This window comes from Dendrobium catenatum, unplaced genomic scaffold, assembly GCF_001605985.2.
Source record: "Dendrobium catenatum unplaced genomic scaffold, ASM160598v2 fragScaff_scaffold_323, whole genome shotgun sequence".
Classification (NCBI taxonomy): Eukaryota; Viridiplantae; Streptophyta; class Magnoliopsida; order Asparagales; family Orchidaceae; genus Dendrobium; species Dendrobium catenatum.
In genome coordinates this window covers 899839-956882 of record NW_021318785.1, presented here as the reverse complement: position 1 = coordinate 956882, position 57044 = coordinate 899839, and the positions used below count along the sequence as shown (strand labels likewise).

The window sequence follows — 57044 nt, the reverse complement described above, 5'->3', positions numbered from 1 at the left end:
ATATCGTACTCCTACTCAGTCTACCCCATATGTTTTAGCTCTCAGGGTTGAAGAAGTCCTCTTACTTGAGGTCGAGCTCCCCTTGCTGTGTGTGGTAATTAGTCATAATCTTTCTCATAAAGATAATGCCCAACTATAGTTGGAAGAGCTTGGTGGTTTAAAAGAGCTTCGTTTACAAGCTTATCAGAACCTCAAGCTATACCATGCCTGTATGGCCCGATCGCATGATCTCTTCATTCGACCCCATACTTTCTAGGTTGGCGATTTAGTTTTTATTTTGCGTAGGCCTATCATTTCGCGTTGTCACCAAAGTCGTAAGTTTGAGCCTATTTAGGAAGGCCCCTTCGTTGTAGAGCAAGTCTAAAAAGGTGGTGCTTACCTACTTTTTGATGCAATGGTATTCATCCTATATCTGTCATTAGCATATAGTACTTGAAAAAGTATTATGCTTGAGTCTTGCACGTTGCAGGGGGGAGCCTCCCAACCACCTATAAATATCCCTCTATATTTGTACCCCATGAAAGGATAATTCTTACTTTTTACAGTTTATGTGATCACGACGATTTGTCCTCTACCACATGATATTTGTTACAAAGAGTATAAGATTATCCTTAAATGTGATACGCTTTTATGCCATAGGGATATTTGTTCTTATGTTTGTGCACACCAATCGCCTTGGTGCTAGCGCATAAAACCTCATATGTATCCTCCCCTTTGTGGGGACTTGTTCTTCCCCAATTTAAATTATCACCCCAAAGTGTGGTCTGTAATATCAAAACTAATAATTCAAACCCATTTATGAGATGTGATACTTTTTCCATGCCCACCTATATCAGTCAGGTGTGGTGATGTTGATCCACTATCTCTATGTAAATTTCTTTTTTTTATTAGTCATGATACGATAGTTATGCTTCCCAATTCATTCACATGAGTTGAATGTGATCTCAGATATCAAAACCATTGACTAAGACCCTTAAAGCATGTGATATTGGGTATATATTAACCCATGTTAGTGGGGAGTGGTAATGTTTATCCTCTATCCATATATAAATTTCACTCATACATCAATTTTATTATGAATGTGCTCCCCAGTTTCATTCATGTGGCAAATGTGACATGGGTTATCAAATCCAATATTTCACATATTTGCAAGATCCTGCATAATTTCTCTCTCCCCAATTTTATTCATGTAGCGAACATGGCCTGGGTTATTAAAGCCAACCATATATCTCTCTCTTTATGTTCCAATCATTAGGGGATATTTTCATACTAGGAGTAACTTATGAATATGATAAATGTTCCTTCTATTATGTGTTATCTTCAATAGTATGGTGTACGCCCAATCTATGACTATGAACAAATAAAAGAAAAATAAATATATATATATATATATGATAAAAAAAGAGGGAAGCTCTTAGTAGAGCAAAATCGATTACCCTTATCATAGGAGAAACCCAGCTATACTCTCTAAGAGCACAAGTTCCCCAAAATTCTTCTCTCGTCTCCTTTGAAGCACCTTGGTGATTGCTTCGAGGATGAATCCACACTTATTTGGTTATGATCCTCTATAATTTTTAATTATCTTTTGTTGTGATATAGTACACCTTAACTCAGATGTTAGCATCACTTTCTCACTTGGCTTGGATTTTTCTGAAGAAAGATCAACCCTCTTTTCTTCTCTCTCAATAACCCACTTTTCTGCTCGTACCCTACTCTTATATGCTAGAGTAACTCTACGGATGTACTACATTTTCTTCCATTCTTTACAGGGTCCTACCTGATTAGGGTAGGTGTTACCATTGTAACCTTTTTGGCAGTTATTCAGTCTTATTCATAATTATTATCCTCGGTGGTGAGTGTGCCCCCTTACTACCTAGATTTGTCTTTATGGTAGTGATGTAGTATATCTTGTCCTAGATATTGACATCATTGCTTTGAGATCTTTGATTTTCTAATAGAAGATCAATTCTCCTGCTACTTTTTTGTGACCTACCTTATCATTCATATACTAGGCTCAATCGTCAGAATAGTCTCATGAATGTGTTGAGATCACTCCCACTTCCACTCCTTACAGGGTCTACCTAGTTAGGGTAGATTTTACCACTATGATCCTATGATGCTTATCAATATTCTCCATAGTTACTACCCTCGGTGGCGAGTGTGTCCCCTCGCTACCTAGAGCTGCTTCCCTAGTTGTGATATGGAACATCCTTGTTCCTGATGTTAGCATCACCACTTTTAGGTCTTTTGATTTTCATAGTATAAGAGCATGTCTCTTCCTTCTTTTAGTGACCTAGTCGAGGTCAATTTCCCTTCCCACAGGGTCCCATTAGTTTGCGTGGGTGTTATCACTATGAGTTTTAGATGATTATTGATCTTATTTAGAATTGTTATCATCAGTGGCGAGTGTGTCTCCTCGCTACTTCAGTTCTCTTTCTCCCAGTAGGTGATTTGCGGCATCAAGCCTTAGGTGCAACCCTCACCTCCTTCTTGAGTTTTAATTTTTTGGCATAAAGTCAACTCCTCAGTTCCTTCTACCATTTGTTTTCCCATTAATACCTGACTCTTAGCTGCCGGAGAGGTCCTTTGGATGTGTTGATGTTACTTATATTTCTTACAGGGTCCCCATCAATTAGTATGGGTTCATCATTGTAGCTCCCTTGATGATTATTTCTACTAGGCTTAGTCCTGTTTCACATAGCATAGGTACCCCCTCGCTAATTCAGTTCTTTTTTACTCCCTTGGAATGAGACTGCCCCTTTGCACACTCTACTGATGGTGTACTCTTCCAGTTTTCTTATGAGGCATCATTCTGATGCTTTCCTCCCCTCTTGTGTAGGGTTAGGATTTCCTAAGAGATCCCGACGTCATTTGGATACTCATGGCCATGATAATTTGTCCTCTATCATATGGTAATCAAAACGCTTGCTTGGGATTCCTTGGATAACAATTCTTCCACTTACCTTTCCTTTTTCCCTCACATCCCTATGTAGAGCTATGTTAGGTTGGTGTTGACATGATTTTTCCTCTTCACATCATTACAGGCATATGCGTCGGGTAATTGTGTGGAGTGCTTCGTCTTTATCCTACTACAGGCATATATATCGGTAGGAACTCTGTTGTAGGCACCTACACTGAGCAGAGGTGACTTTTTCCTTTTATCCTACTGTAGGCATATGCATCGGGTGGACATTGGGTTTTCTGGTTGAGAGAGACCGATAGAGTTCGTAGGTGGCATTCCTCACCACTCTTTCCTCTTCACATCATTGCAGGCATATGCGTCAGGTGATTGTGTTGAGTACTTCGTCTTTGTCCTAGTGCAGGCATAAGGGCCAGATAGGAACTCTACTGTAGGCACATAAACCGGACAGAGATGACTTTTTTCTTTTGTCCTACTGCAGGCATATGAACTTGGTAGTTATTGGGTTTCTTGGTTAAGAGAGCCCGACAGAATTCCTAGTAGGCATTCCTCACCACTCTTTCCTCTTCACATCATTGCAGGCATATGCGCCGGGTGATTGTGTTGAGTGCTCATCTTTTTCCTACTGCAGGCATATGCGCCGAGTAGGAACTCTGTAGTAGACACATACACCGGGCAGAGGTGACTTTTTTCTTTTGTCCTACGTAGGCATATACACAAGGTGGACATTGGGTTTTCTAGTTGAGAGAGCCCAACAGAGTTCCTGGGAGGCATTTCTCACCACTCTTTGCTCTTCACATCATTGCAGGCATATGCACCGTGTGATTGTGTTGAGTGCTTTATCTTTATCCTACTACAGGCATATACGCCGGGTAGGAACTCTACTGTAGGCACATATACCGGGCAGAGGTGACTTTTTTCTTTTATCCTACTATAGGCATATGCGCTGGGTGGACATTAGGTTTCTTGGTTAAGAGAGCCTGGTAGAGTTCCTTGGAGGCATTCCTCACCACTCTTTCCTCTTCACATCACTGCTGGCATATACGCCGGGTGATTATGTTGAGTGATTCATCTTTATCCTACTGCAGGCATATGAGTCGGGTAAGAACTCTGTTGTAGGCACATACACCGGGCAGATGTGACTCTTTTTTCTTTTATCCTACTACAGGCATATGCGTCAGGTGAATATTAAGTTTTCTGGTTGAAAGAGCCCAATAAAGTCTTGGGAGCCGTTCCTCACCACTTTTTTTATCTTCACATCATTACAGGCATATGCAGCAGGTGATTGTGTTGAGTGATTTATCTTTGTTCTACTGCATGCATATGCGCCAAGTAGAAACTCTATTGCAGGAACATACACTGGGCAGAGGTTTCTTTTTTTTTTTTTGTCCTACTACAGGCATATGTGCTGGGTGGATATCATGTCTTCTGGTTAAGAAAGCCCGACAGAGCCGCTGGGTGGCATTCATTACCACTTTCTCCTCTTCACATCATTGCAGGCATATGTGTCGGGTGATTGTGTTGAGTGTTCTTACTTGGTATTAATTTTGGCATATACGCCAAGTAGAGACCCTGTCACAGATATATACACCGAGCATAGGTTTCTTCTTTTCCTTTTGTCCTACCATAGATATATGCGCTGGGCATATGTCAAATTACCTGGTTGAGAGAGCCCGACAGAGTCACTGAGAGGCATTCCTCACCACCCCTTTTTACATTCTACCCTGTTATTCCAATACTAACAAGCAGGTAGTTAGTTTTACTTACCTAGTTGAGAGAGCTTAATAGAGCCCCTGAAAGACATTCCTCATCAGCTTTTACCCTGAGTGTCCTATTATGATTATGAAGGAACTAGATTTCATAACTCCTTTATTTATTATTTTGATATGGTCAGGAAAATATTGAGTCACCCCAATCCACTGTTCCGAAAAGATCAGGAGAAGATGGGGCCTTCTATTCTATTATTTTGATATGGTCAGGCAGATAGTTGGTTTACTTTACTACCTTACTCTTGTTTCTCTCCTTAGCTCTACCCTCACTATAGGGTAAGGCAAGAAGAAGATTCTTCCCTACTTATTCACCTTTTGGTGACTCCTTTATTGGTTACACTTTAGAACACTTTACCTATCACATTCAATCAATACCAACACGATCGGTTCACTAGTTTGTTCGCCACTACTATTAGGGTTTGTTTGTTGACCTTATTTTTCCCCAGACCAAGGTCAAAGAGTTGACCTGGTCAAATTTGACCATGCTAGACCCCAAGACCCTTCCCAATGAGTTCAGGGAGTCAAGCCATGTCTGTTGAGCCCAAGCCCAAGCCTTGGATCAACCTGGTTGACCAGGTCAACCTGGGTTGACCCAAATTGACCCAAAATGCCTTCTTTTGATTTCAAAACAATTTCAGATCTTCTCAAGCTCAATTCTCTCCTCCACTAGACTTAGAGGGTCAGACCAACTTTATTGAGCTCAGACCTGAGTCCTGGGTCAACCTGGTTGACCAGGTAAACCCATGTTGACCCATTAGACCCCTTTGAGTTCAAATTGAATCCAAATCAATTCAAATTTATTCTTGGCTCAATCCACTCTTTCCTTGGGTCAAATTGACTAAGTGGACTAAGTCAAACTTTGACTTGGTTAACCCAAGTCTTAATTTGGTCAAATTGACCTATTTAGTTCAACTTAATCCCATTTTAAGCCATTAAATCATTCCTAATGGGTTTCAATTCAAAACCACAGCCTAATAATCTCGTTTCCCTCTTAATTAGACCTTGATTCAATGTAGACCATTGATCATAACTTCAAGCCTTTAAATACATTCTTTACGGCAACATTGGGGAGATCTTTTTGCTGATACTCCTGCCCCAAGCTCTCTCAAGCCTCCAAACTTTGTGTGAGAGCTCTTTTCAACTCCTCTCATCCTTCCTGACCTAAACCCGATGACAAACACCCGCAGGCGATGAGATCTCTGGCGACCCGAGGGCTTAAACATTTTAAGGCCTCCCTAGCTTGATCTAAGGCATTTCAAGGCTTGATTTCAACTAGGAAATTATACGAGGACAGACTACAAGTTCAACCGTACAAAGATCTTCTGAATATATTCATTAGATTGAGCTAAAATCAAAACCCTAGTGTAGAACACTTAGATTTAAATAGCTTCCTATACACCGCATTTTAGAATGTAATTTTTGTCCCGCATTAATGCTCTTCATGCGTATTATTTAAGTTTAAAATTTTATCGTGTTTGGTTAAGTCATTCGAGAGAACAAGTTAAAAAATACATTAAAGTTTTGGTATACTCCCAGCACATATGTTACGAGATCCAAACTGTTGATCATGCAATCAACGGTCCAGATCGTGCTGTCTCACGTACTCGTCCGACCGTGGATCCGATCCCGAATACGCTCGCTCCGTCCAGCTTGATCTGAGTTGTTGATCCATTTCGACAGAGGATCAGACGGCCGTGGGAGGCTTCCTATGTGGCTAAGTGAAGCCGCGTTTATGGCTTTGATTGCCACAATCATTGTGGCAATCATTTACAGCGGTGCAATGGGGAATCATTGTGCCACCAGGCAATGATTGCATGTAGTCCACGAAGTCGCTCTTGGCTCAACAAGTGGCATCCCGTGGCTTTTTCTTTGTTTTTATTTATTTCAAATAGTTTTAAAGCCATTTTAACTTATTTAAATCATAAAAAATCCTATTTTAATTCTAAAAATATGAATAATATATTGAATTATTTGTATTTTAATTATCTTCAATTTAAAATTAATTTTAATTTTAAATGTTATATATATTTTAAAATATTATTAAAATAGTGATATTAAAGTTATTTTAAAATATCTTAGAAAAATTCAGAAGCTTTAAGTTTTATTCTAGTCTCATTCTAAAAATTATTTTTATAAGCCTATTTTTAAAATCTTAAGCATCTTTGATTTAGACTTTTCAACCAGCATATATTGCATTAGAAACTCACTGAATTAAAATTTAATTATATTAGCTCTAGAAGTATTCACCCTACATTAGTACAATACCACTTAAGAGCTCTCTAGATGTCAGCCTTAATTTCTAAAAAAACTAAACTACCCATCCATGTTTCATAAATGACCGAACAGCATTGCTTTAAATCGATTAGGTAGTTAGCTGGCTCTCTAATCCAGGCCAGGGTAAGTCCAGGTTTTGCACTACATTAGTTAGGACAAAGGTGTTAGTGTTGTGCATAAAACATCAAACCCAATTTAGATTTAGGATTCAAAGCTACTATATTTAGTCTCGTAGTACGCCTCATCGATGGGTAAGTTTCCTATTTTTTTTCAAGGACTATAAATCCTACCTATCCACGTCACATGGATGAAGCTACCTCCATCTTTCTCTCATGTATGTGTGGAGTGCTTGACTTTCTTTTCTTCACTTTCTCCTTAGTGCCTTAGTTTCTCTGAATGCTGGTATGAACCGTGCATGTTGACTAAGCCAAATCAGCCCTTTCTTTCATTTGATTAGGAACTTTCTAGTCTCTGCCCTTATGACAATCCCATTCAAAAGGATAATATAGGTTCCTTAATCGAGAGTCTTCTTAGGCTCCGGCCTAAGATATAATTAACCACAGGGGTTTGCACCCATAGGAAACTGAATTCCACTATTAAATAAACCCCACTTGAGCTGATGTATTAGGTGGAGAAAACTCGTTGTTACGATCATGTCGTGTATACTACTACCCATTGGAGTGCACTGGCGAGTGCCACTATCCTCAATGGTTAGTTGTACGTGCGATCCAAACTTCCCTTCTATTAGCCCATTTATGAGGAGCACGGAGGCCTGCAATTATCTCTATTCCTCGGGGTGGTGCGGTCGTATACCCCTCTGCACTCTGCAGCCATAGAGGTGTCCTTTCAAAGGTCCACATGATTTATATTTGATATCAATGTAACCTAATGAGAAAGCATGTAATGGCAGAGTTTTTGACACTAAAAATTAACGCAAAATAATGCTTCTCAATTAGGGAGTAGCATACTACTTCTCTTATCAACCTCCAATTGATGAAATATAGCATATTTTTCTTGCCATCTTCATTGTTCTTAGCCAATAATGCTCTAAGGGACTTTTCTAGAGCTGTCGTGTATAATATAAGAGGCTTTCTTAGAATTGGCACTGTAAGAATAGAAAGATTTAATATGTATCTCTTTATACTGTTAAATATCAATTGGCAATCTTTATCCCATTTGAAGTGTCATGACCTAGCCTAGGGGCTCGAATTAATGAAGTGGAAACAGACAGTCAGACAATAAAATCATAATCCAAATCTATTTCCAATTCATTGAAATAGATTTAGATTATGATTTTATCGTCTGACTGTCTGTTCCCACCTCATTAATTCGAGCTACCGGGTCGAGACGTTACATGAAGCAGATATCTTTCTTTATTAACTTTGAAAAGGTATATCATGTACCCAACAAATTTAATATAAACTATTAAATGAAGGCTAGTTGCCCTTGTAAGGAGTGAAGTTGATGGAAATTCTTTAGAGGCGACATCTCCATTATCGCCTTGATTTTATTGGGGTCAATATCAATTCCTTGATAATGTACCCTAGAAATTCGTTGAAAGAAAAATCGAAGGCGCATTTAAGAGGGTTCATCTTCAGATCAAACTTTCTGATCCTCTCAAATATGATCCTCAGGTCATTTAAGTAATCCTTGTGATCCGTGCTCTTAACAACTAGGTCGTCTATATAACACTCAACTTTTTGGTGTATCAACTCATCAAAAATGATATCATTACCTATTGGTAGGTGGAACGAATATTTTTAAAGCAGAAGGGCATGACTGTTAATAAAATATGTTGATGGGCATTCAAAATAATGTGTGCTTTTCATCTTCAAGTGTCATCTTAATTTGATTGTAGCCTAATGATCCATCCATAAATGAGAATATATCTTAGTTGGAAGTGTTATCCACTAATAGCTTTGACACTATGAGTGGAAAATTATCTTTTGGACATGCTTTGTTGAGGTCCTTAAAATCTATACATACACGAATTTGACCATTCTTCTTCTTTATCGTGATAATATTGGCAATCCAATCAGCATATTTTTCTTCACGAATAAAGCTTGCTTTTATAAGCTTTTTCATTTCTGCAATCACTTGTTCTTCAACATCCAATCTTATTCTCCTTGAAGCTTGTTTGACAAGCACCACATCATGCTTGATGGCTAATCTATGAACCATCATATTAGGGGATAAACTAGGCATCTCAGTATATCTCTAGGCAAAGAAATCCTTAAATTCACATAGAAGCTTCTTTATTTCTTCAACTTGTTATTCGGGAAAAAGAGAGCTAATGAAGTTTGGACAATGGTCTTCTTTAATCCCTAAGTTGACTTTCTTTATCTCATCCATAGTAATAGTATGTCTGCCCTCTTCAAGCTCTTCTGGTGCAGGCTTGGCTTCTATGGGTTGATCCTCATAAGTGTCAATTTTATACGTCTCCTCATCGCCATTATCCTCAGATTTGATCTTCCTGCATGTGATTGCTTGGCAAATCTCCCACTAATAGTATATATATAGTGGCCTAGTACCCGAGTGCACAGATATAGTGTCATAGTGGTACATTTAGAATAAAAATTATTGTAGAAATTGAGACTCAAATGTTAAGGTAGTTATTTTTGGCATTATTGTGCTCTCAATCCTAACATAAACAATGCTCACAAGTATAACTCCAAAGTGCTCCAATTCAAACAAAAATTTAAAAATTTAAACTTTTATTTTTCAGTTGTTTCATAAATTTGTTCTGACACTAACTTCCTACCATAAATCTCAAACTCATAAAGACTAACCTTGTTATCAAGCATCAGATCCATCGCCAATAACATAATAGATAACTCAGGAGATAACAAACTAAGAACTAAATTTAAAACATCTAGAATATTCTAAGACATGAAGGAATGACTAGCACCATAAACAGAAATTTTAAAATTCATATTTTAAACTTTTATTTTTTCAGTTGTTGCATAAATTTGTTCTGACACTAACTTCCTATTATTTGTCATTTCCCCTCATCCCTCACTCGTTGCCTTATATGGGAAGAAATTGAAGGAGAAGAAGGGATAAAGGGGGAGGAAGAGGAGAGATAGGAAGAGAGAGGAACCCTTTTCCCCTCACTCTAGGGATTTTTTCCCATCATTTATATCATAAAAATTCTTTTAATCATTGTAAGTAACTATCCTCTTACTTCTCTTTTCAATGATCTTAATTTCTATGGATTCATCTCTCATAAATTTATCAAAAATGTATTATATTCTAACTTTGGAATTTTTTATCGTGTAACTTTTGATATATTATAAATTTGAGCATTATGAAAAATATGATATAATTTTTTTATATTTTACCGATTAAATGTGTGTATAGTATTTTTTAGTTGAAATGAGATGGAAAAAAGGTATACTAAAATGGGGTGAAAAGTAATGTATTGTGATATGAGGCGATAAACTGTAATGTATGTTGTATTGAATGATTGATATAAACTAGATGAAATACTTATATGATTAATATGAATAGAAATGTGATATTAATATGATAGAAAATACGTACTAATTGATATCAGATATATGATATGATAACCTCATGTAATATCCTCAAGATCCACGTGATCCACTAATGGAAGTTAATGAATGGGAGTCATACGGAGCTAAAAATTTATTTGGAGTTATAAGGAGTCAGGGTGACAAAATCAAGTGATTCAAGGGGATTTATAAGGAATACATTAAATGGGAATCATAAGAGGCAACTAATTATGAGTTGCATACATGAAAATATATGGCATGGATAATTGAATGTGTATCATATATATATATATATATATATATATATATATATGGATAAAAGATCTATTAAACTAATCATGCATAAGAACATGAATCTAAAAGGAAAGGAATTTTTAATGGAATAATATACGGAAGAAGCTTTAATGACACATGAGCATGTAATAAAGTTTGTTGATGAGATTACACAAATGGTTAATGAAAGATTGGTTGAGTAGCCTGAGCAAATACTTTCTGAGAAGAAACCTCCACCGATCTAAAAATAGGTGAAGGGAGTTAAAAATAGATTATGAAAGCATCCACTCTGCAATGTGTCTAGTGAGGGAGAAGGCATGTAGGAAAATATTATAGAGTGACATGACAATGCTTCAGGTGTGATGGTTATGGACATGAGATGATACATTATTCACTACCATGGTATTGTCAAGGGTTTGTTCAAACTAATAGAAAACTCCTGTCCAATAGAGATCAGAGGTGCTTGATAGTTCTACTGGTATGATTTTTCATGCTAAGCATTTTTGTATAATTTTAAAGTTTTATTTAAATGCATCTCATCACATGATACTAGATTGATTAATTCATATGCACCTATTAGTGAATGAATATATAATTGATGATTAATGTAATTTGATTAATGATTGATGTGATAGGTGAGCAATTGTATTTTATATAAAAATATTGAGGATGATATTTTTCTAAGATAGGTAAATTATAATAATCCAAAATTTTAAAATGAATTTATATAAAAATATGAAAATTTGGATCTAGCAAGTAGCAATGTGGTGTTGGGTCGTCATTGAAGGCTCTATTTTATAATAATTATAAAATCAACGTGCATTATAGTGGCACTGAGAAGTTGGGTGCCATTGCACTGGGCACTGAATTAATATTTTAATATGTTTTATATAAATATCTCTCACCACCTAGCCATTTCCCCCTCACTCATTTTGCTTTCCCGATAAGAAAAGAAAGGAGGAGAAGGGAAGGGAGATAAGAGAGGAGAGAGAAGATCCTTCGCGGCTTGTTCATCCATTGTTCTTGTAAAAAAAAAATATTCTAATCATTATAAGTGACATATACTATGTATCTATTTTTAATGATTTTGAGTTTGTTATATTTCTCTCTTAAAAGTGATAAAAATAAAATATCTTTCATTTTAGTAAACTTTCACCACATAATTTTTGCTATGTGATAGATATAATTATTATGATGATTTGACTAGTTTATATAAAAATTTCATCGGGTAGATATATTGTTATAGGTTTTTTAAGAAAATTAATAGTATATAGATTATCATGCATTTTATAGATTATTGCATTTATACATAATATTAATGCATAATGAAAATGATATGACTGATATATAATAAATATGGCATTTATATGTAAGCAAGAAATGTTGGGTGTCAATACTATAATTAATATAGGTTGGTTCTTAAATGTTAATATCTTGTAGATGAGGGTTGGATGATGGGTTTTCCTTTAAATAAAAGATTTATGGTATAAAATTGGAAGCTGGACTTTAATTGATTAATCGATTACTTAAATGTGTAGAGAGTGATAACACTTCATTGATTATTGAAAGCCACCTATTAAAATAAATGATTAATAAAATAAGTGAAAGATGTGATTGAAGGATGATAGATGGATAACATATGAATTAATAAGAACACCGCATTAAAGCTAGATGCTTTGCTGAACTCACATTAATATGCATTCGTGATAGCATACATAAACATATGATATGATATATAGAGAAATGATATATATGACATATGATAGATAAGATAGATCGATTGATGATTTCATAACCTACCTTATAAGACCCACTAATGGATAGGTCCAATCGTGTTAGCTTGTAACAAGCAAATCCTAAGATCTAATTTAAAAAAAAATAGATTTCATCTTCCAATTTAAACTTTTAAAACAAAAACATACTAAAGCGCTATTAAAATATTCAAAGTATTAATATAAACTCATCCGCAAAATCTCTTTTATTTCATCATCAAAATATCCATACAAAATCTAAACTATAGTACATTGCTACATAATAGAGAGCATAACAAAACATAATAAAATGTAGTCATGGTTGTACAAAAATCAAAGAAGAATGCCTATGTAGGCTCAGATATGATTCTAAACAGCTAGTCAACTGGATCCCTTCCTTTCTCATACCTTGAAAATAGAATACAAAATCACGGTGAGTTAAAATAGTCTAGCAGGCCATAAATAGTAATCTAAATTTTCAAGCAATTCTTTTATTAAATATTTATCAAAATTATTAAATACAATATAATGATCCAATATGTGTATTTGAGTAATAAAAGCATTATAATTATCTATAGATTTAAATAATAATATTGAGCAGTTAAATAAACAAAATATTATATACATTCTATTTCACAGAACATAATCTAACAGAGTTCCCCCTCTTTCAAATAAAATATAAGATTCCAGCCCATTATGACTCCCAAAAAAATTTCTCGCTCTTTTAGACAAAATCTAAGATTATGATCCCTTATGACCCAACAAATAGAATTTCAGGTATTTTCAAATTCAGATTCTCGATTTCACATAAAATCTCAAAGTATTCTTACCTCTTATATCTCAAAGTAATTTTTGTTCATATCAAAACTCACTTCATTCAATCAATATAATGTATATTTCCTTTCAGTGTAATCATTAATGCATAAAGAAACTCAATGTAAAATTTCTAAAGTTTTTATAATGGTAGGCAACAATACACACTACTAAGCATAAATTCACATTTTTAAAGCATAATTAAATCATCAAAGATTATGCAGAATATCATTATAAGACTTTAATAGTACTATAGCACTATTTTTTAAAGTCTGGATTATTTTCTATTCAATAAAAATAGTATAAATTCTAACACCCCTCATGTAAAATTTTTAAAAATATATATTTAAAATGTTCAGAATCTCAATCTCTATAACATATAAAAAGTTATAAGGTGAAAGTATTACCAACGCAAAGTATCCTCATTTTTTTAAAATAAAAATATAAATTTAATCAAAAAATTTAGAAAAACTTCATATCTTAAAAATTGAGATATGCATAGTGTGGCCTACATTTATTTGACCGACTTTTTAAAATGGGCTAATAGCTAAAAATGATATGAAGCGGCCTAAATATCCTTCTTTCTCTCTCTTACTCAGCTGCCAAAGCATTTAAATGAATATAATAGTGAAAATATAATATATTCAAGTATAAAAATGGCCAAGTTCCTAGGCTCCACTATTATAATGGCAAGTTGCTAGAACACCCAACACCTAGGTGCTTATGGGAAAAAATTCTAGATTTCACCAATATGCTGTAAAATCTTTGGAACTCACTTTAGAACACATGCAGAGCTTTTTCATACACACAAAAAACTTCTAAATACATACCAAACAAATGCAAATGTTTTTAAAATATATAAATTCAAGAATTTACCTCTTTTAAATTGGGTTAGAATAGTTTCAACTGAACATTGAATTTGAAGGTGTTATAGATGACATTATTGATTAATTGACATATAGTTAGATTGTTATAGTAATGATATGAACATATGATATGTGATGGGCTATGATTGATATGTATAAGATAAGATTGTAAATGAATTATATGATATACATGATAGTGTTCCAATTGGTTACTATAGGTTCTTACAGATATATGATTACTATTTTTGACTGATGCATTGACTTCAATTGTAGATATTGATTATTTTCTAGGCTATGCATTTACTATATAATTTTTACATATTTTCAGGCAAAGATAAGAATCTTGTAGATTAAAGTTATTCTAAGCAACAAGTTGGAGTTCTTTTTGTATATGTCAATCTTCATATTTAGTTTTATAGTCATAATATAATAATAATAATATATTATTATTAGCTGCATATTATGACTATTGTATATATCATTTTGAACTTTGAATCATGATGTAAATATTAACTATAAAATTGTAATAATATTTTCTATTGTTTACATTTTCTTGCTGCAATTAATTAGCTCTAATTGCTAATTGAAATGAGATAGGAAGAATGGCATTTCTTTCAAGTTTAGATTTTGAGGCATGATAGGTTATGTACTTATGATTGAAATTGCATACTACAAAAGCTTCCACGTAAGTATCGGTATGGCTCCCTACGAAGCTCTATATAAAAGAAGATGTAAAACTCTATTGTCATGGACTAAAGAAGGAGAAAGTAAACTAATAGGTTCCTGGATATTAAATAGTGCTATTGAAAAGATCATATTGATTAGGAGGAGATTCGAAGCAGCTTAGAACAGATAGAAAATATTTTGATCCTAATCATAGGTTTTTGAATTTTCAAATTAGTGATTTTGTATATTTAAAAGTTAGTCCAATTAAGGTAGTAAGCATATTTTAAAAAGATAATATGCTAAGTCCTAAATATATAGGACCATTTGAAAAAATTGAAAGTATGGGATAATCTACTTATAGATTATTTATACCATATCATATGTTTGATTTCTATAATCTATTTAATGTATAAGTGTTGAGAAAATGGGTATCAGATGTAGATCAGATAGTTCCTGAAACTACTGGAAGTGCAATCTGTTTTAACTTTTAGAGAAGAACTTGAACCTATTTGGTCTTTAATACAAAATAGTTGAGGAATAAATAGATTCTAATGATTAAGGTCTAGTATAAGCATGTGTTAGGGAAAGAAGCAACATGGGAGAAAGAGGTTGAGATGATACAATTATATCCAAATTTGTTCTAAGTTTCTGTGTATTAAGAATGTTGAGGATGACATTTCTCTTAGGAGCGAAGGATATAATATCAATCATCAAAATTTTAGGTAAATCTCCAATAATGATTGTTAATTTTAACTTGATTAGCAATTATAAAACCTATAATATTTAATGGGGCTTAAAAGTAACCAAGGTTTGGGCTAGAGAAGTAAAAAAAAAAGTTGGAAATTTTACTCTACGAACATCATGTGCCAAGATTAGCAGCACCGCGACATTGAGCTCTATGAAAAATGGAGAAAAAATGATACAATGGGCGTGTAGTGTGGTGCCGGGAAACACCACCGCATTGTCCAGTCTCAGGTGAAGAGATTATGGGAGAATATAGAAGATTTTTTGGGGGCAAAATGGCTCTAGGGAGTTGAACATCGTGGCACTAGATCAAGTTATTGATTTTTAAATATTAAAATATTCTAAACCATTTGCAAAATCATTTTATTCCCAGCCATCTTGCTAAATAAGGAGAACAAGGAAGAGGGAGAGAAGAGGAGAGAGAAAAGATAGGTGTTTTGAAGGACAAAATCTAGAAATTTTCTGATCAACCAGTTGAGAAATTGTTGGGCTCTAGGTTATTACACATAGTCTATTTGGACAGTGGTGGTACTCTAAAAAAGTGTCACTTCTAGAATCTCAAAGGTAACCCATACTTTATTTTTCATTTAAATTCTAGAATGCTTATAAAAATATATGCTTATAAATATGTTTCTTCTTTAATTTGAAAAAAAGTTTCACCACATAGCTTTTAGTATATTGTTACAATCTGTTATGAACAATTTGATTATAAGAATACAAAATTTTATTAGTTGGTTTGCTCTATATGAATTTTTAAATTTTCTAGATACTTGTATCACTTCTAAACCTCACTGGAGTTGGCAAAGTGTATTAAATTGGCATTTTACATATCCTTCTACTTTTTATCTTAATTAGAAACTATGAATTTTACTCTTATGTGAGGCAAAGGCTTGGTCTACTGATCAATTTTGTACTCATATTGTTGTATAAAATACTTCAAGCAAAGCCAAAGGTTACATTAAGTAAATTGAGTCTGGTATGGAGCATGAAATTTGATTTTGTAAGGAACATATGATTTTGTTGCAATCATTATATTTTGAACTATTTTTATGAACATTTTGAAGAAATATTATGTATGCATATTCTGGATGTATTTGTTATTTTATTATGAATGATTAGGAGAAATAAAAAGTTGGATTGGTAATTAATAAATGTGTAGCAAAATGTATGTTAAATTAATAAAATACTAAAAAAGTACAATTTTATTTTTTGAATTTTGTGCTCACTATTTTTGTGGGGGTTTGGGCGTTGTCACAAAAATGAGTGACCAAGGAGAAGAAATTCTTCACAAAATTCAAATTTTAAATTATTTAAACACATGAGAATTCTAAACTTCATTTGGAAAATGAAGTGGCGGTTGGTCATGATAATAATGCATATTTTTTTTTTTATTTTTTTATAATAATAATGCGTATATGAAAATTTATTCTGAATCATAATAAATTCAACTTGGAATCAAGTGGGATGTTGATGTAATGCCCAAAGATTAATTTTAGAAGAATTGTCTATTGTGCATTTACTTCAAAAAATCATAACTTTTAATTTAACCATTGAAATTCAATATGTTCCGGTCAAAATGATCATAGTAATGAGATCTATCACATTACAAAAGTTATGCAATGAAAGTTTTATCAATACAAAATTATCCTCATTTTTCAGTAACGGAAATACAAATTTGATCGAAAAAATATCAAAAACATAAATTATTGAAATCAGAAATATGATAAGGATTCTTTACAGCGAGACAAGCAAATCTCCAAACAGAATTGACAAAGGAAAATTGCTCTATAGCCTCCAAATTACTCTCTCTTCTCACCTCTCTTTTTCTTCTCAAATCCACCCTCTTCCTCTTTGTTAAACTAAATTAGAATATGATTTAATAGATATAATAATTTATAAATTATATAAATCACTTTAAGACTTTAAAAATTATAGAAAATATTAATAAATTAACTCATTTAATTTAAAAAATACTGCTGAAATCGATTTGCAAAATAGACATTTAGCGATCCCAAAATCTCCACTTGTACTAACAAGTATTAATTTCTTAAGAATTTGCACTTGTGCCAAAAAATTATAAAAAATTTATTATAATTAAAACACAATAATATCTATCTTAAGAAAAAGATGATTTTCAAATTTGACTTATAATAACTCAAAAAATAATTATTTATTTAGGTCAAAATATATGCTATTATCATTAATTTATTGAATGAAGCTATATAGATGATAGAACACCAATTTATATTCTCCATGAGGTTGTTTAAAATTTAGCTCATACAAGAATTTCTATTTCTATATTCCTTCATCATATTACATCAATCATAAATTCATTATAACAACTTTTCTTCAATACATGACATATTGAAATATTCTACAATAAGAAAAGGATTATTTATAAAATATCAAGATAGTCAAGTATTATTGTACATCACTTATGCCCATAAGAAGGGACAAAGAAAATTCATTAGATATAGGTGCATGTCTTTTAAAAATAAATCCCACGTGACTAGGCATGCTGATTTAGGTCATTTAAGATAAATTCACGTACACATCACAAATGTAAAACTTGAACCCAATACTCTCTCTCTCTCTCTCTCTCTCTCTCTCTCTCTCTCTCACACACACACACACACAAATTCACTCCCTTTCCTTAATTTTCTCCCCACTTATACCCTCTTGCTTTTTGAAAATGTTAGTCAGAGATCTCTGTCCTCTTTGTTATTGCATATATTCTAAAGGCAAGATTAAGGCCATGTTCCCAATGATTTGATTGACTAGATTGTGAAGAATCTAAGTCAATTTCACTATTGTTCATATTAATAGTTTTTGGGTAGATATTATTTAAATTTTCCTCTAAGAATTTAGATTATGAGTAGCCAAAAAAATACCCAACTTCTATGATAATTTGTATTTTGATATCTCCCTTTAGTGTTTAAAACTTCGTTGCTCACTCCTCAATATCCACAAGGTTTCATTTCTAACCCTTTAACTAACATCATTACTGTCTCTTCCATTTCATTTTATCATCCATTGATATCTTTTGCATTGCATGCTATCTTCATAACTATGTGACATATTTTATAGCTTTGTTGGCATGCTATCTTCATAATCCAGAAGACTTTTCTAGTAAGTCATCCTAAGGTTATCAATATAATTTCTAGTGAAAAGAAGATGGTGAAATAATCACAAGAATCATAGAATCTGAATTTAAAAAATAAGCTCAGAGTATACTTATTTTCTTATGAAAATCATTGTGGTTTGGAAGTAAAATTACTTTTCTATTCTCAAGATTTTTGTATTTTTTATGTCAAAGGCTTCATTTGGGACAGCTTTCTTTCTGCTTCTAAAAACAGCTTTTTTGTACAAAATTGTACTAAAGAGTTGTTTTAAGAAACAGTAAAAAAGCTGTCCAAAACGAAGCCAAAGTATAATTGAAAAAAAAAGGATTGTATCTCCAGTTAAAATTTGCATTTAGAGTACTCGAGACAACTTTCTCAGCTTTGCTTATCAAGCATTAACTACAATTTCAATTGGCTAATAATTTATTATTTTTTCACTATTTTTAAAAATTTATGATGAAAAACTATTTTTAACAATCAAAGTAGCTAAATTATTTTCTCCACAACAACGCTACAATCAAACTCATAAAAAAAATTTCAATCATCCCAAATAGGCCCTTTGTCTACTCATTCTTCTGATTTATTCAACTAATGCCACCTTTATAAGATTTTCTTTGGTGTGAAAGTTATTCTTATTGGGTTTATTTAAAGGTGATTAGAAGGTCTGAAAAAATATGTTCTTGAGCAAAGCAATTGAGCATCCAAAAAAAATTAATGAGGAAATTATTTTAATAATAAAAGTTCATATCTAATTAAACATGCATATCAACAAAGAGCTCGCATATAAATATAATTTAAATTTAGTGAAGAATTGGTGCCTTATTCTACTCTCGTTTAGTAAATTTATGAGCAAACAATCTTAAAATAACTTTCTCAAAGTTATTTTAATTTCAGAATTTTGATGACAACCGTCTCTCAAGTTTTTCCAAAAAAAAAATTATGACAAGCTCAATGGCGGATTTATGTGGGGCGTAAATTATTCTGTGCGGAGTCCGGAAATCGTCCAGAGGCCAATAAAAATGCGTCACATCACCCCAAAAGTGTACCTCGCTCGGTACCAAGCGGTACCGAATGGTTCTCTTGTCCGGTGTCGGACAGAATAAGGGGCCTGGAGTATGTTGTGAAAAACTGGGAGTACAGGAATAGCACTTGAGTTTTGCTGTGGAAGAAGAAACAATTTACCAACTTGCTTGCACCATTTCCTTCTTTGTGAACTTCTACTTGTTCAAGTTTGGAAGAAAGAGAGGAAGTGAGGAAGAGATATTTGAGAAAGTCGTGATTAATTAAAGTTTAAGATTTTGATATATACCTTAAGGACCAAGAAGAGAAAAATAAAGCAGTGAGGAAGTCAGATGGTTGTGAAGCTTGTTAGAGAAAGCATGGAGGTAAAATTTTAAGATCGATTATATTTTAAGAGTTAGTAAAAGATAGGAGCGTAATTAAAAAGAAATAAATAAATGTAAAATAAAACTATATTTTATCATAAAATTCAAAATAACTTGAGTTTTATCTTATTTTTTAAACTTTTTTAAATAATAATTATTAACCAAAAAAACTTTAAACCGCCATTGTTTGACCTCAAATATGAATAAGAAAATTTAGAGAATTTTTTAAAAAATTGTGCCCCCATTAAAGAAAATTGCAGGCTCAGCCACTAGACAAGTTAATCATTAAAACTTTGATCTATTATCAAACAATACATTCATGCGTTCAAAATCAACATCAACATCAACATCAACAGCAACAATGATGCACAGAAGCACCAAACAATCATTGTTGATTGTTTTAATTTTCATTTCGGATGATTTTCTTTTTTTTTTTAAAGCTGTTGTAGAGAAATACATTTTTAAAACTATTGTAAGAAATAATTTTTTAATGCAAAATAATTTTGAATGCAGCAAAAAAATAATTACCATATAAAAATTGTGTTTGTGATTCAAATCAATAAGAAAATTGTCTCAAATAAAATTAATCACCTATAGTTATGCAAATTGATTACGTTGTTGATTGTTTTACACATCATTCAATCATAATTTGATCATAAAAGTGTGATGCCTACCTTCTATTAATGATATTTATGAAAACTATTTTCTATAAAAAAAAAACAAAATATATTTTATAAAAACTAAAAAAATACATCAATACACAGCCTAAACCCTAAACCCTAAACCCTAAACCTCATCTTAATCTGTTGATTGAGAACTTTAACTATCAATCAAAAGATCTTGAATTTTTAGTCTTACATATTTTATGTGTGCATGAATTTATCATAATTAATCTAAATGTTCAAAAAAAACACATCAATCAATTCATTGAAATAGATGTTTTAGTTTAGAAAGATGTAATAACTTATCATTATCCATATTTTTCCATATATTATAATTATTTTATTTTATTTTATTTTTTTTTTTAGGGGCTCGAACGTGAGTCTCGCGGGAGGAATATATATTATAAATTTCATATGACAAATTCGGACGTTAGGGGCTCGAACGTGAGTCTCGCGGGAGGAATATATATTATAAATTTCATATGACAAATTCGAAATACGCGCAAGTCGAGAAGTAGCTTTTCCTTACTTCTTAGCCACATACAGTCTCTAAAAAATTATAATTTACTTCGGAAAAATGTGTCATAATAAATAGATGATTTATCCCTTAAAATAGATGGTTAAATGCTTTTCCTAATTTTATTTATGCATTACCTCTTTATATGATTTTCCAATGATTTATAATATAAAAATTATGAAAATAGAATAAGATAATTTCAAATACAAGTTTGATTATTCATTATTACTAAATTTAAAAATCTTATTAAATAAGATTTCTATAATTCAAAAAATTATAAATTTTCTATGTACAATTCAATAGAAACTTTCTCATCTTAGGCTTAATTAATGTCCACAGAAACCTTATACTATCATAATGGTTTGAAACATTAATTAGTCATGTAATTTCTCAATACTTATACTCTAATTTCTCATTCTTATTTTTATGAAAATAATGGTTTGAAACAAAATTATCTTTCTTTTTCATAATAAATAAATGAGCTGTTCACAGATTGAACTCGATTAATTAGTCAAACTCAAGCTCAATAAAAAAATTATTCGAGCTCGACACCTCCCTTAATAAGCACCGTAATCATCATCATTAACAGAAAAACATGATTTGATGATGCTTCCAAAAAAGAAAAACTCACAAACATGTAAGAATAATTCAGTTGGTAGGCCAAATAACTATGGAAAATCAAATAAAAGCTGGAACCTGGTTGCAGCAGAAGTTAACCTGCAGATTTCAAAAGGAGAAACAAAGAAAAACTTCTTATCCCTCTGAAAATTAAGCTGTAGAAACTTCAGTGCTGGTGGTGTTATTTAACTTTGACACATTTGGTATCCAAAATGTAAGGACTGATGAAGCAGCTGCAAACATAGCCCGACGAGGAGCCCATTTCAAACAAGTGGTAGCACCGATGTAACTGCTCCAGCTCGCAACCTTGAAAATAAGATTCTACTTGAATACACATTTTGACATAAAATGAATTTTAAGGCTATCAATAACAAATTATTATGTGCGGAGATCAGACACAGAACCCCGGAGACCAACCATAATGCGCCACGTTAGTGATACCAAGCATAGGAAAGACATGGCGAATTTTAGTGAATCTCTGGACGGTGTTTGGTGTCCGCATAGAATAATTAATCATAGAACACATTTATTTTTCATGTCAATAATATTTAAAAAAAATAACATTGATGTTGCCATGTCCCAAGTCCTGGAGGAGAAAAGTGAATGGTTGCGTTAGGTAGTCGACAATAAGCATAAAACTTGTCGAATAATCATATGACATGAATCCTTTAAAAACTTGTGTTAATGCTAGGACGTCCCTGGAAGCGACACGCTGCAAGGGCCGTTGCACCGGCGCCCGGGTGCAGTGTTAAATAGGCAAGGCTAATCCATGAAACTAAAATTAGAAACTTGGAATATATGCTCCCTTACATGAAAATTAATTGAATAAATAGATATTATGATTCATAATAAGATAAATATTTTGTGCATTCAAAAAACTAAATGAGTTGGAGAGAAAGCTAAGGAGATTAATAGTTTATGATATAAACTATGGTATTTGGGTAGGAGTCCTACTAGAAATTGTGTATGTGTATTATAGATAAGAGTTTGAAGAATAATGTTATAAAAATTAACAGAATTGGAGATAGAATTATAGCTTTAAAGATTTTTGTTGATGCTAAGATTGTTAATATTATAAGTGTTTGTGCTTCTCAAGTATATTTGGATATGAGTTCAAAATTAAAATTTTAGAATAACTTAGAAGAATTAATACAAAATATAACTCTTGAAAAAAACGTTTTTATTGGAGGAAATTTTAATGGACATGTTGGTAGAGAGGTAAATGATTTTAAAAACAACCATGGTGGCCATGGGTTTAGAACGACAAATGAGTGTGGTAAGACTATATTAAATTTTTCTTTAGTTTATAATTTCTTAATATCTAATATCTTATTTAAGAAAAGAGATGAGCATCTTAACACTTATAAAAATGAATACAGTAAAATGCAAATTGATTATTTTCTTATAAGAAAATTAAATCATTTAGATTGCAAAGATTGTAAAGTTATTCTGAGTAAAAATTTATTTACCCAACGTCGATTGTTAATTTTGGACTTTAAAATAAAGGGGAGAAAAATAAAAAATAAAGTAAAATGATTTTCTAGGATTAGATGAGAGCATTTAAAGAATATTAACAAAAGTATTTTTGATAGTAAGATTTTAGATCTTAAGATTCTATCTGCGCATGAGGATGTCAATATTACATGAGAAAAAGTGACTTGTGATATTAAAAATATTACAAAAGATGTGCTTAAAGTTTCAAAGGGAAAGACTCCTAATAGTAAAAATAGTTGGTAGTGGAATCCAAATGTGCAAGAAAAAATAAAAAATAAGAAGATTTGTTTAAAAAATTAATTTAGATGTAAAAATTCTGATAATTGAAAAAGTTATAAAGAGGCTCGTAAGGAATCTAAAAAAGATATTTGCAATGCAAAAAAGCTTACCTTTTAATGATTTATATAATAGATTAGATACTAATGAGCGAGAAAGATATATGTATAAATTAGTCAAACAAAGATATAGTATTAGTAAGGATTTAGTTCAAGTGAAGTGTATTAAGGATGAAGATTAAAAAGTACTTTTCTTAGAAGATGATAATCAACAAAGATAGATGAGGTATTTTGTTAAATTTTTTAATGAAAAATGTGACAATACGATTGACTTTAGTGACTTTATCACCCTAAATGAAAATAAAGATTTGTGTTTTTATCGGCGTATAAGTAAAACCGATGTTAGAGAGGCTTTAAAGAAAATGAAGTGTGGAAATACTTAGAAGATGAAGGAATTTTTTGGCTTACTAAACTTTTTAATACTGTTTTGAATACTAAAAAGATGTCAGATCAGTGGAGAATGGGTGTGTTAATTCCTATTTTTAAGAATAAAGGTGATGCACATGAATGTGCGAATTATAGAGGAATTAAGTTAATGTGTCATACTTTAAAACTATGGGAGCGATGGGGCATAGGTTGCGGCGTGATACTAATGTTTCTCAAAATCAATTTGGATTCATGTCGGGTAGGTCAACTACGGAAGCCATACATTTATTGAGAGGTTTGATGGAGAAATATAGAGAAAATAAGAATGATTTACATATTATATTTATTGATTTAGGGAAAGCATATGATAAAGTTACAAGAGAAGTGCTATGGAGAGTTCTTGAAAAGAAAGAAGTTAATAATGCTTATATTCAAATCATTAAAGATATGCATGTAAGAGCAATTACTTGCGTTCAAACACAAGGTGGTTTGACCAAGTATTTTCCTATTTCGGTTGGATTACATCAAGGATCAACCTTAAGTCCATATCTTTTTTATTTAGTCATGGATGTTCTCACTGGACATTTGCAAGAGGATGTACCTTGGTGTATACTTTTTTCTGATGATATTCTTCTTGTTGATAAGACTAGAGAGGGAGTTGAAAGTAAACTTGAATTATGGATGTCAACTTTAGAGTCTAAAGATTTTCGCTTGAGTAGATCTAAAACTGAATATCTAGAGTGTAATTTTAGTAGCAATAGACCTAGTAAGGGGATTGTGACTTTGGGTGGTCAAATCATTAATAAGAGTACACGTTTTAGATATCTTGGATCTATTGTTCAGAGTGATGGTGAAATTGATAGGGATATTATCAGCAGAATTCAAGTTGGATGGTTGAAGTGGAGAAATGTATCGGGCTTATTGTGCGATAGAAAAGTTCCCCTCAAACTTAAAGCAAAATTCTATAAGATGGTGGTGAGACATGCAATGCTTTATGGTGTTGAATGTTGGCCATTAAAAGAGAAGCATAATACTAAGTGTTGCAAAGATGAGGATGCTTAGGTGGCTGAGTGGCTTGAACCTTAGAGATAGGATACGAAATGAGCATATACGGAGGAAGATAAGATTAGCTCCAGTGGAAGATAAGATTAGAGAGAGTTGTCTTAGATGATTTGGTCACATTAAACGGAGGCCTTTCGATGACCCAATTAGGAAAGTTGAGATATTAGATTTGACTTATGTTAAGAAAGATATATGTAGACCTAAAAAAGACTTGGTTAGAAAATATTAGAAATGACCTTTCTTTATTTGATTTAAATGAGATGTTGACTTTTAATCGAACACAATGGCGAAAAAGAATTCATGTAGCCGATCCCACGTAGTGGGGCAAAGGCTTGATGTTGTTGTTGTAATTATATTTTAAAAAAATGATATAATAAAAATACAAAATAAATAAAAAATTGCAGCAAGATAATTTATATAAAGCTTTATTTTGTTCTGCAAATAATAAAATTTGGCATTAGGAAAAAAAGTATTTTAAAAAAAGTTCATTGTAAACGGCATATTTTAGTTGTATCTTTTAAAACTAAAAGCCTTTTATTACCATTTGACTATCCATAATTCCTTCATTCTTATTATTATTATGTCACTTAACCAACAACACGTGTATTTGAAATATAATAGAACACATGAAACATTTTAGATATGCGTTGAACACATGTCATATCCAGCATTTGTCAAATATTATAAAAGTCACTGCATAGAAGTAAGGAAAACAAATGCTTTAGATGCCTTTGCAGTAAAAAAAATTATAATTTTTAACAGCAATGAGATAATATTGGAAAAAAGGAAGATATTTTGGTTCTGCAACTAAATATTATTGTTACAGAAACTGACCATTTGATCACATTATTTTGTTTCTTTTTCATGATATTGCGCTAAGTGATACCGTCTATTCTCTCCATTTACTGAATCTATGTTTCTTCTCTCTGTTTCTTCCAACTTTCTCAAATCTTCCAAATCCCAATAATCTTATCTCTATCAACCACCTTACTAACGACTATCACATTCAGGCCTGAAGACATGCAAAACCATTCTTTCAGGTATATCTCATAGCAGTCTTTATCCGGTTTCATGCTCCACCAAAGTGTTCCAGCAATCTTCCAGCGAGCACTTCTGTCCACTCTCTTTGCCATCACCAAATGGCATGGTAGGCCAGGCCACCCCCACCACCATACATGTCTCTTTAAAGCTCATAATAAAATATAAGTAAACCCAATCTACAATTTTCCTGTACTTACTATAATTCTGCAAAACATAACAAACATTCATTTCCCATATCACATTATCGTAGCTCCATCACATATTATCCACTCTTGTATAAAGGTCCTTCGCCCACAGCTTCAACTCAAGGCTATAGATACTGTTAAATCCCAATTGTCCCTTGGCATTTTGATCCCACAACTAGGATGGGAATCCATGGGAGACTCGCCTAGATTGTGCCGATCTCCGCCGTCCCTTGGCATTTTGAACCCACGGCTAAGATGGGGATCAGTAGGAGGCTCACCTGGATTGCACCAATTTCCTTTTATATTTAGGTGGCTGATTTAGGAAGGATTATATTAGAGCAATTATGTATGATTATGTAATTATTTGTTTCTTTATTAAAATATTTTATATAGATCTATAAATGGGACATGTTTGATCAATAAAATTAAACATTTTCTCTCTCCAATTCTCTAAATTTAATATGATATCCGAGCCTAAAGAGATAATCCGTGAGTTCCACCACCGGACTTCATTGTCATTCTCCTTCAAAGACTAAAGAGAAAGAAGCGGAGAGGAAAAAACAGCCTTCATTGCCAGCCTTCTCTTGTTATTACTACTAACTCTTATAACCAAAGCAACCTTCATTGCTGCTCTGCACATTACTAGCTTAATTAACATAGCCTTCATCGCAATCCTTTTCCATCAGAATGTCTGAAGCTAATTCCTCTCAAAGCTCTATGAAGGACTCTATGGTGCACCAATGAAGAGAATATCTCTAAAATATGCAACCTTCCTATTGCTTAAATGGGAAGAATTACTTGAGTGGTCTCAATTTGTGAAGACCTACATGAAAGAAAAAGGAAAGATGAATCACCTCCTAGGGTAGGACCAATTTTTGGGCATAGAATGAAACAGACTCCATGATCATGTCATGTTTGTGGAATTTTATGACACCAGAAATTAGCGATACTTTCATGTTCCTATCTACTACAAAAGATATGAGATGTCGTCAGGCAAACCTTCTCAAAAGCTCAGGATGGTGAACAAATCTTCAAAAATAAAGTCAAGATGGGAAGCTGTTAGGCCTGTTCAAATTTACAAAAGGCGTACTGGTGGGGTCCGCCCCCTTTAATGATGCCGCAGATTTGGAGCAATGGGGAGAAGGGGTTTTGGGAGGTTAGTTTGAGAGGGAAAATTTGAATGTGAGATGTTTGTAATTAGGAAATGAATTGTATTAATAAGGGGGCTAGTTGGAGGGAGTTTTCTCATGCTTGAATAGGTTTGTTCTCTTGAGTTCTTGGGTGTTTGAGCTCTAGATTGCTTTTCTGGAGATTTGAGAGAGAACGATCCTCCTCTCGAATTGAGTTTCACTTCTATCTTGTTTTCTCTTTATTTTGCCTGATTTTCTTATTGCAACCCATCGTTTGGGGGCTGTTTTTCCGTCCAGATTTTGCATTATTCTCGCTGTTTTCACCAATTAGTGATAGGTTTGCTTGCGAACTCAAGTATTTCCCTTGGGGATTATAGCGAACTCAAGTATTTCCTATCAAATGAATCAGAGCATCATCTTAGGACCATCGGCGGCTGAATTTTTGAAATCTTTGCGGGTTTTTTGCATCCGGTAGAAGCTCTCTTGAGATCCTTGAGAAGAAAGATGGTTGGAAAGAAGGTCGAAGTGTTGGAAGGCGAAATTGGGCAATTAAAATTGGATTTGGATGGAAAATTCTTTGATTTTCAAAATCAAATCTCCTCCAACAATGAAAGGTTGGAAGGGCAGTTCACTTTGATGGAAAAGATGTTAAAGAAACTATTAGAGGTGAAGACCAATCCGACGACATCGGAAGCAAGGGGACCACCGGCGACCATGGTATAGGAGGGAATCCGAACCCATTTAGGGGGAGGAAAAATCTGGAAGTAGAGATCCTAGAGGGGGAGGACGACATGCCACCTCAAGAACCACTTTCTAGAGAGGAGATGAGCATGGGTTATGAAAAGAGGGGTGTTGATTTTGTGGGAAGAAGGGGGGATTTTCACCACCGAGGTGCTGATTTCGAAAGAAGGAGAGGGGAAGTTGATGAGGACTGTGGTTATGATCGCTGGAGGAAAGATCGTGACAGCTGGGGAGCACCTCCTATTCGTGGCATGGGAGGATGTGGAGGATCCAGGGGCAATTGGGGTGACCCGAAGATCAGAAAGTTGAAGATGCCCATCTTGGAGGGCAAGGATGGACATGGTTGGATCTACAAGGTGGAACGGTACTTTTCCATCAATGGGCTGACAGAGGAAGAGAAGCTAACAATGGTAGGATTATGCTTAGAGGGAAAGGCACTGGCTTGGTACCAATGGTGAGACATGAGGCAACCCATCAGGAGCTGGAGATAGTTCAAGGAATGCTTACTGGAACGTTTCCAAACCGAAAGGGGAGGGGACTTCTCTGAGCAATTCTTTGCATTGACGCAAGAAGGGACAGTGGCAGAGTACCGTGATCGATTTGAGTACCTAGGTAGCCGACTGGACCGTCTATCTGAGATTGTGCTTGAGGGTAACTTCATGAAAGGGCTCAAACCGGAGCTCAGAGCAGCTATTAGAGTGATGCGACCGCGCGACTTGGCGGAGGCCATGGAGTTGGCACAGCTGGTTAAGAACAAAAGCATCTGGAGGGGGGGGCGCGACGGGGTGAAAAAAAACAAAGTGGGGGGGGGGGGGGGGGGGGCTCGTGGCAGTAGTTTTGGGGGATCCTACAGGATGACTACTACTTTTATAGCTCCCAAAGGAGTTGTACTGGGAGGATCACGGGAAGTACCAAGGGAGAAATTTGGAGGACCTGGACGACATTTTAAGAAGCTGACAGAGAAGGAGATCCAGGAGAAGCGGGCTAAGGGGTTGTGTTTCAGGTGTGATGAGAAGTGCATGCCATGGCATAAGTGTAAGGACCGAACTCTTTAGGTTCTCACCGTTTGTAATGACGAGGAAGCTGAAGAGGGAGGTGGAAGCGGATTAGAGACGGAAGAGAAGGAGAAGTTGCATTTGGATGTGGCAGAAGTCTCCCTAAACTCAGTAGTGGAATTCACTCCAAATCACACTATGAAGGTGAAGGGAGAGATAGTTGATATGGATGTGGTAGTGTTGATAGATAGTGGGGTCTCCACCCAAATTGTTGATCAATTGGGAGTGAAACTAGTAGACCCAGGAGGGTACAGGGTGATAATGGGCACCATAAAGGTAAAAATAGGCAGAGGAGTTTGTAGGGGAGTAGTGTTGACCATTAAGGGGATACAAGTGAGGGAGGATTTTCTTTCCTTGGAATTGGGGAGTACGGATGTTATCTTAGGGATGAACTGACTACAAATCTTGGGGGAGACCAAGATGAATTGGGGAGCACTGAGAATGGAATTGGTGGTGGGGGGAAGGAGAATGGTGATACAATGAGATGTCAGGCTATCTAAAGCGGGAGTGTCTCTCAAGTCCATGATCAGAACCATAAAGGAGGTGGAGGTGGATATTTGGTAAAACTGCAATGATTGGAGAGGGTCAGTATGCGGAAAGAGTGGGACATTCCTTTTGTAGTGCAACTAGTCATACAACATCCTTCTAAATTTGGGGGTAGCGGTAGGGTCGTACACTAATCGGTGACACTCCCTCCTTTAGAAGAATTGCATGCTCCTGTTCTCTAAGTGGTGGTAATCCTTGAGGTGGCTGTGACACCTCACTTAATTGAAATTGAGAAGCTCATTAGGGAGATGTTGGAGGCTGGGATCATTAGACCAAGTGTAAGTCTTTTCTCTAGCCCGGAGTTATTAGTCAAAAAGAAGGATGGGAGCTGGAGGTTTTGTGTGAATTATAGGGTGTTAAATAAGGAGACTGCAACGGATAAATTTCTCATTCCGATGATTGACAAGCTTTTGGATGAATTGTATGGAGCAGTGATGTTCTCCAAACTGGATTTGAAGTCGGGATACCATCAGATCTAGATGAGCGAGGAAGACATATCAAAGACAGCGTTCCGGACACACAAGAATTATGAGTTTCTGGTTATGCCATTTGGGCTGACCAACACCCCTGCTACTTTCCAGTCATTGATGAACATGGCGTTCAAACAATATCTCCAGAAGTTTGTGCTAGTGTTCTTTGATGACATCTTGGTGTATAGCAAAATTGAGGAGCATCTGAAGCATTTAAAGTTGGTATTGGGAGTTCTACAGGAGCATCAGCTGAGGGTCAACCTGAAGAAGTGTTATTTTTTCCAAACCAGTGTGGAGTACTTGGGTCATATCGTGTCCAAGGAAGGGGTGGTGGGTGATCAGTCAAAGGTGGAGGCTATGTTGAGATGGCCCTTACCTAAGAATCTGAAGGAGTTGAGAGGATTCTTATGGCTGATAGGATACTACAGGAGATTCGTTAAGGGGGTAGAGTACTATAGCATGGCCACTAACAGGCAGTTGAAAAAAGATGGATTTTTATGGGGAGAGGCAGCCACAATAGCATTTGAGAAACTAAAGAAGGCTATGAACGCAGTACCCATCTTAGCTCTACCAGACTTCACTCAAGCCTTCATAGTGGAGACAGACACTTCAGGATATGGATTGGGGGCAGTACTCATGCAGGATAGGAGACCAATTGCCTACTTCAGCCAAGTGTTGGCAGCCAGAGCCAGGCTGAAATTTGTCTATGAGAGGGAGTTGATGGATATCGTTTTAGCTATCTAGAAGTGGCAACCCTACCTGTTAGGTAGGCATTTCATTGTCAGAACAGATCAGAGGAGCCTGAAATACTAGTTGGAACAACGGATGGACAATAAAGAGCATTAGAGATGGATGTCAAAGTTGTTGGGGTATGAATTTGAAATCCAGTACATACCAGAAGGGGCGAACAAGGCGGCAAATGCGTTGTCCAGATGTATGGGAGAGCTACAAACAGTGGAAGTGTTTGTTCCTTTGATGCTGGATTGGGAGGCCATCAAGGAGGAGAGCTCTAGGGATGAGGAGTTGGGGAAGATCAAGATGGCATTATTAAGGGTAGCCACCCAGGTTACTCAGTAGAGGGGGACAGACTGCTGTATCAAGGGAGGTTCGTGATGCCCAGGACCTCCATCCACATCCCAAACTTACTCCAGGAATTTTATGGAAGTGTGGTTGGGGGCCATTCAGGGGGTGCAGAAGACCTACAGTAGATTAGCGGCCGAGCTTTACTAGAAGTGAATGCATACAGATGTGGAGGAGATGATGGCAAGGTGTGAGATCTATCAGAGGAACAAATACCTGGCTATGTCACCAGGGGGACAACTACAGTCATTGGCGTTACCAGGACGGGTATGGGAGGAGATATCCATGGACTTCATATATGGGCTGCCCCGTTCAGAAGGCTTCACGGTGATTCTGGTGGTGGTGGATAGATTGAGCAAGTACGCTCATTTTATTTCCCTCCAACATCCTTACACCGCGGTGACAGTGGCTTCAGCTTTCATCAGAGAGGTAGTCAGATTGCATGGAGTACCGGAGGCAATCGTATCAGATAGAAATAAGGTGTTCCTTAGTCATTTTTGGAAGGAATTGTTCAGGTTGCAGGGGACACTCCTGAAGAGGAGCACCACTTACCACCCACAAGCAGATGGTCAAACGGAAGTGGTCAATAGAATCTTGGAGACCTACTTGAGATGCTGTGTCGGAGACACCCAAGCTGTGAGCCAAGTGGCTATCATGGGCGAAGTATTGTTATAATACCTCGTTTCACTCAGCTTCATAGATGACTACATTCAAGGTGCTGTATGGAAGGGACCCTCCTCACTTGGTGCACTTTGGGAGTAGTAATATCCAGTTTCTTCAATGGAGGAGTACTTGGAGGGGAGAGATCGAGTGTTAGAAGAATTGAAGATGGATCTACTAAGAGCTCAACAAATTATGAAGAAACAAGCTGATGGGCATAGGAAAGACATCGAATTCGAAGTAGGAGAGAGTGTGTTCTTAAAGCTCCGACCATATCGACAAAAAACATTTGCCAACAGGAGAAATGAAAAGCACGCTCCAAGATACTTTGGACCCAATGTAATATTGGACAAAATTAGAGCGGTAGCATATCGACTGCAACTACCACCCACGGCGACTATTCATCCGGTCTATGTGTCGCAGCTGAGAAGAACCATTGGAGATTACACAGCCAGCTCGGAGTTACCGGCAACACTTACTGAGGACTTGGAGGTGATTCTGAAATTCTTAGAATTGATGGGGGTTCGCCAGAAAGAAGATGGAGCTAAAGAAGTGTTAATCAAGTGGAAGAATCTAACTATGATGCCACGTGGGAACCATACGAGAGGGTGAAACACTAATTTCCTAGTTTTCACCTTGAGGACAAGGTGATTCTTTGGGAGGGCGGTATTGTTAGGCCTGTTCAAATTTGCAAAAGGCGGACTGGTGGGGTGTCCGCCCCCTTTAATGATGCCACCCAGTTGGAGCAATGGGGAAAAGAGGTTTTGGGAGGCTAGTTTAAGAGGGAAAATTTGAATGTGAGATGTTTGAAATTAGAAAATGAATTGTATTAGTAAGGAGGCTGGTTGGAGGGAGTTTTCTCATGCTTGAATATTTGTGTTCTCTTGAGTTCTTGGGTGTTTTGGCTCTAGATTGCTTTTCTAGAGATTTGAGAGAGAACGATCCTCCTCTCGAATTGAGGATCACTTGTATCTTGCTTTGTTTTTGTTTGGCTTGATTTTCTCATTGCAACCCATCGTTTGGGGGCTATTTTTCCGCCCAAATTTTGCATTATTCTCACTATTTTCACCAATTAGTCTTGGGGATTCTTGCGAACTCAAGTATTTCCCTTGGGGATTCTTGCGAACTCAAGTATTTCCTATTAGAAACACAAAACAAGGAAGCAAGACCGTAACTGAATGTCACTCTCCTTCAAAACTTATGGCAAGAACTTGGTCACTAATATGCATAGAGACCATGTGTCCAGAAGGTACTGCTAACCTGAAAAATTTTATTGAGAAAGATAGAGTATGAATTTCTTGCAGGGTTAAATGTTGAGTTTGATCAGGTAAGAGTACAGATCATTGGCAAAGAGGGTACATCTTCATTGAACGGACCATTTCTCTCATCCGTGCTGAGGAAAGCCGACAAGGAGTAATGCTAGAGCCAAAGGTGGCTGAAGGTTCAGCAATGGTGTCAACCAAATAGGCGACATAGAAGAAAAAAAGTAAGGATTCCTCAAAATCTAAAGACAAATACTCCCTTTGGTGCAACTATTGCAAGAAATCAAGACATACAAAGGAGACATGCTAGAAGATATATGAAAAGCCCCCAAGAAAGGAGTGGAATCAAAGAAGTAGACAAAAGGGCACATCACAAACTAACACTACAAGTCAGCCAAACCCAGCAATGCAGTCCAGCTTCAAAGAGTTCAATAAAGAAGATATTGATAAACTAAGATAATTTATGGTATCCCTTGAAAAATCACATGCATCTTCTTCTCTTACACTTTCAGTTAGGTTTCCTATATCCCTTGGATTAAGTACCCCTAGAAATCATTTGAAAAGATTATAGATTATTGACTTAGGATACATATATCACATGACACTCTACTACCCACTTCATCAACTATACTTTTTGCCCAAATGATAAGAAAATCATCATTGTTGATGGTTCTCTTATCATAATAGTAGGCCAAGGAAACAAACATTTATCTCACTTCCTCACTCTAAAAAATGTACTTCACATACCTGAATTATCCACAAACCTAATCTCCATACAAAAACTTACCAGTAACCATAATTGTCAAGTCTTATTTAACCCTACTTGTTTATTTCAAGACTAGAAATCGGGGAAGAAGATTGGATTTGCTAAGGAGAGCGATAGACAATATTACTTAGAACTAAAAACTAATATTATCAATAATGACTATTCTATGTTATCTCTATTTGATAAAAAATTTACTATTTAGCTTCACCATTTTAGATTAGGACATCCACCTTTTGATGTCATAAAAAATATATAAATCCAAAACTTTTTATAAGTTGAAAAATGAATATTTTCATTGTGAAACTTGTAAGTTAGTCAAGCATAAACAAGTTTCTTTTCTAAAAAAACATGAGAGATGTAATACTCCACTTTACCTTATTTATAGTGATATCTGGGGATCCTAAAAAATCTCTAACATCTTAGGGGCCCGATGGTTTGTATCCTTCATTAATGACTGCACTCGAGCCTCTTGGATTTTTTTCAAAAGTAAATCTGATGTTAACACTATCCTCCACATTTTTCATACCAAAAGCTAGAACCAATTCAAGATAAAAATAAGAAAATTTTGTTTCGATAATTCTAAAGATTACTTTAACCAAACTCTATCCTCCTACTTTCAAAAAGGTATTATTCATGAGTCTTCCTGCATTCACATCCCATAACAAAATGGAGTTGCAGAAAAGAAAAATGATCATCTTCTAACCCCCACGCATGCACTTCTATTCCACCACAACGTACCCAAATCCTACTGGGAGAATCCCTTCTAACTGACACATATCTCAAAAACTAGCTACCTTCAAACATCTTAAGACTAAAAATATCAATGAATATTCTATCATCTTTTTACCTCGAATTTCGAACCCATAAAACCTTACAATCAAAATCTTTGGGTGCACTGCCTATGCACATTTACATCTAAAATTGATAAAAATTAGATCCAAGAGCACTCAAATATATCTTTGTTAGATATTCATCCACCCATAAAAGTTGTAAGTGTTATCATCCATTTCTTCAAAAAAAAAAAATGTTATCATCCATCCACCAAGAAAACTCTTGTATCTATTGATGTTATCTTTGATGAACAAAAATCCTATTTCACTAAACGTCAAACTGAGAAAGATGAGGAAAGTGAGCTTACCCCACTTAACCTTCTAGCTCCACCTCAAACCAATTTACCTAAACCCAAAAACAAAGCTAGGGAAACTGAGGACAAAGTTATTATTAATAACAGGAGGTTTAGAAAAGTGTATTTCAGGCGTACAAATAAAAATTATGCTCCAAAGCAAATCTAAGAATCTGAATAGTCTCCTAAAATTGAGGTAAATATAAGTTCACCAAAAAAACTCCCTTGTACCCCATAACCTTTGTATCCTTCCATAACTTCCCATTTTCACACAAAAATTTTTTAGTTATACTAAATGATATTTTTGAGGCTTTATATGATGAAAAATAAAAAAAGTCATCAATGATGAAATGCAAACCCTGGAGAAGAATAATATCTGGGAGATCACCGACCTACCAGTAGGAAAAAAATCAGTCGAATGCAAATGGGTGTTCTTTGTGAAATACAAAGCTGCTAGTACATTAGAAAGGTATAAAGAAAGACTAGTGGCGAAAGGGTACACCCAGACATATGGCATTTAATACCAGGAAACTTTTGCACCTATAACCAAGATTAACACCATGAGGATCCTGATCTCACTAACAGCTAATTACAACTGGCATCTGGGGCAACTGGATGTCAAAAATGAATTCCTACACGGGAACTTGGAGGAAGAAATATTTATGGAGATTCCGCCAGGAATAAAGGAGAAATTTGAGGGTGACAAAGTGTGTAGGTTAAAAAAGGCTTTATATAGGCTAAATTAATCAGCTAAAGCTTGGTTTGGAAGATTCTCAAAAGTGATGCTACTTAATGGTTATCGGCAAAGCCAAGGGGACCATACATTATTCTTTAAGCACTCAGACTCAAAGGAAGTCACAATTTTATTAATTTATGTAGATGATATCATCTTGATTGAAATGATAAAAAGGAGAAAGTGATTCTGATGAAATATCTTGCCAAAGAAATTCGAGATCAAAAATCTTAGTAGATTAAAATATTTCCTTGGAATTGAAGTAGCTCACTCCAACAGAGGAATCTTCATTTCACAACAAAAAATACATTAATGATCTTAAAAAAATAGGTAAGCTAGCTTATAAACCAACACCAACACTAGTAGAATCAAATCTCAAATTGGTGAAAGCCAAAGATCTAAATATAGATAAGGGAGCTTACAAGAAACTTATGAGGAAATTGATCTACCTTTACCACATCATACCAGATATAACATTTGTTTTAAGCATAGTCAACCAGTTCATGTAAAATCCAAAGCAGACTCATATATAAGTTGTAGACAGAATATTACACTACCTTAAGGAGAACCCAAGTATAGGGATTCTCTTCAGAAGAGACTGGAAATAATCCCAGAAGCATATACTGATGCAGATTACGCAGGATCGCTGGTAAATAAACGATTTACCTCAGGATACTACACATTCCTTGGAGGAAACTTTATTGCATGGAGAAGTAAGAAACAGAATGTGGTGTCAAGGCCTAGTACAGAAGCAGAATACATAACTATGACCTTGGGAATATGTGAACTATTATGGATCAATATTATTCTAAAAGACCCAAAGATCAAGTGGGAAGGACCCATGATGCTACACAGTGACAACAAATCAGCAATCAGTATAGCTCACAATCTGATTTAACATGACAGGACCAGACACATGGAAGTGGGCAGACTTTTCATAAAGGAGAAACTAGTCAGTGGCCTAATATGTATCTATCATGTCTCATCAAAAGATCAGTTTGCATATATTATTACCAAGGGACTTAATAAATCTTACCTTTCTGGGACTAATTACCAAGTTGGGAATGATAGATCTGTATTCCCCCACTTGAGGGAGGGGGGGGGCATGTTAAATCCTAGCCATCCCTTGGCATTTTGATCTCACGGCTAGGATGCAGATCCATGGGAGGCTCACCAAAATTGAGTCGATCTCTTCCCTTGGCATTTTGATCCCACGGCTAAGATGGATATCTGTGGGAGGCTCACCGAGATTGCGGTAATCTCCTTCTATATTTAAGTGGCTGATTTAGGAAGGATTATATTAGAGCAATTATGTATGATTCTATAATTATTTGTTTCTTTATTTAGATATCTTGTATAGATCTATAAAATAGGGACATATTTGAGCAATAAAATTAAGCATTTTCCATCTCCAATTTAATAGATATTATGTTTCATTTATAGATTATTTCTTGTGCATCTATTGGGTTTGTCCCCAAAAAAAATCTAAAATGACATCCAAATTTATGATGTTCAAAAAAATGATAGAATGTCAACAAAATTACAAAATCAAATTCTTAGATTTGATGATAGTGATGAATACATGAACAATACTCCAAATCTACTAATTCAATGGGAAATTTCTTGTCAACTTTGCCCCTACATTCATAAGTAAAATGGGATCGCTGAATGGAAAAAATGCACCTAATTGACATAACACACTCCTCTACTTGAAGCTAATCTTCCCTACTTGCCTTGGTTTGAAACACTCCTCGCTGTAGTGTATCTTGCAAACAAATTTCCCAATCCGACAAACCCAAAATCTCCCCCCATACACTATTAATTCAAGAAATTGTCTTTCAAACAAGCTCTGTTTATCATTCTCTCATGATTTACAATCTATGATGCACGGACACTCCGTTTTAAGAGGCAGTGCAGTGTCGGACACGGACACGCGCCCGACACGGAGGGGACACGTGTCCGACATGTTTTGACCGTGTCCAGACTGTTTTTAAAAAAATTTAAGTCGGACACGCGTATCTGGCTATTTCATAACTTAAAAAAATGAAAAATATATAAGCACCGGTTCGAGCGAAAGCACCGCAGTCTTCCCGAGTCCGCCCTAATCCCTCTTTTGCATTCATTCGAGCGAAGGCACCGCAAACTTCACGCGACTCGCGAGCAGCCGCACCCGCGCATCCTCGCCTCCAGTTTCCGGCCGCACCGTCGCCTCCAGTTTCCGCATCATCACGTGCTCCCGAGCGAACCATCGGCCGGAAAAAAATTTATGTAAGTTAGATTTCGATTTTTTTTTTTGCCATTCTTCATTTCTCTCATTTTTTTCTCATTTATCATGTGGATTTGTGTTCACAAGAGCATGTTATTTTTTTCTTAAATTACTTGGTTGCTTTAGGTTTTTTTTTGCTTTTGATTTTGGTTGACAAGAACAAAAGAATGGTAGAGAGTTTGCAACTTGCAACCCTATTGTATTTGTTTTTACCTAAATCTCCACTTTTAGTGTTTTGTGAGGCCAAACAATGATGTTTTCAGTTTTTACCTAAATCTTTGTTTTTACTTTTTACCTAAATCTTCATTTACAGTTTGTGAATTTCTATGTCCTAAATACACCTGAGGTTGATCAAGGTTTTGCAATGCCTCAGCTTGGATAGTTTTTGAATGTGTAAAAATGCCCATTTCTTTCTGAAACATGTAGATTAGCTCATCATTGTAGGAAACAAGCAACTCACTCTTATTAGAATAAGCTAGCCCTGTAATATGAACGTTGGTAGAGCCAATCAGATGTTGAGGGCGAAGTTGTTAACAGGTTAGTCTAAAACCTTTCTTTGTTTTTACCTAAATCTTCATTTACCAATTGAATAAACAAAACACAAACATTATATTTGTTAACCTGTAAATTGATTATGAATTCACAATACTTAAACCTGCCATACATATGCATCACTTTATCATTGGTATGATAAAAAGCATGACAAAATCTTTTATATAACAAGGCTTAGTGATGCAACTTGCAAGCATGGTTCAGTCTAATACTTCTAGAATTCCTATTCACTTGATTGTAGAAGGTCATGCCAAAAATGTTAAATAAGTACAATATCCTTCATTTAAGCCAAAGACCAACCACTGAATCTAATTCTATCATTCTCTCTATTGAGTAGTAGGACTTTCAAGTTGTACTAAGGTTTTTTGGTTATATTTTTGTGGTTGTACTAGACATTTTGTACTAAACATCTTTATGTTTTAAGCTAAACAAGTTATCATGACAAATTTATTATTGCTTGTCATTTTTAATATAATGTCACATTAATTTTTGTATATTATATTAAAAATTTAATTCGACGTGTCCACGCCGCACCCGTGTCCTATATTTTTAAAAAATGTCGTGTCCCGTGCCCGTGTCGTGTCGTGTCCGTGTCGCCGTGTCGGTGCATCCTACTTTACAATCAAAGCAAATCAATCATTTTTATTCTAATATACATCAATGACCTTTGCTTGCCAAAAACGAGCCTATAGCCATCAGCAGACTACTTTAAACTCTTCACCAGCAATTTCACATTAAGAACCTTGGAGACATTTCCCATTTCCATACAAATAACAAAGTCTCCTACTGAACTCTACCTAAGCTAATCTCACCATGCTTTAGAACTTCTACACAACTCCAGCATGGAAACTTGGAAACTCATACAAACCTCTATCACAACAACGAACTTCCTCATTGCTAACCCAAAAGCCAACTTTCGCAATCCAGAACTCTACGGGCATCTAGTAGGCTCTCTCTAATATCTCTCTATCACATGACAAGACATCACCTTCGTCATCAACAGAGCTTCTAAGCACATGCAAGAGCTCCTCAAGACTCACTTTCAGTGGCTCAAATGTCTCCACTGTATTCAAGGCATCATCAATCTCAGCTAAACCATCCACATAGGCAATCTTCACGTTCATGCCTGCTCGACTCCAGGTGGGCTGATGACACTATCTACCACAAATAAACAATACGCTACTACATGTTTTTGGGAAAAAAACTTGCCTTGTTTATGAAAAAATAGTCAACTGTAGCACGATACTCCATAAAAATTATACTATGGTCTATGGTCTTGTTATTACCACTACCAACATTATAGGGCTCCGCCGACTACTCAAAGAATTTCAAAGTCCACTTCAGCATTCTACACAACTCTATTCTGACAATATCTCAAAACTTGCACTTGCTAACAAACTTTCATGTTTGCACAAAACATATAGAAATAGACTATCATTTCACTGCAATTGCATCACCACACCATCACCGTACATCAGATATGGCTTCTCAAGAGCAGTTAACAAACATTTTCACTGAATCGCTACCCATCCCTTGCTTTCAAGAACTTAGAACCAAGTTGTGATGAGGACATCGAAGATCAACGGCTACGATCGTGTCTAGTTATTTTGATGTTTTTGAATTGTTATTTGTACTTTTTCCTTTCTACCCTCACTTGAGGGCTTTGTCTTATGTTAGCCCTAGGGGCAATTATGTCTTTTATTTTCCCTCATGTATTTGGCTATTTAAGCCTTCCCCCTTCCTCTTGGAAAGAATAATGAATATTTGAATGAAAATTTATGTTTTGTTTCTACTTCTTCTTGCATGAGAGCTTGAGAAGGGAGAGAGCTCAAGGGGAGCAAATCGCAAGGCCCACCAGTCGCCTTGAAGTCGTTCAAGAGACGTCGTAACTAGATGACGTCGGATGTCACGGCAGCAAGGGCGCGGTATTCAGCTTCTGTTGACGACTTAGCCACGGTGGACTGCTTCTTAACGCTCCAAGATATGAGATTGGATCCCAAGTACGCGCAGAAACCAGAGATTGATTTGCGATCATCTGAATTTGATGCCCAGTCAGCATCAGCATATGCGGTGAGGCTGAGAGCTCCCTTGGTGATTTGCATACCATAGGATTGGGTTCCTTTGATGTACCGTATGAGAAGCTTGAGGCGTTTGAAGTCTGAAGCAGTTGGACTGTGCATATGTTGGCAGATGATGTTTGTGGCAAAGGCAATGTCCGGCAGTGTCACTGTGCGATATTGTAATGAACCTGCTATCTGTCGATAAAATGTAGGGTTGTCATACGATAGTGAATCAGCAGAGGACTTTGTTTCCTTGGGAGAGATGGGAGTAATCACTGGTTTGGAGGAGTCAAGGCCGGCTGAGTGAACTATGTCCCTGGCATAATGGGCTTGATGCAGAAAGAGACCAGTGGGTGTGGTTTGTATTTGAATGCCTAAGAAGAGATTGGCATTATCAAGTTGTTTGAGGGAGAAGGTCTGTTTAAGTTGAGCGAGGAGTTGCTGTAGAGTATGGTGGTCGTTGCCGGAGAGTAGAAGGTCGTCGACATAGATGAGCAGATAAAGCTGAATGCCGTTTCTGTCATAGATGAGTAAGGAAGGGTCTGCTTTGCTGAAGTGAAAACCGAACGCCTGTAGAAAGGAAGTCAGTTTGTGGAACCACTGACGGGGAGCCTGTTTGAGACCGTAGAGTGCTTTCCTCAGTTTACAGACATGGTCAGGTTGCCGAGGATCTACGAAACCTTGTGGTTGTTGTATACATCCTCCTGGAGATCGCCATGGAGAAATGCGTTGTTGATGTCGAATTGATGAATCGGCCAGCCCCTGTGGAGTGAGATGATGAGAAGGACTCTTATGGTGGGCATCTTAGCCACGGGGCTGAAGGTCTGTTGGTAATTGACACCTTTTTCCTGACGGAAGCCCTGTGCAACAAGTCTGGCCTTGTAGAGACTCACTATGCCGTCGGTGTTAAGTTTGGTCTTGAATGTCCAACGGCAGCCGAGCACAGGTGTATGAGTTGGCGGTGGAGTGAGATGCCAAGTACCTTGGCTTTGGAGAGCCATGAACTATGAGAACATAGCTTGACGCCAGTGAGAGAACTTTGCAGCTTCTGTATAGCACGAGGGAGTGGAATGATTATCTGTAACAGGAAGTAGATCAAAGATTTTCTTTGGTTTGAGAGTACCAGTTTGGAGTCGAGTAGTCATGTGGTGTTTCTGCGCGGGAGCTGGAAGATTTGAAATTTCAGGAACAGAGACGGGATGATCGGGAATAGTTTGGATGATGGGTGATTGAGGTTGATTTGATACGGTTGGTTCGACAGTGGGGGACAGCTGAGTGGAGGTTATTTGAGGAGTGGTGTAGGTGGAAGCCGGAACAAGCAGAGACGGCGGAATGAATGTAGCTGGAGAGGATGGTTTGTTAGAGGTTGAGAGTGTGTAAGGGAATTCCTGTTCATTGAAGGTTACATGCCGAGATATGTGAATTTTCTTAGTGCTTGGATTGAAGCACCTGTATCCTTTTTGTGCAGTAGAGTAACCAAGGAGGACACACAGAGAGGATCTCGGAGCTAGCTTATGTGGGGATTGGAGTTTGAACCAAGGAAAGCAAGAACATCCAAAGATTTTGAGATGGGTGAGAGATGGAGGATGTCCATGAAGAAGCTGAAAGGGTATTTGATTGTTGAGAGAAGAGGTGGGAAGGCGGTTAATTAGGTAATTCGTTGTTTGAACAACTTCAGCCCAAAAGGCGAAAGGAATGCTGGCTGCGTGAAGTAGAGTGCGAGCGATTTCTATGAGATGGCGATGTTTTCTCTCAGAAACGCCATTTTGCTCGGGGGTATAGGGACAGCTGAGCTCGTGGCGTATGCCGTGTTCGGAGAGAAATTTTTGAAAGGTGTATCCGGTGAATTCGCCGCCGCCGTCTGAGCATCGAGTTTTGATTGAAGTTGTGAATTGAGTTTTGATTAGTGAATGGAAGTGTTGAAATTTGTTAATAGATTCATTTTTGGAGTGCATTAGGTAGAGCCAGCAGAACCGAGTACAATCATCTATAAAAACAATATAATAGCGAAAACCAGAGTGAGATGGAAGAGGAGACGGTCCCCAAACGTCGGTATGTATTAAAGCAAATGGTGTATTTACATGAGTAGCTGCAGGAGAAAAGGGCAGCTTGTGGCTCTTGGCCACTTTACAGGAATTGCAGATAAAATGTAATAGCCCAAGATGGTTGATCGGAAGTAGCTTGGATAGATGGATCATTGAGCGATGGTGCGGATGACCCAGATGAGCATGCCAGAGGGAGGTGAAGTCGTTGGTAGTATGGAGAGCTTGAATTGAGGTGGGGCGAGGAAGACGGATTGGGTAGATGCCGTCACGGTTGTGTCCATGAAGCAGAACTTTGTTGTCCTGCAGATCCTTGAGAAGAAAGCCGTGAGAATCAAATGATATTGAGCAGTTATTGTCTTGCGTTAATTTAGAGATAGATAAGAGGTTGAGAGAGAGAGAGGGAACATGGAGCAGATTTTGTAGTTTTAGCTTACAGGATGAATCAGGGAGGGGAAGTAAACCGGCGCCAGTGTGATGGATGGGAAGAGATGAGCCACTTGCTGTCGAGATAGAATTCGTTCCCTGATATGGAAGAGAATGCTGAAAATTTGTGAGATCGGATGTAAGGTGAGTGGATGCTCCAGTGTCAAGTACCCAGTCGGTAGTGGCTGTGGGTTGTGACTGAGTGAGAAGAGCTCTATTTGGAGGTGCCGGTTGAGTATAATTGGAGTTATACCGATGCTAGCATGTTGAGGCAAGATGCCCGAGTTTTCCACAGATCTGGCAAGTGGGTCTGTCTGCAGGCCGTTGTGAGTTAGTGAGTTGCTTATGTGATGTTGTAGGCTGATTTAATGGAGCTCCCCTTCCACGATTTCCTCTGTAGTTTGAGGTGCGGCCTCGTCCTCGTGTGGTATATAGAGCATGTTGCTCGGATGTGACGGTGGTATCTTGCTGTATTTCGGTTTGTAAATTGATTTCTTCACTGCAGAGCAGTGAATACAGTGATTCGAGCGTCACTGGTAGAGGTGAGATTCTAATGGCAGCTTTGAAGGGATTGAAGGAGGCCGGTAGGCCTTTGAGTGTGTACAGGATGATGTCTTCAGTGTCAACATATCCTCCAGCTGCGACGATATTATCGACAAGTGACTTTACCTTGCCCAGGTATTAAGCGATCGTCTGATCCCTCATTTAGACGTTATGAAGTTCATTCTTCAATTGGATGACGCGAGAGCGGTTTGTGGGCTGCAGTCGTAACTCGAGCGCTGTCCAGATCTCACATGAGGTTTTAAGATGCAGTATGTAGGGGAGTACAGAGGAGGAAATGGTTGAAAACAGAGCTGAGATGAGGTTTTGGTCTATCAGCTTCCAGAGTTTGTGATCTTCATCGGAGGACTCTGGCGGGCAGGGAATCGTGCCGGCTATATATCCTTCAAAGCCATTTGCAGCGAAGGTCTGATGGATTTGAAGTCTCCATATGGCGTAGTTGTCTGTTGTAAGCAGGGTGTGGACAATGAGCTTGAGATTAGACATCAAAAATTTAAGGGAGGGAGGTATGACGGTGTTGGCCATGGAGGACGACAATGTGGATGTCGTCCTAGATTGGGTGGCTGAGTTTGGTTCTGTCATTGCTAGCTGGATGAAGAGGTAGTCCCAGTGTCACCGCTCTGATACCATAAAGAATCCTTTGCAGAGAGTGAAACAGAGAAAGGAGGAAGACGATGGTACAGAGAATGAAAGCTTTTTCATTTCATTGATTCAAGTGGAGCTGATACATTCGTTTTTATAAAGCCTTAAAGCAGACAGGTAGTTACGAAGTCAGACGGCCGTTGGCTGCAGGCCGAGTGTGCAGGCGTCGCAGACGATCGTGTCGCCGGAGCTGCTACAGAAGATCGTGGGCGGTAAGTTGTGCCGGCGGGTTGATGTAAGGTGTGCTAACAAATAGAACTATGTAAACTTGGCAAAGTTAAACAAAATCATAAAGACATGACCACAAAGGTAGATGAACAGTAAAAACACCAAATTAACAACAAAGTTTAATTGGCAGACAATATACTGAATTGTTATTAACCTCATTTCTCATGTAGACATTCCATGCATGTAGGGTTCCATCTCCGGATCCTGTATGTTGCAGTTTCAAAAGCAGTCATTATGCTATAAACATAGCTACCAAAAAAAAAAGAACTGATAGGCAGACATAATTTAAAGACATACATAGGTCCATCCAACTTTTGGATTTTAGCCCTTGAACAAAGGAGATTATTCTTAAATAGACTAGAAACACAACCTTACTATTTCAAAAGCCACTTGAACAAAGATAATATTGATATACCCGTAACTAGGTCGGCATTAATCCACAAAACAGTTATATACACGTTCGTACCCTTACAAGCTTGCAAAAGTGAATATTTTAGATCATTTCTAAAAGGAAAAACCCATCTTTGTCGTCCTAGTAACATACACCATGGACACATAAATGCAGAGGAGTAAACAAACAGCTACATGAACACATGATTTTGAACACAACTATTGACTGGAATCTGCTCGAGCTGTCGAGAGATAGGACATGGAATACACTAGGCATAGCTATATATATATATATATATATATATATATAAACAGGGAAAGGAAATGAAACGACAGGGTCCTGTGAGGCAATGTGATTCATAAAATCTAATAGAATCTATGAGAAAGAGCAAAGAGTAGAATACATCCAGGCTAAGATTAAACAACGAAGTTTAAAAAAAAAAACCTGGATAACTAGACTCAACAATGATAACAGCTTACAAACAACGATAATAATTAGTAAAGCTGAACCCAGCTAATTTAAAAAGAGCTAATGTTGAAGAGAGCGAGAGGTGAACTGGATGTGGGGCTCTAGAAAGCAGATCAAAGAATGAATGCATTACACAATTCATGGTTATTTCAACCATAGATGAATTTGCATAATTGTCAGATCGCCAACCATTTGGTCATTGGTGATGCAGCCACAATGGAAATTAAATTAAGGAGGCAATAAATTTACATCGAAAACAAACCCCAAGCTAACTAGTAAAGAAAGCATGTTACTTAGTAGCTTATTTGTTCAAGGACGTTGCTTATGCTATCTCATGATTACTTCTTAGACAACCCTTCAACAGAAACTCTTTTCAGTTTGACAAAGCTAAAAATTAGTACTCAGAATGATAAATAATAATTTTCTACACAAAGCAACTTTCAAACATAACAAAAAAAGTAAATCACATCATCTGAAATAGTACCTCTATTTCATAAACAAGAGAATTCGGAATACACAGTTAAAAGTGTAAAAATATATTTGGAAACAAGAAAAAGAATGTAGGAATGATAAATTGATTAGAATCTATAGGAATAAAGGAGATGGACGTAGCAAATGAACAAAAAATATAGAATATCGTTCATATAGTTTGAGAGTTCACAGTTTACACGTCCATGTATGTGGCAGAAGATACATAATTTCCAACCAGTGGGGATACAAAATGATTCTGGAACAGTTTTTTTCTTTTTCTTTTTTTTTTCTTTTTTTTTTTAAGCAATAAGCATATAAAAATATATACGATGAGATATACCTGAAACAACATATTTTCCATCTGGAGTAAAAGTAGACTCAGTTGTTGTATTGAGAGATGGTTCTAAATTGAACCCACACCGCTGCGTAAGATAATAAAGAAAATTAGGGTACATAGCTGGAGAACGAGCCAAGACCCTAATAATAATTTCAACAAGTATTTAAGATTCCAAGCTATTAATATAGACAACCAACCTTATCTCCACAGTAAGCATCCAGAACATAGATATTGTTGCTTGTTGTTGTTAAAAGCATGGACTTTCCATCATTACTAAATTTGATATCACAGACTTCAGCTGTGTCTCCACCCACAAGAAAGGTGTCAAAGGGACCCTGATGCAGAGCCAAAATAAGAAATCCATACAAGAAAATGGCCTATACGGTCCTTACAAAGAGTACACCTTGTCATAAGATCGTGAATCAAACAACTTTATAGCACCCCCTTCCATTGCTACAGCAAAAACAAGGCCCTGCTGATCATATGCAACACTTGGCCTACCACGCAACCGCAATATTCCCTGGAGACTAAAAAGGTAGTCGTGAATAAAATCAGCTAGCATAAACTTAATTTCTGCCAAACTTATAGTACTTAATAATATCTTTTACAATTCTTATACAAAACTTTAACATCAAAAGAACTCTGACCTGACAAGCATTCACCCGGAGATCCCAAATTCTAACACTGTGGTCAAGAGAACCTGACATAAAACTGTCATTGATAGGAGACATGCAAAGGGAGACAACTCTACAATCAACATGCAAAAGAATATGTTATAAGTAGACAAAGAAAGAATTTAAAAATACATTTGTAAATCAATGTCTTCAAATAGCAAAAGACTCAGCACCTTTTGTTATGCCCCTTGAAGTAGCGCAGACACCGATTATCGTACATAGAAAGGTACCTCAATGATTCTGATAATAAATAATTGGGCATTAACTATTGACTATATTGATGATTCTTAATATATATTTGCATAGTAATTATTGTCATAAATAGAAAGGTATATCAATGATTCGGACAATAAAAACTTGCACGCTAATTAATTTACGTTGCAAGCTTTAAAATCATACTGAGAAAAACAATGGGTGATTTCAAGAAATTAACCATTTGTAGACTCCAAATTGTATCTTGACGAACATATAATGGAACTTGGATGATGTGTGAAGCAGATTCTGTCAGTGCCATGTTTCTTATGATACATTGTCTTCAACAATCTGCAGCCAAGTTCAATCTATCACAAGTTGGGATTAAAGTAAAAGAGGCAATGATAACACAATACTCCATTATAGGCCTGAGACCCTCACCAGGTTATAACTTATAAACGCCATGACGAAACTAATTCTTTGACAAAAGGGAAAGTTTGTTTACTTCAACAAGTGATATCTCAGTCATACAAAAAAATAAAAAGATCATTGCCTTTATAAGATGGTTATTCCTTCAAAGCTCAAACTGGATATCAAAGGGAGGATTTGAAAAATGCGGAAATATGTTTTGCTAGTGAAGTTACGCAGCAGGGGAAAAGAACAATTTAATCAAACCAATTGATTTTAGCACAGAGGTCTGAAAAAGTCAAAATAAAAAATCAACATTGACAATATGCTTACATGGCATCAACAATATTATAGAGTCGCACTGAATCATCTTCACTAGCAGTGACCAGTAAATCTTCTTTACGATGAAAATCAAGAGAAGTGATACTCCCTCCCTGGAAAATAGATTGAGAGAAAAGATGCAGTCAAATGCTACAAGAACGAGATAAAAAGCACATAGGAATTCAAAGTTGTGAAAATCGGATAAGACAACTAACCGGAATATAGAGAGGTTTAACGTTCAATGGTTCAACCAGGATCGAACCAAGGTTGAACCGAATGACTAATAAATATCAAAATTATTTAAATGTCATCTAAATAATATATAATGATAAAATAATTATGCAATAATATAAATTGGGGGCTAAAAATTAAATAATATTAATACATAAATAATATATTCCATAATTTTAAATTTAAGCATATTGTATCTTTAAATTTAATAAATATTTAATAAAAAATTTGTTTACATAAAAGTTTATAAATTTAATATAAGTAATTTTTAATTTATGTCATAGGTTTAGATACAATTTATAAACATAAATTGTATACAAAATTTATATTATAAAATTACATCTATAAATTCAAGTAATCTAATTCATTTTTATATAATATAATTAAATAAATACAGGAGCTGTCACTTGTGTTCAAAAACAAGGTGGTTTGACCAAGTATTTTCCTATTTCAGTTGGATTATATCAAGGATCAGCCTTAAGCCCATATCTTTTTGCTTTAGCCATGGATGTTCTCACTAGACATTTGCAAGAGGTTGTACCCTGGTGTATGCTTTTTGTTGATGATATTCTTCTTATTGATAAGACTAGAGAGGGAGTTGAAGGTAAACTTGAAGTCTAAAGGCTTTCGTTTGAGTAAATCTACAACTGAATATATGGAGTGCAATTTAGTAATAATAGATCTAGTGGTGGGATTTTGACTTTGGGCGATCAAGTCATTAATAAGAGCACATGTTTTAGATATTGTGGGTCTATTGTTCAAAGTGATGGTGAAATAGATGGGGATATTATAAATAGAATTTAAGTTGGATGGTTGAAGGAGGATTGAACTGGGCTTGTTGGGTGATAGAAAAGTCCCTCTCGAACTTAAGGGAAAATTCTGTAAGATGGTAGTGAGACCGGTAATGCTTTATGGTGCAAAATGTTGGCCATTAAAAGAGAAGCATAATATCAAGTTAAGTGTTGAAGAGATGAGGATGCTTAGTTGGATGAGTGGCTTTACTCTTAAATATAGGATATGAAATGAGCATATATGTGAAAAAGTTGGAGTAACTCTAGTGGAAGATAAGATTAGAGAGAGTCGCATTAGATGGTTTGGTCACATAAAACAATGGCCTTTTAATGACCCGGTTAGGAAAGTAGATGTATTAGATTTGACTTATGTTAAGAAATGTAGAGCTAGACCTAAAAAGACTTGGTTAGAAAGTATTAAAAATGATCTTCATTAATTAGATTTAAATGAGAATTTGACCAATAACAAGACACGATGGAGAAAAAGGATTCATGTAGCTGAACCCATATAGTGTGATAAAGGCTTGTTGTTGTTGTTGTATAATTAAATAAATTAAAAACTTAAATATTATCAACTAAAAATTAAATAATATTCACATTATAAAAATTTAATAAAAATATATGTGTAGAAATATATAGTGTATGTGTAGTGAATTTGAGATCTTCACCTTAATTTTTTAGTCTCACATCACTTATGCACTATACATTTGCATTGTTTAGATTGTTTTTTGGGTTCACAAGGGCAAAAAAGTCACATGGAGTGATGAGGCCATGTGAAAAAGCAAAGTTAATGCTTATTTAATAAATAATTATTATAAAACTTAATACATATTTTAAAGTAAACATAAATAAAATTCAAATGAATTAATTTAATAATATACTAGCTTGTTTTAAAATTTCATTATTTCATATAAAATAACCAAACCAATTTTTTAAAACCGGCATCGGTTCACCGATTAACCGGTCGAACTGCCGGTTTGAACCGGTAAAACCAATCCGCTACAAAACCGATTTTGGGAGTGAAATGGACCGGCTAGAGATTGGTTCACAGTTCGACTGGAGCATCCTGCCTCTAACTGTAATGAAATTCATCTACCTGAGCATCCTCATGTCTGCAACACTTAATTTTATGATTCTCTTTTAATGGACAATTTTAAAACCTAATTTTTTTAGGTTATACTCTAATTCAATTAAGGATGTTGAGCCTAAAAGATAGTCAAATGGTTTGCTTAAAAAATTATTTATTAAAGTGTGATTCCTTTCGTGATTCATGTATTACTTATCCTAAGACGGTAATTGAAGAATGAATGTGGATAGTATAGAAATTTATAAAACTATCATCAAATATTGATTTTATATACCTATATTTGATACTCTATTGGAAATGATAAGTAGAGCTGTTATATTTTTAAATATTGATCTAAGAACTTGTTATCAAATAAAACTTACTCTTGATGCTTTTTTCACAACATCTTATGTCAATTTATCATCAAAAGAAAATCAACTCATGTTAGCATTTAAAAAGTAGCATTCGCCCTAAACCTTAAGACTCTAAATCCCTAAATCTTAAACCCTAAATCCTAAGCCCTAAGCTCAAAACCCAAAATAACACCAAACCCTAAACACCAAAACATAAACCGTAAACCCTAAACTCTAAATTCTAAACATAAAATAAAAGTAAGACGCTTGCCTCACTGCTTGATGCAGTACAGCAAGCCGCACTCCTAGGCACACCCTGAAATGATGCACGCTTTGAAGGTACGTGCACTGTAATACCTTCGCCTCGCCTTGCCTCATTCGAACATGGCCACCTTTAATAACACTGAAACTGTGTAAAAGGTTTATGCATTCAAGCTCTTCAAAAACCCAAACTCGGGCATCTCACAAGGGCATCAAGTGCGCTAAACCCAAGCAGCGAAATTTGGGCCGCTTGGAAACTATATCCAACAGTTCACCTTCAACTAAAACCAAATCCCTAATGTGCCAGTAAAGAACATGACTGAACATCAATGGAAAGAAGATAAAATCATAAGAAGAAAGGGAATGAAGCGCAGAGGACTCACATAGTCGGTAAATGCGGCGCCAACGGCCATACTTTGCACCATCGTGTCGTCTAGCTCTGCAATCGACATGCTTCGCCGCCTTATCGTGAGCAAATAATAGTTCTTCCAAAAAAAAACCTCTTAAACCAACGTTTCAGGAGCAGCGGACGCAAAATCACGTCTGATAAAATTTACCAGTATCGACCCACTCGATTGAGAATGGACAGGTCCGCGAACATGACATGAAGAGAACCCCGATCGGGACTTGAGGAATAGCCCTTTTTTTTAAGCTACTCTCAAAAAAAAATATTTAATTGGCATGAATATGACGTAATAATTAATTAAAGTGATTTAATCCAACTTCAAAGCAGATTATATCAAGCAAGTGCAACATATTTAGAAACTTTTAAATATTATTGGGGAACCAAATGATCTTCAATTATGTCATTTTTATAGTTAAATCGAGCAGCTCAACAAGATGAATCTAACAATCTAAATATCACTCAATTATATCATCATTACTGCATTCAAATGTTTATTAAATAATCTATGAACAAGGAGATTACTTGGACCATACGATAATGTATTTTGGATCATGGTCATATTTGTTAAAATGCTCATCCCAAAAATATTAAAAATATAGCATTATCCTCTACAAGGGGGAGATTGATGAGTTGAGAGAATTAAAAATTTATCTTGCATTTTTCGACTATCACTGTCAATAAATTAACCACCAACAGCAATCTCCTACAGCATCTCAAGATTCCAGTTAAGATCCAACCATATTGTTGGGTTATTAACTATATGTATGTGGACATATGAATTCTATAACCCCTACTAGGGGAATTAGTCAATTGCTCTCATCATAATCTAACATTATTCAATTGTGATGAATGGAGGATTTTTGTTTCTCCTATTCTATAGTTAATTATTATAAATGAGCCATGCTTGGTGATTTTTTCATGTTAATTTTTGCTTCTCCTATTTTGTAGTTGATTATTATAAATGGGCTAAGCTCTGTGAGCTTTGCAAGTTCAGAATTTTCCATGTCAAAAAAATTTGTTCTATCAACTTTGATCTATGTGTGATGATTTTTTGTACAAAGTTAAGGCTTGAACATTACTTTACAGACATATATTTTCTAGCACATAACGATATTATTTAAAAAAAATAGAATACAAAATTCAAATTATTCAATATTATTTATGGAAATTAATAATCTAATTATAAAGTATTCTAATTGAATCTCCTAAAAGTTAAATATACAATATCCAAATCAAACTCAAGGGAATAATAATAAAAAATTATAATTTAAATTTTAAAATAAAATGCTCTTAACAGAAATATATAATAATAAGTGAAATTTTTAATTCAAAGATACAATTTTTCAATCAATTAAATAATGTAGAAAAGAATATATTTTAATTAATATAACACAAATATATTAGTATATTAAAGATGCTTGTATTTGTACAACTTTAGCTTCTCATTTCATGTTTAACATAAATAAGGTAAAGAAAATGAACTATTAATGAATGTAGATGAAAAGCTCTCTTTTTCTCGCTAGTCTTATTAAAGTCAGGGGTGGGCCTAGGAAAAACTCCTGTTGTTATAATTAGTTTTGTATTATTTTAATGTCAGATTTAATATTAATATACCCAAATTAAGTGCACAATAAATAGTTAGATATAAATATTTTCTCTTGCAATCAAATGCTTAAAATACTACACAAAAGTTGTTGATAGTTTTAAGATAATATTTGAGTTTGTTAAATTAAAAATGTCATAACTACCAATCTTCTAAATTTATTTTATTATTTAATTTAACCTATATTTAAAAAAAAAGGAAGAAGAATAGTCTCCATAAATGATGTGAAAGGGGGGTAGAAGAGATAAATTGAAGAAAAGAATTCAAGGCCTCTAAGGGTTGGACAAACATCACGATCACTTACTTGTGAAAGCTCATAATCACATCATATGGATCATTGTGTATGCTAATGTTCTACATGAAAAAGGAATAAAATTTAGAAGCAAATAAAGTAAATACATGTATGTCCCATCAAGAATGTTCAATCCATAATCATGTACATATGCATTACAATTGCCATGGAATCTCTTCAAATTAGCTATCATTTATAAAAAGTCAACTTCCAAACCATTTTAAAGGGGGCAACAAACTAAAATAGAATTTGAAAATTTGCACAACCATGCATTGAGCTATTTAAGATTCAGAGAGAAGATAATAAGAGACCCATGAGAAACCTGAAATATTATTAATGAAAGTTTATCATCTTCTATCTTATAGTACGAGAATTCCTTCATGTTAATCCACTTAAAATGTGTGGTGACTTTTCATTTGAATCTCTTTTTTTTTTCAAACTTCTCTTCTTTCAAGTGGATGTATCTCTAAAATTAGGCAATAATCCAACTTGACAAATTGGCCTCCCTTCTTCCCTAAATCATCTTAATTTACTCTTCGTGAACAAGTAAAATATCAACTTTTATGAGGTATTGATTCATCATAAACAATTTCCATCATTTGGGGCTCTCATTAGGGTAATCAAGTTGGTTGAAAAATAGATGGAGATAAGTGTATAGCCTACAAATCAACTTTTACCACCGCTGCTCTATATCAGCTCTAGTGATAAAAGGTTTCTACTAGCTAGTGAAGACTTGTTTCAGTTTCTCAAACATTATAGCAAGATTGGTTTTTAATTTCTCAAAGTTAAAATTTTAAAGTTTTTTAACCAACTAGGGGAATAGAATGCTAAGAAAATCAAGAAACCCCTCAACCTAAGGAATTGGGCTCATGGTATAAATAATTAATTATATTTTTTTCTCTCTTATTTATGAATATGCCTAGTCTAATCCATTATGGTTGAGACAATCTTTAAAATTGCACCATCCTTTTATTAGTTCCACCAAAAAAAAAGCATTGAAACTAACAAAAAATAATAAAAATACTATATTTCTATCTTCAATCTTTTAACTTAGTTCTAATAATGCATAATAGTGACTAGTAGGACATCAAATGTGACACTTCCCTTATGATGACACCTCTTCATGGTGGCAAGTCAAAATGAGTGATGATAATCATTCTAGCAATAATCTAAGACTTTAATCATATTGATTATGATGAGCGAAAGCATAATAAGTTCTTAAGAATGTATCATGTCAATAAAACTCAATGGATACTAATATTGTCATTTGTACCCTATTCATATTATCTCATCATTAAGATTGAAGCCCAACTTAGAAATGAATGGTTCATAATGGCTGATCTAAGTGAGGACTAAGGGGTCCCGTGTCCTCTCTAAAGTTTATGCTGTCTTAATATATTGTGTATTTTTGCTTGCTTAATTGTAATTTCACAAAAATATTCAAATTTTTAGGTTAAAAATACTTATTTAAAATATTAAAGATATTTTTAAAATAATCAATTTGTCCCTCTAAAATAATTCATGGCTCGACCACTAAATTGATTCAACCTACTTTGTATCGACAAGATTGCCTATGCTTACTATTTAGGTACTAGGACTGCTTATTCATCTAAACCATAGTGTCAACTCAAATTATATTACTACATTGAAGATCATGTATCAACTTTGTTGGTATTTTCAATTTTTAATGCCTCAACATGCACAAAAAATTTGTGGGATGCTACTCCAGAAAATAATGAAATTTACTAGCTAATGCATGTGATTGAAAATATCCATTTCAGAAAAATTCAGCATTCTCTCCAATCAACACTATTCACTCATAGAAAAACTAAGTTAAAAAAATATTATATTACTTTTATCTAATAAGTCCTCCTTAAAAACTCCAAGATCTATAAAACATGAATGCACTTAGTTACATATTTTTACGTACAAAAACATAAATCCAATAATCAAGAAAGAAAATAAATATTATATACAATAATAAAAATATTTTATTGACATGATTAAAGTTTGCAATCCAAAAGAATTGATGAATTCTCATAATATATCAGTGTATATATATACATAGAGAGAGAGAGAGGAGGATATTACATATCTTCATCATTCATTAAACCCAAAAAGGTGTGACACTCCAAAATATAAATTGAAAAATACACATCTTTCTATCTTTTATACATCAATCATAGTTCATAGGATTCAATATAAGCAAAAAATATAAATACATTACTATTCAAGGCATATTTACATATCCGACAAGTTCTCAAAATACATTTATTCAATAGCCTACAATGGCTACAAAATAATACATAAAATCAAACAGCAAAAAAATACCCAAGCTATCACCCATTGATTAGCCTCACTTTGCAGGCTCCTTACATTTTCCTGAAAGCATATAAAAGTCATATAATGAGCAAATAGCTTATTAAGTAAATAAAAATCACAACTACATTTAATGCAAGATAAAATAATTAATATGCTTGCTCTAATCTCAGCAAATATCAATCAATAGCTACCAGTATGAACAATAAGCAATATATAAAATTGATATCAATCAACAACAAAACTAATATGATCAGTAAAATTATATTATTTAAGAAGCAAAATAAATCTATCAATTTATAAGGGAAATTAGTAAAAGACTATCAATCAAGAACAAGTGTTGTATAATGAAACAATCCTAAGATATTAATCACTTATATTCACGTTGATAATCCTTTCACATACTTCTATTAATCATTATGTCATGTATAATTTTTTAATATTATACCATGTTAGTGTGTTATATCAACATACTATATCAGTATGCTTATCAATGTATTATATTAATATGTCTATCAATATCTATCAATGTCCCTATTGTATGTTGTGTCATGTTATATCAATATCAATGCATATTTTATCTATCAATCAATTCATATATTAACATGTAAATGCAATCATGAATGATATTATGAATAGCAAGACAAGACATCCAATTTTAATGTGTTATTTTCATTATTTAATTTAACACCAATTCTCGACTAGTTGGTTATTAGTCTATATCTTACTATTATTGTTCATAAATCTTAAATTAATCACAAGTAGCTTTCAGTAAATCATTAAGAGTCGTCACTCTCTGCTAATCGATGCAATCTATAAATATGTTAATCAAGAATACACCATAACCATCTTTAAAGAAAAATTTGTTGGCACACCCTTTAAGGGCCAAGCCATATTAATTATAATGTTGACAGTCAGCCTTCCTTGCTTACATAAAAATAATATATTTATCTTAAATAAATCATATTATTTTCTCTATGCAATATAAGTTAATATTATGTTTGATTTACATAATTAAATAAAAAAAACTATGCACTATATATTGTTGAGATTCAGTAGTCTTTCATTTTATATTAAATTTAGTAATAACTCTATGTAGTATATAAATTGAAAGTTTTGTTTCAGTACTTCTCCAATTAGATATTGAGGTCACTCTTGCTATAATAAACATCAAACATGATACGACATGTATGATATCAGGTCATATCATATCGGGTTGTGACACTAGATCTTGGAAGTATGTATTTATTGTATGCAAATCTACATAGATGATTAATGAAGACTTGTTAATGAAGGTTTTGAGTACATATACTTCAAAGTGAATTAACATATTGTGTAGATTCAAACCAAAATTTGGAAAGTGAAGTAATATGTTTAGTAATATTGTTAACCCCTTTTTTACTTCAATTTTTGGTTCTTAGACTATTTTAGACTTTGTTTGAAATAGCTTCTTTTGCTGCCGCCATGGTAAAAAAATAGTTAGTAAAATATAATATGCATGTGTTTGGAAGACAGCTTTCAACATTTTACCTTTAAAATTTGTTTTTGGAAAAGCTTCTTTCAAACCATGATTGAGAAATAAGCTTTTAAAAGTAAAATAAACTTAAATTACCTCCAACAAAGCCTTAGTCTCTACATTAGTGGTGTCAAAATGGGTATTCAAGTCGGGTTGGGTTAAACTCAGAGTTGAATTGGGTCCAATTTGTTAAGTTAGTTGCTATTTCCACGCTTTACATTTT

The 57044-nt window shown here is 35.0% G+C and overlaps 1 protein-coding gene across 2 annotated transcripts; it reads right to left on the bottom strand.

The window, feature by feature from the left end:
- Positions 1–21893: 21893 nt before the first annotated feature.
- LOC110096434 (protein ANTHESIS POMOTING FACTOR 1) lies at positions 21894–51291 on the bottom strand. Of its 2 annotated transcripts, XM_028693563.1 has the most exons (11): positions 51243–51291; positions 51069–51170; positions 47996–48096; positions 47496–47605; positions 47236–47302; positions 47036–47135; positions 46792–46908; positions 46586–46723; positions 46392–46473; positions 44876–44925; positions 21894–22201 (listed from the first exon to the last, which is right to left on the bottom strand). In XM_028693563.1, the coding sequence occupies exons 2-11, from the start codon at positions 51135–51137 to the stop codon at positions 22046–22048; spliced, it is 990 nt and encodes a 329-aa protein (XP_028549396.1). In that variant the 5' UTR covers positions 51138–51170; positions 51243–51291; the 3' UTR covers positions 21894–22045. The 2 variants fall into 2 exon arrangements, with proteins under 2 accessions (XP_028549396.1, XP_028549397.1); XM_028693564.1 differs by lacking the exons at positions 47996–48096; positions 51243–51291 and having other exon boundaries at positions 51069–51164.
- Between the last annotated feature and the right edge of the window lie 5753 nt (positions 51292–57044).

Excerpts from the sequence above, each read along its gene's own strand:
- LOC110096434 (XM_028693563.1), bottom strand. The coding sequence starts at position 51,137 with ATGTCGATTGCAGAGCTAGACGACACGATGGTGCAAAGTATGGCCGTT. Across the intron at positions 48,097-51,068 it reads GCGCCGCATTTACCGACTAT|GGAGGGAGTATCACTTCTCT; the intron begins GTGAGTCCTCTG and ends TCTATTTTCCAG. Across the intron at positions 47,606-47,995 it reads TATAATATTGTTGATGCCAT|ATTGTTGAAGACAATGTATC; the intron begins GTAAGCATATTG and ends ACTTGGCTGCAG.